At 42.9% G+C, this 72,089-nt stretch overlaps 1 protein-coding gene across 1 annotated transcript; it reads left to right on the top strand.

The window, feature by feature from the left end:
* Positions 1-34,844: 34,844 nt before the first annotated feature.
* On the top strand, positions 34,845-61,922 carry LOC142490723 (uncharacterized). Its single transcript, XM_075593139.1, has 5 exons — positions 34,845-34,989; positions 45,158-45,235; positions 45,601-46,545; positions 59,383-59,474; positions 61,449-61,922. Exons 1-5 carry the CDS (start codon positions 34,845-34,847, stop codon positions 61,920-61,922), a joined length of 1,734 nt encoding a protein of 577 aa, XP_075449254.1.
* The last annotated feature ends 10,167 nt before the right edge of the window (positions 61,923-72,089 follow it).

The raw sequence follows: 72,089 nt of genomic DNA, 5'->3' as shown, positions 1-72,089 counted from the left end.
GTCTGCCCGGGACTGCTAGAACACGGTCTTTTAGGGTAGGTAAAATGACGAGGCATAACGTGCTGTTCCTTTAAACAGGCTACTGCCTGGTTTATTCAGTCCCAGGCACTGAAACTGCCACACTGAATACAAAAGAAAAACACAAGCAAAACAAAACCCTGCTCATCTGAGCAGTAACTTAACTGAGGGTCACCCTGACTGGGGTTGGGGCGGCTTGCCCGCTTCCAACAAACAAAAATAAGGAACTTTGCAATTTGAGAAAAGAACAGAATGATTTAACCTGTTTGGGGAGAGGCTTTTCCCCTCTCTGCATCCAGCAGACTTCCTGCCTCCAGTCACTTGGGAGAAGCGAGATGAACCAGGAAATCAGCCTTAAATACCTGATTTCTATCTAGCAGGACAGGTGACAGAAATCAGGCAGCAGACAAACTCTGGTCTGGATCCCTCATCCCTCAGTTCCAGCACTTGCCAAACTGTGGGATGGAGTGCATGGATTCTGAGGCTGCACTTTCCAGCCTAAACAGGATAGAAGCTGTTCAGTATTGTGGGAGCCCTATATATGGAATTTATTACCATCCCCTGTTTCTGTCACTATATATATATCAACTGTAAATATTACTGTATGCTCATATGCATGTCTTAGACAGGTCTGCAACCCTGTCTTTCCCCATTATCGCCCAGCACACAGCGTTTCCACTGCAGCAAGGGATTCTGGGAAATGACATGCAAATGAGCACACAGTGCCACCTTTTGTCTCAAGCTCGTATTACACAAGAGTGCTCATTTGCATGTAATTTCCCAGAATCCCTTGCTGCAGTGAAACGCTGTGTACTGAGCGATAATGGGGAAAAGACAGGGTTGCAGACTTGTCTAAGACATGCAAATGAGCATACAGTAATATTTACAGTTGCTATATGCTTTACTGTGGAGGGTTTTGTCACTTTTTTTACCCACCATAACCTTAATAATTGTGGTATATATATACAGTGTTCGACACACCTATACATTTGCACACCCCGGGTGAGTGGATTTAACATTGTGGCGAGCTCCTATTGGCCCAAGCAGCACACGTGTGGTACTAGGTGGCGAGTAGATTTTTTTTTTGTTCGGCGAGTAGATTTTTTGGTGATTTGTACACACACACACACACACACACACACACACACACACACACACACACACACACACACACACACACACACACACACACACACACACACACACACACACACACACACACACACACACACACACACACACACACTCCCTATTTGAATTCCATGGTTTTACATATCTGGACATAATAACATCATCTGTTCCTTAGCAGGTCTTAAATATAGAGAAATACATCCCCAGATGAACAACAACAAATGACATATTACACTGTGTCATTGTTTATTTAACAAAAATAAAGCTAAAATGGAGAAGCCATGTGTGAATTACTAAGTATACCTTATGATTCAATAGCTTGTAGAACCACCTTTAGCAGCAATAACTTGAAGTAATCTTTTTCTGTATTACTTTATCAGTCTCTCACATCGTTGTGGAGGAAATGTCCTCCCGCTTTCGGGAACGTGGTTATAGCAGAGCATTCATCAATAGAGAGAGAACTAGATACCACACAAGATCTCGCAACTCACTTCTGACGGTTGGTGGAGAACCAGGAAACACTAGTCAAGATCAAAAAACTATACGTTTCATCAGGACTTTCGATAAAAACTGGAGGAGATGCAAGACGGCAATACAAAAGTATTGGCATATACTCACCAAGGATGATGATCTCAGGAAAGTTCTGGGTGAGCATGTCAATACGGTGAGCCGAAGGGCACCCAATTTGGGTGACAAATTTGTAACGAGCCATTACAACTTTGCCAGATCCACTATATTTTTGTCAGGTGATGTCAGTGTGGGCTTCTCCCCATGCCGGGCTTGCTCGGCCTGTCAACATATGATGAGGTGATCAGAATTTTTCGACGCCAAGAGAGAGACCCGCTATGAGATCAGACAGAGGTTGAAATGCAAATCCCAGGCAGCAGTCTATTATCTCACGTATTCATGTCCTATGATTTACATAGGCATGACAACACGTGAGCTTAGATTTCGTGTCTTGGAGCATGTAAAGTAAGCAATGTTAAAAACATAGATAGGGATCAACAGACGGGCCGCAAATTAACTACGGTCGCGAGACACTTCAAGGTGTGCCACAATTCTGAGTGGGGCACTTTGAGGGCCTTTGCAATTGATCAAGTGTTTTTTTTTTTTGAAGGGCCAATTTCTCATCATTCCGTTAGTATGTATAGATGTATCTTTCTGTGGGCATTTAGATCTGCACTTCTTATGTACCGTATTTTCCGGCGTATAAGACGACTTTTTAACCCAGGAAAATCTTCTCAAAAGTCGGGGGTCGTCTTATACGCCGGGTATCGTCTTATACGCCGGGTGTCATCTTATAGGGCGAGTGCTGAAACTTCTGAGCTTGAATGGAGAATCTGCGGTCGCCGCATATGGTGGGGGGAGCTCAAAAACGTCCGCGGCCGCATCCCCGCCGCATGCGGCGACTGTATGAAAGCAGCAAGGGCGGCGCTGTACAAGTAGAAGAAAATCCACTCACCAGGATTCGAAGCAAGCTGCAGGCGTCTGGGACGCCTGGGGTATGGAGACAGGGAGGGCTGGGCAGGCAGGGAGAGCTGACCAATCCAAGCAGGCTTTGTATACAACAGCCAGCCAATCGCCGGTAAAGTACATCGCTTGCTGTGATTGGCTGGTTGTTGTATACTGGGTACCACATACAGTACAGCACCAGTATCTGTACCTGTTCATACAGTATAGCACCAGTACATACAGTACATTATACAAATATCCAACAGTCAAAACCCCATCATGGCTCCACCAGCAAGAAGAAAGAAATATGAAGCCAGTTTCAAACTTAAAGTTGTAAACTTTGCCATGGAACATAATAACTGCGCTGCTGCAAGACAATATGGAGTAACAGAAAAGATGGTTTGGGACTGGAAAGCAAATGAAAAAGCATTAAAGAGTTTGCCAAGGGGTAAGTGTGCATTAAGAAGAGGCACCCCACATTGGCCAGAACTCGAAAAACATGTAGCAGACATGGTGAATGAGCATCGCCAAAACGGTTATGTAGTGACACGAAATAAAATACGTTTGTTTGCACTTCAGTGGACCAAATCTAACACAGATCACAGCAACAGATTTAAGGCCACTGTATCCTGGTGTACTAGATTCATGGGAAGGCATAATATGGTACTGAGGCAAAAGATGAAAATTGCCCAAAAATTACCTGCAGATCTTGATAGCAAAGTAAATAGTTTCCATCGATATGTAAAAAAACAGCGCACTAAACATGGCTATGCGTTAAGTAGTATTGGAAATATGGATGAAACTCCAATGAATTTTGATATGGTTGGAAATAAAACTGTCCATCAAAAAGGTGAAAAAACTATTTTAATTAAAACAACAGGACATGAGAAGTCCAGTTTTACAGTGTTACTAGGATGCACAGCTGATGGCGCCAAACTGAGACCAATGATTATTTTTAAAAGAAAAACAATGCCGAAACTCAAGTTCACTGTTGGTTGTTTTGTACATGTGAATGAAAAAGGCTGGATGGATGAAGAAGGGGTAAAGCTATGGCTTGATAATGTATGGAGCAGGCGACCAGGTGTACTTATTAAAAAATGTAGTCTACTGGTGTGGGATATGTTCAGGGCTCATTTAACTACCAGCACCAAGAAAAGGCTTGCAAGACAAAACACAGATGCGGCAGTTATTCCTGCAGGATTGACATCATTGGTACAGCCACTGGATGTGTGCCTAAACAAGCCATTTAAAGATCGCATTCGAGAACAGTGGAATGAATAGATGGTTAGCGGTGAAAAGTCATTCACAAAAGGAGGAAACATGCGTGCTCCACATTTGGATGTTTTGTGCAAGTTTGTCATAAAAGCCTGGAATGATATTGATGCAGAAACAGTAATCAAGTCTTTCAAGAAGTGTGGCATATCAAATTCATTAGATGGTATGGAGGACGACTACTTGTGGCAAGATGAAGAGGAAGAGGAAGAGGAAGCTGAAGCTGAGACCACACCATCTGATACGGAATTCGATCCATACAATGACTGCCTTACAAATGTATCACAAGATATCATTGATGTACTTATGATATCAGATGACGAACAGGAGGATTTTGAAGGCTTTTAAAGGGAAACTGTCACGCCAGCAAAATCTGTAAAAATACGTAGCTTGCAGTTATGATGGGCGTTGCTAACTCGCCAGGGACTTGCCCGGCACTTGCTCTCTCTCTATTGTTTGTTATCTTCCTCCTATCATCATCAGTTCCAGTTTGGTTGACAGCTTAGAAAACAAACAGCATGGCAGCTCCCATAGCTTTATTGTCTTATCCTTCCTTTCAGCTTTAGAGTGAATTAGGAAAAGTTTAATCCACTTGCACTGTTTTATGTTTACATGTTTGATGACAAACAGCCTTATGTTTATAAGTGACAGTTTTCCTGCTAAGTACCTGCATGTCATAAGCATTTGAATTAAAATTACCATATTGAAATCAAATCTGATGTTTTTTTAATTTTTATTTGGTGTGCGTTGGAAGAGGGGTAGTCTTATACGGTGAGTATATCCCAAACTCTATATTTTAACTGGAAAAGTTGGGGGTCGTCTTATACGCCCAGTTGTCTTATACGCCGGAAAATACGGTACTCTTTATGTGCTTTAGTTTCTGTGTTTTTATTCATTGCTGTACAACATTATGCTTAGTTATTTGTATCTGATCTTTTCTCATTGTTGCCTCTGCCTTAAAGATATTAGGCATAGCTGCATTCCATGTGGTTTTGTATCTTGAACTAATATATTAATATCGGTTCCTGTTATTATACAGGCTAAACTGTGCTGGTTGCTGTTACTCCAGATATTGTATTGTATTGTATTGTATGTCTTTATTTATATAGCGCCATTAGTGTACATAGCGCTTCACAGCAGTAATACATGTGGTAATCAAATAAATAACAGATAATATAAATAACAGATCATGGGAATAAGTGCTTTAGACATAAAAGTAACATTTCGGAAGAGGAGTCCCTGCCCCGAGGAGCTTACAGTCTAATTGGTAGGTAGGGAGAACGTACAGAGACAGTAGGAGGGAGTTCTGGTAAGTGCGTCTGCAGGGGGCCAAGCATTATGTATCGTGTTCAGAATATCCACAGTGCTATTCATATGCTTCTTTAAGCAAGTGTGTCTTAAGGTGGGTCTTAAAGGTGGATAGAGAGGGTGCTAGTCGGGTACTGAGGGGAAGGGCATTCCAGAGGTGTGGGGCAGTCAGTGAAAAAGGTTTAAGGTGGGAGAGGGCTTTAGATACAAAGGGGGTAGAAAGAATACATCCTTGAGAAGAACGCAAGAGTCTGGATGGTGCATACCGAGAAACTAGGGATGAGATGTAAGGAGGGGAGAAGAATGTAAAGCTTTAAAAGTGAGGAGAAGAATGGAGTGTAAGATGCGGGATTTGATCGGAAGCCAGGAGAGGGATTTCATGAGGGGAGATGCTGAGAAAGATCTAGGAAAGAGTAGAGTGATTCTGGCAGCAGCATTTAGGATAGATTGTAGAGGAGACAGGTGAGAGGCAGGAAGGCCAGACAGCAGGAGGTTACAGTAATCAAGACGGGAGAGAATGAGGGCCTGAGTCAGAGTTTTAGCAGTCGAACAACAGAGGAAAGGGTGTATCTTAGTTATATTGCGGAGGAAAAAGCGACAAGTTTTAGAAATGTTTTGAATGTGAGGGGCGAATGGGAGAGAGGAGTCGAGTGTGACCCCTAGGCAGCGTGCTTGGGCTACTGGGTGAATGACTGAAATGTGGAAGGAGGTAGTAGGGCCAGGTTTGGGAGGAAGTATGAGGAGCTCTGTTTTAGCCATGTTGAGTTTAAGGCATCGGAGGGCCATCCAGGATGATATAGCAGAGAGACATTCAGAAACTTTGGTTTGTACAGCAGGTGTAAGGTCAGGTGTTGAAAAGTATATTTGTGTGTCGTCGGCATAGAGGTGATAATTAAACCCAAAAGATGTTATTAGGTCACCTAGAGAGAGTGTGTACATATCTATGTGTTTATTTACATTTGTGCTTTTTGACATAGGCTTCCGTACTACTGCTGATTGGATACCATCCCCTGGGGGGGCGTGTCATTATGACAGCGCATCAGTGTAATAGGACACAGCACAGCTGATTTTGATTCTCCTGGTTCGTGGGGGGGAGGGGGGAGAGGGGCAGTGTCGGCAGGGGATTGTATCAGCGAGGCATGTCTAGCTGTTGCATTCTCTTTGGTGTGACGTCACAAGCTCTGCGATCTCAAAAAGAAGCTGATGGGTCATTTACCTTAAGCCCCCGGACAAGCAAAGGGGCAAAACGGGTGTAGGGATGTGTTAGGTTGCCTTCTGCTGCTGCAGTGCGTCTCCGGAGGGAGTGGTGTAATGTTCCGCGGCGGCCCGACAGTATAGGATGCCGCCATGTTTATTGCGCAACAGTAAGGGCACTGTCAGAACAGAGAGGTCGTGCACGCGCAATGCAAGCACGCGAACGGCTGCCCAATAAGGTAGAGGCTCAGCCAGTAACTACAACTCCCAGGAGCCTTAGCGGAGTCAGCTGATGCCAGGGAGCCAATAGGAGGGTTGGATTCGCGGGAGGCAGGAAAGGGAAGCGTGGGGGAGAGACCACGCTAGGGAGAGGGCACCGGAGGAGCAAGGGAAGAGGCGGTGTGGGTGCAGGGGGTCCATGACCCACTTGCATAGGTTAGATCTTTCCTGCAGGCCCTAGGAGTTTCCCTGAGTCACAGTATATTGTGCTGCTGCAGGGACGCCCTGAACCACCCTTACTGTACAACAGACAGGGACAGAGTGTGCGGAGCAAGGTTGTTGCGGGTCGTCTGGGACCAGACGGCTGGACATTGCGACATAGGAAGCAAGGCGCTGGATCGACGGATCCTTTTCGAAGCTGTTACCGGTCACCGCCGTGACCGGAAGGTATTTACTAAAGTGCACCAACACCGGTCAACAGGCGCTGATCCCGCCTTAGGAACACTCCTTGGGGACACTAAGTGGAGTGACCAAATGACTGGGCCTATATACATATTGCAGTACATGGATATGTGTGTGGGCACGCGTGACGTTACAGAGACATTACTCCTTATGAGAGTGGACGACCAACTAGCGTTATAAGTATAGTGTAAGCTAATGAATGTGTTAGATGTGTTAGATGTGTTTTTGCCATGATAAAGTAATGAGTTATTTCGTGTGTTACAGAAAAACAGTTCAAAGCATATGTGTGTTGCTATGGTTCTTGCCCAGGGGAATCTTACATGATGGGGATCCTGGGTAAGTGGAGGTGCTGCCATTAATATAAGTGTTACCCCAGGCTCCCACCTAGCAGAGGCTCAGATCTCCTGGAGCCACAGGTGTGTGCAGTACCCGTAGTCTCTCTAGAGCGTAGGAAAGAGGGCTACATGGGCATGTTGGGGCTTGCTTGCTATGCATTTCCTGCAATCCTTCTAGGCTGCTGCACTTGTCTTCTTTGCTGCTAAGACTTCCAAGCATCTATATGGAGTGGACTAATCCTGACTGGAAATTTATTACCTGGCTGACATTATCTGGACTGACTCAAACTCCTATGCTGAGCATGTGACCTAGGCTGAGTATATATAGTATGTTTTATCCAGAGTACTTACCTGAGGACTGTTTATTGGGAATTAGTTGCTTCACGTTAGTACTTGTTACCATCTAGTAATATGTTTATTCTGTGTTGGCTTCACATATATCTGCTTACATTGTATCATACGAGAGAAAAGATGTGATAGAGTGCTTATATACAAGGTTTTTCTTTTCTCTCATATACATCAAATCCCTACCTAGTTAGCACCTCACTGCGGTTCACTTTTCAGCTGTGCGGGTGTTCTCCTTCTGTGTAGCTTACATTGTATCACACAGGGATTGTGCTGTTCCAGCAGGTTTTTGTATAATAGACCCGCCAGTCTCAGTGGTGTGAGGCTAATTGTTTGCCTCTACACCCTTTCATACATGTGGTAATTATGTGTGTTTATTATATGGCAAGATCTTTAGCAGCATTTTTTGACTCTATACTTATTTATATTATGTGATTTTGAGGATTGCAAGATTACTTTTTATACATTTTTGAGTGTGTTTTTTTTCATGTGATTTAATACATTTTGTTACTTTTTCAGTATACCAGAGTGCTTTATAGGGGTTCTTTTCTCTTTTTTGTTTTAATATATTTACATTCCCTAGCACCGGCAGTTTGTGTACACTATATACACTTATGTAGCTGATTTTGGTATTTATATTAACTGGTTTGTTGTAGGCTTTCCTTTGTGCTTTATATATCTATATCTATATCTATCTCTTGAATAAAGGGGAATTTAGTTTAACCTTTGGCCAAAGCATTACAAGCCTGGGAGCCACTCCAAGGCATGACCAGATATTGCAGGTCCTAACACTAACTGATTAAAATTCTTATTTTACAGGAAGAATGATTGGCATTGGATCTGTCATAACCAGCTACATTAAAAGACCTGTACATTTGGAAAGTGGGGATGGGGCGAACTTAAAACTTAGGGAGGAGGGGCCACTAACCTGCAAAACAGCCTCGTAACATAAGAGCTATAGGGTGTGATGGTAGAGATCCTTTCATAAGTTGCTTGAATTGGTACTCATTCACTTTTGCAGAAATGACTTTATTGGAGAGTAATCCCCATAAGGATAGTTGTAGGTGTCGGACAAACGTGGACAGCTCTTCTCCCTCCTGTCAGAGAGCACAAAACTGAGCCAAGAGTTATCTTCATAATCCTCTGCAGTGTAGACCTGGTTGAGGAGTTCAAACAACTCTTAGACAATGGCTTCCCCCTCTGTCTCGCAGTGCATTTGCACTAGTTGGGCTTCTGGGGGCTGTAGGCATTTGACTAATCATTGCCTCTTCACGGCTTCAGAACAAGACCATTCCTCAAGCATGTACAGGGTATGTTCGCTCCAAGTCCCAAACTCTTCTTCTTCTCTGGCGGGAGTGAGTGATATCCCGGAGAAAGCTTTGAGCTTAGTTGTGGGACTGGGAGGACTGTGCTTGACTGTCCACTAGTTGCTGTAATGTTCTCCAAAGTTCAAACCTCTGGTCAACCGGTGACTACGGCAGTCAGACTGGCTGCTGTAGATGGACTCCTGGCTAGCTTTGTCCCTTCTGGGGATATCAGAGGGGTGTGGGAGTTCAGCCCGCAAAGGTAGCTCAGGTGTTGGTTCTGTACGGAAAGCCACCATTAGTATCGGTAGGTCTGGGTATGTCAACGGGCAACCAGTGGGCAGGGCTTCTGGCAGGGGCCCTCATTGTCACTCATTTCATTACCAGCGGTAACTATGACTATGCTCCATCAGTAGGTATGATCCCATTTTCGGCCTTTTGGCTGGGCTCTGGCTAAACCAGGAAACTGCCTTAGTGAGGTGCATACTTGATATGGGGGTGTTGCAGCCAGGACATCCCCCACAGCGACCACATGTCGGGGAGACTCTTTAAAGTCTGCAGTCCACTGATGGACCTCTTGTTTGGAGGGTACTAATATGGTTCCCTAAATTTGGTGCTGCTATCACGGGCAACCCAGGTCTGAATCTCAGCAGTGCCTCCAAATGTAGCCCCCTTTCCCTCTGCCTAAGGGAACTACGCGGGCAACTACAGTACGCATGTTGCTATACGTGTCTGCTCACAGGAGGCCTAAGCCTCCGCCTCTGGGAGCCTGCATGGAGCTCTTTCTCCTTTGCGTGCAGCTCCTCTACCTATGAGAAATCCCAGTGTTGGCGGGATAACCCCTCACAGGAACCAATACACCGTAATAAGCAATACATAGCACAATATATATAACTAAGCTTTACTGTACATACACACTAAACAAAGATAACAGAATACATGGGTACCCACAGTATAAGGCAGTGACCCCAAACACAGAGTTGTTCCGCCAAAGTACTGAGGATGCCGTGGTACCAATAACCCCTGGTGTCCTGTCCCAGCAATCCCACTAAAATGTGAGGTAGCACACCCCCTGTAGATGTAGGTGCAAGTTGTGTACCTGACTGGGCACTCCAGTACCCAGGTGCTGCTTGGAGCGTGGTCCCACGTAGTGTGGCCTCCAACACAAATCCCCTCTCTACTAAGGGTCCTGATCCTCCTCGCAATGTGAGATCCAGCCGGAGGGTCTCACACAATGTCTCTGGGTCCTGTGGCCAGGTCCCAGGCCGCAGAGTGCCGCGTGGCGTTCCGGTCACCAGCGCAGTAGTACAGTTGTAGTATAAAGGGATCGTCCCTATCTGGGGCCTTGCCTAAAACACAGACTCTGGTATGGCTCAGGGCCTAGGGGAAATGGTCTAGGCCTAGCCCAGGATGCTACTGCTCCCTGGGCACTACCTGTCTCCTCGGTGCCGCTGTCTGAACTGCAGCGCGTGCGCGTGCACCCTGCATGCTTAGGGTATCATGTTCCTCTCTCCTGCGTGAATCCCATTGGCTGGGACAGTCCTATGTGTCCAGTCCCTCCTTCTAAGGATTCTGGGATATGTAGTCCCACTGCTACATATGCGGTGTCAAAGCAAAAATGGCTGTCGCACTCCTTAGAGGGCATGCATGCCTCGCCGCTCTGCACATGCGCAATTCACAAAATGGCCGCCTCCACCACCCAATAGCGTGAAGCTCCGGGTGATAGCCGGGCAGATCCCCGCACCGGAGGCAGGGTAGTGCACTCGGCTCCATATATAATAATCAAAACCTTTGAAATTAATATACAGACGAGACCACGATAATGGAACTGCCAGGGACCCCTGCTGTTAATCTGATGGACCATTAATCAATGCATAAATGCTGCGGCTAGTTTAAGGCATGTATCCAGCATGTACCTGGGTGTATCTGGGTCTTTGTGGTGATTGCCACTGGTCTGTGTTAGAATAGTCACAGTCTCTGCTGTACAGTATAAAAAAAGGAAAGTTCCCTAGAATTTGACCCACTTTAAAAATAATCTTAAGGTACTGCCTTTAATTTTTTCAGGAGAGCCAGCGACACATTGCAAACCAATATAGTACTAGCTCTGCTACCAGTGAATGTATTTAAACATTTTAATAGCTCTATATATTTCATAACTGTTTGGAATTTCATTTTTATATTCTTTTTTGTACATTAATCAATATTTTTTTATTTAAAATGTGAGCATTGTTTATATATTTCATCTACATATACTTTTATACTTCCTCAGCATGAATGCATCAATCAAAAATACTTCAACCTTGATTAAAAGCAGTTTCATTATGTTCCTTTTGTTGATTGTAGGGCTGTAGTTTTAAAGATATGTTACAAGGAAAAAACACCTGTTTAGTAAAGGAATATATTTTATGGCTCTGACTGTATGGCTGCCACTTTTTGGTAAATGTGGCATAAGTATAAGACTATCCACTTATTACCATGTGAAAAACCACATGAAGATTTAAAATGTCCTGTGGAGTTAGATCACTACTGTGATATGCCTTATGAACCCTTAGTGAGCAAGGTGGTAGCTGTACAGTAGGGCATCTTATGGAGCCATAAGACATGGTCTGCCCCTACTTTAAGTCACTGTTTTAGCATGAATTAATGCAATGTACTTCAATTTTGTTTGTAAGCTCTTTACTTCTAACATGGTTCACCTCAAAGTGCTAAATTAACTTTAAATGAAAAATACAATAGTCTTTAATCAGAGGAATAATTTGCTTTTATTTAAGCATTGACTACATAGTCTTAATATTAACTTGCTTGATATCAAATCCCAGTGACATTTTAGTCCTTATTAATTTTACAGTACGGCCAGTGGTAGCTACATCATGCATATTAATTGCAGGATAATGCATATTCTTTTCAGCATGGTATAAAATTTATTAAACATGATGTTTTAGTGTAATTTCACGTACAGTAAGTATGTTTCTAGAACCTATTCATCATGTTGTACAATATGTGTGCAAGAATTATGTTTTCCACCCAAAACCAAGGCATTTATCAGAATGCTTTACATTTGCTAAAAGGCATGTTCTGAGTTTAAGCTTGGCTTCATGCCAAAAAAGCAATTTCCCTTTTTTAAAGGGACTGAAAAGCCTTAGATGATATCAGCAAGAAGTATTTCAAGTTTAAAGGTAAAAGAAGCCAACGTTCTTTCATTTGATACATACTGAAATAGGATGCATTCATGAAAGTTTGCCAGCTCAAAATATCAGGAGACAATGACATACAATTCTATCTGGTGAATAATCTAAAGGTAAATTAGCCCAGTAGGGCTAATGATACAACTTCTTTGGTTTAATAAATAACCAATTTTAAAAGGTATTTTCAGAAAGGATTTTTTTTTATAAAATCAGCATTCTCATTTTATATTCTAGCTAATGAAGAAAAGTATGGTTTATAATGTTAAATCTTCTGTTGAATGTTTGTTTTAAATATATTTTAACATTTCTACATTGAGATTACAATACTCTACAGTACATCAAAATAAACAATAGTCAATAAACCCATTGATTGCCACTGTTGTTCACTATGCCCTCAACAGGGGAACAGATAACCACATTAGCAATCAATGAGCTGCGTACTACCCCCCCCCCCCCTTCCCTCTACTCTCCCTCCCCCCAAACATACAGTAATGGGCAAAAGATCCTAATATCCATATCTATAATATGCATCAATATCAAAAGTTACTTTTGAAAATAATACACACACTATATGAAGAGTACTATACAAATATAAATATTATGTACTGTATATAAATTAGAACTCCATAAGGAGAAATGTAAATACGGCATGGAGAGAATATATAATTGCTGGTTCCTAAGTGTATACAAAAAGACACAAATCAAGGCTGAAATATTTTAAGCATATTATTTATAATATAAATGAGAGAGACAGAAATATTATTAGAATTTTGGAGAGATGGCATGTGAAGGTAGGGAGTATGTCAAATGTGAGTGGCCTCCAGATGGCATACACGGGTGTGTGGCACTTTTGCCCACACCCTGGGAGATATGGTGGCTATGGTGTGTGTGTGTGGCACATTATATGTATACAGTTTGAGAAAAATACTTGAATCCTTGGAACCCGTGAAACAGGTCCCACCAGTGAGGTTTGAGCTGGGTGGTTGGACTTTAATCATCACACTTCACTTCTTATAGATTTATTCACAATTGTTACTATTTAATTGTTGTTTTGCGCCTTATATCACTTATTCCACAATATAACATTATATGTGGCTCACAGGAGGCCTGACCCTCCGCCGCTGAGAGCCTGGGGTGTATCCTGAATCGATGCTCTTTAGCGCCTACACCTGTGCGGGATTCTATAGTGTACAGTAGAATGACCCACTACAGGACCCACATATAATGCACACACACTTGGTAAAAGATAACTGTTTACTCTATGCGAACAACTACTGATGTACAGCCTACCCACCAAGACACGCACGGCCATAACCTATCACCGTGTTCCCACAACACCGTGTCCACACCCCATAGGGTATACCATCCCCCAAGGTGCTGAGGTGCTCTTGGACACAAAGCCTTCCCAGTATCCCCAAGACGAAACCCACCCTAATGTGTGAAACAGCACTGCCCCCACTAAAGTGTTGAGTTGGTGCACTTGTTGGATAAAGGTACCTGCCGGGTGTCTACACCCGGGTGCGCAGTTGATGAAGATAGGATCCTCGGATTTATGAGGTCCTTCGCAAAGCCTCCACATTGGGGGGTGTCTCACATGGATGGCGCCACCATGGAGAGTCTCTTGATGGCAGGTGTCTTGTCCCAGAGCACCTGAGACCAGGATGCAGCTGCTTCCTGGCTGTGTCCTTCACTATAATGCTTCAGGTGCAGTGTCCCTATCTATGGGCCTGTCCTTGCAGCAACCACAAGTTGAGGTGAGTCGGGGCCTCGCTGGGGCCTAAGGGGTCTCTGGCCTAGTGCAGGGGTCACTGACACCCTGCACATGCACACCCTACCTTTCTGGTATCCCAGCTCCGACTGATTTGTGGTGCAGATGCGCAAAAGGAATCCATTCTTTGAGCAGGGAATCTCTGCAACCCTATCGGATGATGCGCACCATGTGGTCTCTTGCCCCTAGGTATTGTGGGGGCTGTAGTTCCCATGAGCTCTTTGCTTGTAATGGCCACCGCAGCTACCCTGTTCCTGTGTATGTGCGAGCTCCGTAATGGCCACCGGGCTGTCTGTACCCTTCTGCGCATGTGCGAGCATCCCTAACATGGTGGCGACCCCCTCGCCGACATCAACCTCACTGCACCAGAGGTATGGGGGAAGCAGAGAAACCGGGGGACCAGAGGGAACCTGGATATGTATGTATGTATGTATGTACATAAGTGTGTGTGTGTGTGTGTTTGTGTGTGTATATATATATATATATATACACTACCGACACACTTTATTGAAGTGTGGTCGGTACCGCAAGCCGGGAAATCTCCCGGCTTGCTAGTGGCCGCCCCTCGGCGTGCCGCGCGTCATAGACGCGCGGTCACGCGTCATCGGGAGCGTGCGCCCGCTGCACGCGTGTCCAGGGGCTCCCCGAGGGAGCCCTGGTGTCCCGCGATCGCGGGACAGCGGCAGGGGGTTCCGGGGGACCCGGCGGACCCGGCAGCGGTAGGGAGAGCGCCCCGATCGGAGGGCGCTCTTCCGCTGCTTCGGCATGCGCCCGTCACATTCGGGCGCGCGCCAGGCTACTGCTGCGGCACAGAACGGGCAAATGCTCGAATAAACTGTGCCGCAGCAGTATGTATATATATTATATATATGTATATAATATATATATATATATATATATATATATATATATATATATATATATATATATATATATATATATATATATATATATATACATTAATACGTACATACATACATATACATACATACATACATACATACATACATACATACATACATACATGTCCACAAGCCAAACACACATCTAGATGATAGATACGTGTGCTTAAATGATACAAAGTTTTGTAGTAAAATTAGAGACACAGAATTGTTGGAAAAAATCTGGGGTGACTAACATATATGACTGCTACAAAGGGTATCTGTTGGATAATGAGATACTGTATATAGAGTAATAGATATAGGACCATTTTTATAAAAAAATAAAAAGAACCAACATCTAGACCTTCATTTAAACCATCTGGGTGCAGTGTGCCCATATTGAAAATTCATCTTGACTCTTGATGGCATAATGTGGAAAATCTATTGCCCCCCTAGAACATTGGGGGAGAGTAATTCTTTATCCACTATCTTCATTTTTGTTGGATCTTTAATATGGAAATGCAAACAGTGTCAAATATACTGTATGTTGTTAAACCATTAATAATATTTCTCCTGTGCTCAATATATCTAGTCCTTAATGGTATAGTTGTTCTACCTATGTATTGTAGTCCACATGTACAATTAAGCATGTACACTACAAAACTAGTATTACAGTTGATGGATCATTTTATTATCATATTATTTTCCATTTTGTGCCATTGGTTCTAGATTGTTACGCTGTGCTCGCCACAGACACAGGGACCCCGTCTGGAATGTAGAGTAGTCTTGCTGGCCGAGTCTAGGGCAGGAGAAGTGAGAGTAAATGTCTACTTGCTGAGTCCGATGCGGGAGAGGTCCAGAGCGAGCGAGGTAATATTGCCACGGTCAGAACTGGAGAAGAGCGGATGGTCGGAGTCCAGAGCCAAGGGTCAGGGCAGGAGAGATACGGATGGTCAAAGTTCAAGCCAAGGTCGGAGTTCCAGAGAGCGGGGGTTCCAAAGGCAGGCAAAGTTGGTACACGGATAAGCAGAACTAGAACAAGTTAACAAGACAAGGGAGGCAGAGGCAAACACCAGGTAACAAAAGTGTATGCTCAGCCGAAGTGCCAGTGGCACAGCTGAGCATAAGTAGCAGGCAAGGACCAATCACCCCAGGGGTGGAGCGGGGGTGTAACCCTCGCGAGGAGCAGGGATAGGCCGGAAGGGAAAAGGCAGCTGGCAGCACTGGAACTAATGAGTTCCTCTTGACTCGTCGCTCGGGGGCGTTGCGCGTGCGTCACATGCTGGTGACGCGTCTCGCTTCTGCCCTCCAATCCTGCAGTGCGGGGTCTGTGCCTGCGCAGCGTGTCAGCGGGGACTGATGCTCCTGAGGGGAGCGCACTGCGTGTGCGGGGAGAGGCGCGTGACAGAGGAGGACAGCGCGGAAGGTTGCCAGCAGGTGTCGGGACTTAACGGAGGTAAGTGCGGGTGCGCAGAGTACGCGCAAGTTGTGACATAGATATAACGTCTTTCATATTGTGTATACCTTGTGGGCACATTTTGCAAAACATCTTATCACATTTGTAGTAACCTGTAGGTTTAGGGGGGAAGTTAATTAAGTTGAGTATTTTTATCCTGCATTATGGTTTTAAATTTACTAGGAGCTAATATATATATATATATATTGATTTCTTGCTTTTTTTTTTTTCAACCAAAAATGTTTTTATTGAGCACATGGTACATTCATTACGGTAGCGTCCAATCCAGTGTCAAACATACATGTAGCCATGACTACTCAGTTTTTATATATGAACCATAACTGACGTACTGGGGAGACGTACTGACGAACAAGACCATAGACAAGGAACAGATAGGGAGGGGAGTGGGGGGGAGGGAGAGGGGAGGTGCAGCAGTCTCAGGGTGTCTTTGATTCTCCGGAGCGTCGCAGGAAGAGCCCGCCATTGGTGGGTCCCAGGATGGGATAACGATCCCCAGGTCCTGACCTTCAGCTGCCCCTGTGACATACTGTGGCCCACCATTTGGCCCTTCTACCTGTCCAGCCTAGCGTCGAGTCTCGTTTGTTAAGTTTGTAGACATCCAGCTAATCTAATATCTTCCTACATAAGAGGAGAATGCGACAAAGACTATCAAAGCAATATGTTAGAGGCACTGACCTCTGGGATATCTATTTGGGCCAGCCAAGGCATCCAAACTTTTAGGAACTTTGTGCCGGTGTCGTTAACCAGACTCGTTAACTGCTCCATCCGACATACATACCAAATTCTATTCCTGATTTGTGGGATATTGGGTACCCGGGCTGCTTCCACAATGCTGCGATTTCACACCTCAGGGCGGTTGCAAAATGTGCAACTAATTTTTGTGCCGATCTGTTTAGCTCCGGGGTGCGTCTGGCCAGCAGAAACAACCAGGGGTCCAAAGGGATCGTACAACCGAGAATTCTCTGAAGCCAATTCCTGATGTCTTCCCATAATGGGATTAGCTTGGGGCAAACCCACAGCATGTGCAGCAAGTCTGCCTGTTCTCCACATTGTTTGGGGCACAATGGGGAGTAATTTCTGACAAACTTAGATAATCGTATTGGGGTCAGGTACCATCTCATTCGGATTTTTTACGCATTCTCCTTTAATGTGATGCATATAGAACTTTTAGATGCAGCTGTAATAATGTGGTTTGAGTCCTCGTCCTCTAACGTCTCTCCTAAGTCCCTCTCCCACCGGTCGTGTAACTCAGCACTTCGTCTTCGTCAGTCGCTGGGGAGACCGCCTCTCTGTATGTACCAGAGATAAGTCCACTGGTATCTGTCCCTCTGGAACAGAGCTGTTCAAAGTTAGTGCGCTTAGGGCGATTTGGGAATTTAGAATAGAATGCTCTTTACTGGAGGTATCTAAAAAATTCTGAATTTGGTATTGCTTTTTCAGATTTAATTTGCTCAAAAGATTTTATTGATATTCGTCCCTCCAGGTGTAATAGTCTAGTGTAGCCTTTCTGTTTCCAAATTGTAAAGTCTTTACTGTGCAGGCCCGGAGCGATGTCAGGGTTTCCCAAAATTGGGGTCATCAAGGAGTGCTGCCGCGTAAGGGCAAATCTATATTTGCTTTTGTCCCATACTGTTAATGAGCTGTTGCCCACGGAGAGCGGGTTGCTTATGGTTTTATGCACCATTTTTGGCAGCCATATTAAGTCTTGTAGTGCCACCGGGGCACAACAGTCAGACTTCAGTTCCATCCAGCGCTTTAGACCCGGGTGGCTGTGCCACTGGGTAATTTGGGATAATTGGGACGCTCTGAAATACGATAACAAGCAAGGTACCGCTAACCCTCCTCGTGTTGTGGGCCAAATAATTGTGCTAGATTTAATGCGTGGTGACAAATTTCACCATTGCCGACTACAGCCGGAGGATGTCTTCCCTAAATATAGGGATCGGTAGGGTCTAAAATAGGTACAACACTCTAGGGAGGAGGTTCATTTTGAGAGTCTGGATCCTTCCAATCCAAGATATACTGTACCCTGCCCACTTCCGGAGATCCTCCTTCAGAGTCCGTATTAGTCTGGGATAATTTGCTTTATATAGGGTGTCAAATTGCTTCGTGATATTTACCCCTAGATATTTGATGGAGGAGGTTTGCCATTTAAAGTTAAAGTTCACCGTGATCAAATTTTCAGTGACTTTAGGTAGGTTTATGTTCAAGGCCTCTGACTTTGCCTGGTTGATTTTGAACCCTGATATCGCATTAAATTCCCCTAGAATACTGAAGACATTTGGCAGAGAGGTGAGGGGCTGTGATAATGTGAGTATCACGTCTTCATTGTACAGGGCCACTTTATGTGGCTGCTACCCGATTTGGATACCTGTTATATTTGGGCTTAGGCGAATATGTGCTGCCAGGGGTTCGATGCATAGCGCAAAGAGAAGGGGGGATAGAGGACATCCCTGTCTGGTGCCGCTCTGAATCAGGAATTCCCCCGACGGGAAGCCCTGGTGCCTGACCCTCACTGTCGGCCCCTGGTAAAGAGCGAGAACTGCCTCCAACATTCTCCCGCCCAGTCAAAACTCCCCAAGCGTCTCTCTCAGGTAGGGCCAATCTATTCTACGAATGCTTTCTCTGCATCCAGGCTAAGCATCATCGACGGGATATGTTTATTTTGTGCCAGATTTATCAAATCTATGATTCTTCTAGTGTTATCAGATGCTTGATGCCCACAGACGAACCCTACTTGATCGGGGTGGACCAACCGCGGCAACACCTGATTAAGGCGATTAGCCAGTAATTTGGAGAAGATTTTTGTGTCTGAATTAATCAGAGAGATGGGTCTATAGCTTTAACAATCCTCTGGGTTTTTCCCCTGTTTGAGGATCACAGAGATAGACGCCTTGAGCATCGAGGCCGGGATGGGGGCACTGTCCATAAATTAATTACACAATTTTAACAGGTGAGGAGCTAGCAGATTATGAAATTTTTTATAATAGAGATTGGAGAAGCCATCTGGGCCGGGGGCTTTGGATGCTTTCAGTGATTTCATTACCTACAGAAACTCCTCTATAGTGAAGTCTGCCTGTAGTGCATCCCTCTCCTCTCTGGATAGTTGAGGTAATTTGGCCTCTTTTAAGAACGTCTTCAGGCGGGCCGGAGTGGTAGTATTATGGACGACTTTCGCTCTGTCATAGAGGGTCTCATAATATGCTTTGAATTCCTCCACTATTAATTTAGGGTCTGAGGTGAGAACACCTTTTGCTGTCCAAATTGCCTGAATTTGGGAGACTTGATTTCTGTCTCTAAGCTTATTGGCAAGTAAGGTATCTGGCTTGTTTGCCTTTTCATAGAATTTCCGCTTAGACCAAGACAGCTCCTTCTCAGCACTGGAGGCCAGCAGTAAGTTTAGTTTAGTTTTAGTGTCTAACAACTCCTTAAGGGTCGTTGCATTTTTATTATCTTTGTGAAGGGTTGACAGGACCGACAATTCCTTTTTCAATTGTAAAATTTTTGCGTCCTTTTCCCTCGTCCGCTTACACACAATCCCTACTGCACCGACACACTTTATTCGAGCAAATACCCAGTATGTACCTGGCAGATACATGGAATGCGCCGCTCCTCACCTCTGACAAGCCCCGTTGTGTTTGCCTTCCCAGCCTGGGTTCATGCCTGGCTGACGGGCGGCTGATCTGTTAAATGATAATGATTAGGATTTAATAGGCTGCAATGCTTCGCGTGTCTACCAGATGGCATAAATTCATGAATTGTAATGCAGTATATATATATATACTGTGCAGTATTGCAGACAGCGGGAATAAAATGCTTCAATCCCTTCCTGGAAAATACCTCAATGCACTCGGGCAGAAAACAGTCACAAACCTCAATACACCCGGGTATACCCGAATTCGTGGGACTAGCCGAGCTCGAATAAAGTGTGTCGCCAGTGTATGAGTTCTCCTCGCAGAGTTGCCTTATGGGCTTCCCAAAGGGTGGACTGTGAAATCACACTTCCCATGTTCTCCTGGAAGTATACCCTGATTCTATCCCCCACTTTTTGTGAGAATTCGGGGATTTTTAACAGTACTTCATTGAGTTTCCAATCTGCTCCTGGTCTGTCAAGACTGAAATCCGTGCACCGCAGCTCAATCGGTGCATGATCTGACCACGAAATATCGTGGATTCCCGAAAAGGGAGATCTGCGAGACCATTCTGCTAGACACAAAGAGATAGTCTATCCTACTGTATCTGTCGTGGGGGTGGGAGTAAAATGTAAAACATTTTTCAGTGTGGTGTTGCTCCCGCTAAACATCTAATAGATTATTGATTCTCAGTCCTCTGTTCCAAGCTGCCCTAACCGTTCTGTCCTCCTGGGGTGCATCGATCGAGCAGAGGATCCAGAGTCTGATTAAAATCTCCCCTAGGATAATGCTCCCTTGTGCAAGTTTTCTGAGTACAGAGAAAAATCGCTCTAGGAAAGCCTCTGCGTTGTCGCTTGGGGCGTAAACATTTGCAAAAGTGACAGGTTGACCCCGTAGTTCCCCTATGACAATCAAGAATCGACCGTTCTTGACTTTTTTGACGTTTTTGTACTTGGATTGGCAGTCGGTTATGAAACAGTATAGCTACCCCCTGCTTATTTTTGTTGGCAGAGTCTGAGAACCATGTTTTGTATTTGTAGTCAATGTATTTCGGGGAGCTGGTTTTAGAGAAATGCGTCTCTTGCAACATTAGGATGTCAGGGTCTGTCTTTTTATAGTCCGTCATAGCTAGTTTCCGCTTCCCTGGGCTATTAAAGCCTTTCACATTATGTGAAAGGAGTATAATATCTTTACTCATGAGTAATTACCTGCCTCTCTCCTCGTCTGCTGGCTCCCTGGATCTTCTGGGTACGTGGGTATTCTCTGCTCGAAGGGGGCTCTCCAGGTTTCAGATCCGACTTTCAGAGTCCTGTAACTGCAGCAAGGGGATACAAGGGGAGACACACTGGGGGAACACAGAAACACACAACACAACACATGATAAAACCTGTAATAAATGTCCGGGGACTGGGCGAGAACTAGCTCCCCCAATCTCCTTCATTGCCCCTTCTGGGCATTCAGCCTGGGCGGAGTCCGGGATGGCCCTCCCTCCCCCTCTCCCACCCCAAATGGCTGGCCTAGTGGGAACTTTCATGGGCCACATGCCAGGTTTCCCCTCTGCGCCCAAGTGGAGACCCATGCTCAAGGTCGTCGCGGGGGACAACACCTCCCCCCCTCCAACTCCTGAGTTAAACTTTCTTGTAAAACAACACTTTATTATCGTTATTATAACTGTTAACTTTAACCTTTACTCTTAGAACTTGCCAATTATCAACTTCCTTTATTCTCGCTTTGCCCTTCCCTTCGCTACTATAATCGTGAGCTTCTGAGCTATGCCTCCCCGCTGCCCGAAGGGCGTGTGCTACACTGTTCTATTGATGTTCCTATCTGTTTCTGTGTGAATGGCCCCCTTTCGTGCCTATGTAGTTTGTATGGATATCCTTGGCCCGTTATACCCTGATGTGGGGCAATCTCATTTATTAATTCCCTTAGATCTCTGCAGCCTGTGTCTTTTATTATCTCTCGGCCCCCCTCCTCCTCTGTTTATTGCCTGTGCTCTGTGTTTCGCCATCGCTGCACTCATGGCCCATATCCGGGTTCTCAGCATCTTCCTCTCTGTGGCTCTCTCCTATATCCTGAGTGCTGCCTGGGGCACCGCTTGTGTCGCCTCCTCTCGCGAGTCCTCTGTGGCTCCCTTCGTCGACTGCCGACGTCATCCGATTCCTCTCTCATGCCTCCTCCAAGATGGCGGCCGCTCCACTTCCTGTGACGTCCTTTCAAGGGACGCCATTTTCCTTAGCCGAGCCCGCGAAGGAGGACGTCCTCTCACCTGCTCTCGTGTTGGGATAAGCTCCGCTTCCGTAACGAAGCCATGCGGTCTGCCTGTACCCCCAGCGCCATCATGGCTGTCGTGCGTTCCATTGCCATCGGCCATTTTCAACACCAGGTTGGTAGCTTTGGATTTTGTTGTTTTTCCTCGCCCTCCTTTCAGCCGGTGCCTCGGGGCTCCGTTGGATCGGGGGACGTGTCTGGTTTATTCTTTCGGCACAAAGTCAGGCATTAGCTTAATGATTCAGGACAGAGGGGAACTATATAGGAGTGGCAAGATCTCGTTTTATCACTGGGTAAACCGCAACCCAAACTTTCTGTTCTTGTGGAGGAACTGACATAACCCTCAAATCTCTTCTGTGTAAAAAATAAGTGTATACAAGCGCTAGTGCAACAATAATGAACAAACAGGAAAAACAAAACCTGGGATACAGTCCTAGAGGGTAGGTAGTCCTGGAGCTGCCGTGGAGGTTTAATCTGGGATCTTCCAACCAGATGTGCAAGATGTGGGTGGAAAAACCTCTAATGGCGCTAAGGGTAAGAAGCTGGAACAGAAGTCTTGTGCTGAGGTGTCTTTGGAATGGCTCAGAGAGGGAGACAAGAGAAATACAAGCACCACTATGGTGTATTACCCTTTAGACAATATGAGACATATGCATGGAAATACGGAGCATTTATTAGTTAAAACAATTGTGAAAAACAATTGAAGTAAAACGTGAACTGTAAAATAAACAGTAGATGATCTTCTGTTAATAAACGAATTGAGGGCTTCCCAGCACTTGGGCCGAAAGAAGCCTTGCTGCTCCACCCGAGGTAAAACTGAAATCCTACTCACCGTCCTGGAGTAGGACATGTGCAATGGTACGGGGTCTTTAACCAGGGCTGGCCGTCTGCTGTGGGGTGCTGGACGTCTGCTGGAAGCATGCGGGGAGGTTACGGGAGTGCTCGTGTTCTCAAACAAACAGAGTGGATTTCGCACGTCTCCTCCGCTGACGTCACTGCCGGATTGGCTCAGCTACGGTGTCCCAGGATGGCCACAATACCTTCCTACGCGTTTCGAAACACTCGGTCACGTGTTTCTTCGTCAGGGAATGAATGCTACATGGGTTGGGCTTCCTTATGTACCCCCAATGTTCTAATTGGCCAATGGGAGCTCCCAGAGGGCGGTCCAAAGGGTAATGAGTCCATAAACACTTGCCTTGGTCACATCATTAGTGCAAGGGAATGTAGAGACACTTGATGATTAGGCTATTAGGCAATTAATACAAAGGTAATTGTCCTGCAGAAAAAATATACAACATGATAGAATGACAGATACAAATAACTCACACTAATAACGATTGGTACTTGTGCTGATAATTCCTGAGACCATAAGGGATTACTAAACCCTATTGAAACCCAATATAATTTGCTAAGGGATATAGGTGATAAGTATATGGATATTAACCAGGGTGTCAGTGTGAATACAGCACATTAACCAAGGCTATACATGTGTGTAATACAGTGCAATCTTTGAATATAAAAATGCAGATGCGTTAACAATTGCTAATATGATGTTACCAACAATTTGTCTGCATTAAGGAGTCTACAACAAAGTGGATCAAATAAACATATTTCTATCCAAAATAGTTATTCAATTAAATACCATTTTGACAATTGTATAGTATATACTGACAATTATACAGTTTGATCCAATAATTTTATCTATTGATTGTGATTCTTTGTTTGTTTCTTAATGGCCAGAAAAATGACATATTGGATGTAATAGACATCAGATATTGTCATTTATAAAACAATACATATGTATTGGACCTATAAACACAGTCCTGTTTGGAAAATGGTCAAAGTGGAGAGGCACATCTCACACGGACAAGGAGGAATATCCAGAATCAAGTGGAACAAGAAATTTTATATGTGCGATAATGTGCTGAATACTGATAGTGCATCTATTTGGTTAGTAGTGAATGCTAAATAAAATATTAAATATTAAAAGTGGGACGATATTAAATACTTGAATATGTGATAAAATATTAAATTAAATTAAAGTAATTTAGTGTACTAACTTGGATTGTGTATTACTAGTGATATTCTTAGTGATTAAGTGATTATTAAGTGATGCTAGCTAGGCGCATCCACATTGGTTGTAGTGTCAGCGGACAAGAACTGACAACCTTACCATGTATTTTGTAAATAGTAAAGTGGATGTATAAATGTGAAATTATTTAAGAAATGATGTCAGATCGAATTCCACATTCAGTCCAAGAGGGCTGAGAGTTTTCAATTCAAATATCCAATAGGATTCTCTCCTGGAAATGATGTTAATTTTATCTCCCCCTCTTTGGCTGAATGTGGGACATTCAATCGCATGGCATTTTAGTCCCATTGGGCTCTGTGCATGTTTGAGTTTGAAGTGGAGAGACACATTGTGGGCCTCAAAGCCTCTCCTGATGTTGTAAATGTGTTCTCCTAGTCTTCTCTGCAATGTTCTGCTCGTGCGGCCCACATATTGTAAGCCACACGGGCATTCTAGCAAATAGATGGCAAATTGGCTATGACAATTGATGAGTGTTCTGATTGGGTATTCTCTGGCTGTAGTATTGGAAACAATTTTTTGAACTTTTATACTATATTGACATGCTATACACTTGACACAAGGGAAATAACCTTTAATGCTATCTCTTATGTGTGGGACATCTCTACTGAAAGGACAACTTGGGGATAATTTTGTTTTTAAATTGTTCGCTTTTCTAAAATATATTTCCGGCTTATCTTTCAAAAAACTTTTTAAGATGTCGTCTTGCCGTAACAAACCCCAGTGTTTCTCAAATATGTTTATTTGATCCACTTTGTTGTAGACTCCTTAATGCAGACAAATTGTTTGTAACATCATATTAGCAATTGTTAACGCATCTGCATTTTTATATTCAAAGATTGCACTGTATTACACACATGTATAGCCTTGGTTAATGTGCTGTATTCACACTGACACCCTGGTTAATATCCATATACTTATCACCCATATCCCTTAGCAAATTATATTGGGTTTCAATAGGGTTTAGTAATCCCTTATGGTCTCAGGAATTATCAGCACAAGTACCAATCGTTATTAGTGTGAGTTATTTGTATCTGTCATTCTATCATGTTGTATATTTTTTCTGCAGGACAATTACCTTTGTATTAATTGCCTAATAGCCTAATCATCAAGTGTCTCTACATTCCCTTGCACTAATGACGTGACCAAGGCAAGTGTTTATGGACTCATTACCCTTTGGACCGCCCTCTGGAGTTCCCATTGGCCAATTAGAACATTGGGGGTATATAAGGAAGCCCAACCCGTGTAGCATTCATTCCCTGACGAAGAAACACGTGACCGAGTGTTTCGAAACGCGTAGGAAGGTATTGTGGCCATCCAGGGACACCGTAGCTGAGCCAATCCGGCAGTGACGTCAGCGGAGGAGACGCGCGAAATCCACTCTGTTTGTTTGAAAACACGAGCACTCCCGAAACCTCCCCGCATGCTTCCAGCAGACGTCCAGCACCCCACAGCAGACGGCCAGCCCTGGTTAAAGACCCCGTACCATTGCACATGTCCTACTCCAGGACGGTGAGTAGGATTTCAGTTTTACCTCGGGTGGAGCAGCAAGGCTTCTTTCGGCCCAAGTGCTGGGAAGCCCTCAATTCGTTTATTAACAGAAGATCATCTACTGTTTATTTTACAGTTCACGTTTTACTTCAATTGTGAATCAGAAAAGGGGGGGGGGAAAACACAAAATGAGTGTGTCTCCTAACTGAAAAGTGAATCAGATTCACTTTTCAGTTCCCCCCCCCTTTTCTGATTCACTTTTCAGTTCACAGTTTGCACCCACTTCTTCAATTACCACATATTTATTCATTACTTTGCTTCAATTGGTGTGGTCTTGTGATCACTCCCTAACTCTAGTGTTTTCTCTTACTTCAATTGTTTTTCACAATTGTTTTAACTAATAAATGCTCCGTATTTCCATGCATATGTCTCATATTGTCTAAAGGGTAATACACCATAGTGGTGCTTGTATTTCTCTTGTCTCCCTCTCTGAGCCATTCCAAAGACACCTCAGCACAAGACTTCTGTTCCAGCTTCTTACCCTTAGCGCCATTAGAGGTTTTTCCACTCAAATCTCTTCTGTAGCTTCAGGGTCGCGGTTTGGTTTGGATGGGCCGGCTGTCCTCCATTCTGCCTCCTCCCGTTGCTCTCTCCTGAGGCTTTTTGTCGGACCCTCCTTCACCCCCAGTTTATTCAAAAAGTCCTCGCTCTCTTCAATCTCTCTCATCGAGATGGCCTTCACGTTTTTTATGACCAATAGGCCAAACGGGAAGGTCCAGCGGTAGCGTATTGCCCGGTCTCTGAGTAACCTGGTGACGGGTTGTAATGCCCTTCTCCTAGCCAACGTGACCGGGGAGAGATCCTGGAACAGCTGCATCATGGCTCCCTCGAAACTGCAGGAACCCTCAGCTTTGGTGCTCTTGAATACCGCATCCCTGGTCTTAAAGTAATGCAGCCTGGCGATAACATCGCGTGGCTGCTCCATTGCCGCCGGGCAGTTTCTGAGGGCCCTGTGGCAGCGGTCCATAGCTCTCTCAGCTTCTGGGAGGTCAGGAAGCAATGTCCCCAGCCATCTGGAGACAAACCCCTCCACGTCTGTTATTGCCTCCGGGCTGCCGCGAACCCTTATATTGTTGCAGCGATCCCGGTTTTCGGCATCCTCCTGTCTGTCAGCTATCTCTTATATTTGGGCTTGCATATATGTGGCTCGTTTGTCCGCTTTTTTAATTTGTTTCGTTGCAGTCGCCATCTTGTCCTCAAGAGCCCCAGTCCATTCCCCCAGGCCCTGTACTTCTTTCTTCAAGTCCTGGAGCCCGACATGGATCATAGTCTTCATGTCCTGGTATAGGCGATCGAAAACGCATTTGCGGACCAGCATCTGTTCCGGCTCTGCTGGGATTGTCCTCCTCTCGATCCGAGTCGGAGCCCGCGGCTGATTCCGGCGCCATTGCTGCACCGGCGTTTCGTGGGGTGGAATGGGTGAGGTATTTGCGCAAATCGCCCTCCTTCTTCTTTCTAGGGTTCAGCGGGGCCATCTCGGGGGTATCCGCCGTGTTTGTAGAGTATTTTGAGTTTTTATTTAAAGCTTGTGCGTCGTTGTTTTAGACTGTTAGTGGAGGTGGGGGACGGAGCTCAAATCTTATGCTGCCATCCACTCCAGCCTCGCGCATGCGCCTCCTTCTTGCTTTTTTTTTATAAACAACTTTGTATTTTAAGTATTGGGTCACACGTCAAGATTTGCCAGTGTTGATATCATATTTTTCAAATAGGTTTTTGTAACTAGTAATGAATGAAAGGGAATTGTTATATTTAGTACTAGTAGTTTCTTCTTTAATAGTTCAATATTGTTTCTGGATTGATGTCAAACCATCAGATAATGATTGAAGGGTATTATTTTTAATATTAATATATTAGTTTTTATTATTAGTGTTTTTGTTCTTAGATTTTTTCCATCATTTTTTTCTATATAAACTCTTTGCTCTCACATATGTTTTGTTTATATTATCTTTTTGTTTAACTTTTCTCCACAAATATGGATATCAGGATCTAAAATGCATGTCCTGAAGACAAATTTCGTTTAAGTCTAGAAAATTACCGCCTAGGGTGATGGTTGCTGAAGGTCTCTATGAAATTGTTAACGAAGACAGGAATTGTTAAGGTAGTAGTATCAATGTCATTGGTGGAGAGTGTGAGGTCCAAAAAATCAATACAATGGGAATGGTACTTGTAAGTGAATTTAAGATTGTAACGAGTGCTCACCACAAACAGGATGGGACCACCAGGCTGAGGTGGGGATGTTGGTATACACCAACCTACAACCACGAGACCCCGTCCAGAGTGCAGAGAAGTAGTCATGTAGCCGAGTCATATTAGGAGAGGTCAGAATGGTTGTGATCAGTGGTGGGATTCTGCCGGTTTGGGAGAACCGTTACCTAAAATTTTCTTAGTTCCTAGAACCGGTGCGACCAGCCCTACCTTCCCCCACAGAACTCCGCACTGTGTCCTGCTGCTGCTGCCAAGCTGTGCAGGACCCCATGTGGAGAAGCAATCAGCCGTAGCTCTGCCTCTAACACTTCCTGCATCTTCACGGCGCCAGATCAGGAGAGGGGGGAGGAGGGGTCAAGGGGGTGGGTATGGAAGCCCAGAGTATGCTCAAGCTGTGGAACCCTGGCGTCACTCCAGCAAGCCTCGAATAAGGAGAAAACCTGCTGGCTGCTGCTGCTTCATTATGTTTCTAACTACAAGGTAAGTGAAGCAGCCCCCCCCCCCCACACAGCAGGCAGAAAAAAATTAACTTTCAGAACTAACAATTTTCACAACAATCACTTTTTGACATTTTATTATGCTGGGACTGCTGGAACTGGGTCCCTCTGGTTTCTCTGCCCCCCCATGTCTCTCTCTCTCTGCCCCCCCATGTCTCTCTCTGCCCTTCCTGATCTCTCTCTGCCCCCCCTCTCTGCCCCCCATGGTCTCTCTCTGCCCCCCCCTGGTCTCTCTCTGCCCCCCCGGTCTCTCTCTGCCCCCTGTGGTCTCTCTCTGCCCCCCCCTGGTCTCTCTCTGCCCCCCCGGTCTCTCTCTGCCCCCCCTGGTTTCTCTCTGCCCCCCCTGGTCTCTCTCTGCCTGCCTCCCCCCCTGGTCTCTCTCTGCCCCCCCTGGTCTCTCTCTGCCCGCCCCCTAGTCTCTCTCTGCCCCCCCCCCCGGTCTCTCTCTGCCCCCCCCCTGGTCTCTCTCTGCTCTGGACAAAAGAAACAGTATAATGACAATCGTAGCGATATGGAAATATTTTAACAAAGGCAAATAAATAATTTATTTCAATCAAATATTTTTGGTTTTCATTTTTTGCTATAAAAGGGCGGTATGCTCTCCCTCCCCCTCTCCATCTCTCTCCCCCCTCCATCTCTATCCCCCCCTCCGTCTCTCTCCCCCCCTCCGTCTCTCTCCCCCCTCTGTCTCTCTCCACCCCTCCGTCTCTCTCCCCCCTCCGTCTCTCTCCCCCCTCCGTCTCTCTCCCCCCCTCTATCTCTCTCCCCCCTCCGTCTCTCTCCCCCCCTCGTTCTCTCTCCCCCCCTCCGGCTCTCTCCCCCCTCTCCGTCTCTCTCCCCCCCTCCGTCTCTCTCCCCCCCTCCGTCTCTCTCTCCCCCTCTGTCTCTCTCCCCCTTCTCCGTCTCTCTCCCCCCTCCATCTCTCTCCCCCTCCATCTCTCTCCCTCTTCCCCCCCGTCCCTCTCCTTCTTTCCCCACCCCCGTCTCTCTCCCTCTTCCCCCCCTGTCTCTCTCCCTCTTCCCCCAACCTCTCTCCCTCTTCCCCCCCATCTCTCTCCTTCTTCCCCCCCTTGTTTCTCTTCCCCCCCTTATTTCTCTTCCCCCCCTTGTTTCTCTTCCCCCCTTTGTTTCTCTTCCCCCCCTTGTTTCTCTTCCCCCCTTGTTTCTCTTCCCCCCCCCTTTTTCTCTTCCCCCCCTTGTTTCTCTTTCCCCCCCCTTGTTTCTCTTTCGCCTGCCCCCCCCCTTGTTTCTTGCTCGCCCCCCCGTGAGAGAGAACCTGTTGCTAAAAAAATTGAATCCCACCACTGGTTGTGATACAAGCCGTGATCTAGGATTGGAAAAGTTGGATGGTCATTGTGTGTAGCCGGGGTCCAGGACTAGAGAAGGTGGGAGTCAAACAGTATGCAGAGATCAAGGATCAGTGTAGGCGGCAGTCTGGTACAAGCTGAGGTCTGAAGGTACAAGAGATCAAGGCAGAATTCAAAGAGCATCAGCAGGGGCAGGATGCTTGAGGCAAGCCCTTTGTAACATAAACAGAAGTTTATGCTCAGCCAGGTTGCCTCAGAGATGGCTGAGCATATAAGGAATAGATGACCAATGGGAGGGCTACTCCAGGCAGTGAGTCATAAATAGTTAGTCATATTCTGTCCACTGGTAAGCAGGGGCAGAGTGCACCGCATGTGTGGAGTAATTGATGATAGCATTAACCCCTCAAGTTTTCCTGGTCATGGGACGCCGGCATATAGTGGGGTCAGGAGCGTCCTCAGTTGCATCAGAGGTTGCGGCAGGGGGGAGGAGCCTAGGTCCGGTCCAGACAGAGGTATTGCGGCAATTGTGCACAGTGCACGTGTGAGGGACATCATCATCATGGGACGCGTCACGGAGGCAGGACTGAGGTCTAACCCTTTCAGAGGCGGCCTTCAGGCATCCCAGGGATGGCTTGTGGGAAACCTTTGATGAAAGGCCCGAACGAGCCTAGGAGCATGTAGTTGGTCCCTGGGAATCCACGAATGCTCCTTGGTGCCAAAGCCCCTCCAATGGACCAGGCATTGTAGTTTCCCTCTGGTAATCCTGGAATCCAGAATGGTCTGGACTTCGAAATCTTGTTGTCCCTTTGTCACGGTAGACCAGGTCTCATCAACACATTAATAACTGGATTCTGGATTGGGCAAAATAAATTGTATTTTTTTTCCTTTTCAGACAAACACACAATTACACTTAATAAACACTTACTGGGATGGTGAAACTAAATAAAATGTCCACGGAACTAATGACTTGAAAACAAAGTCTCTGGGCACCCCTGCACGCATGCAAGTGAGTGCATGATTTGAGCCACGCGACAATCCTTGGCTAGGGGCGCAAGTTGCCACTCTTTTATCTCTGCTGGAGGAAATCTTCTCGTTAAGTCCTTACAGGATTCGTTCGAGAATCCTGAGCTCAAACGAATTCTGGAAGAGGGGGTGCAATCCTTGGTTATAATGTAGTTAACCCCTCACACCCCGGAACCGCTGACGCTGTAATTTGGACGGATCTTGGTGAATTCTCAGATGAATCTCACTAGGACTGGGCTTCAGGCATTTTTATAGGGTTAAGGGTCCTATCTCCAACATACCCAGCCAATCCGTCCGTGGGAACAACTTTTCCCACCTATCCTAGACTTGCCAGTAGCTCACAAAAAGGGCAGAAGTTGCTTCCCGGTTTGCTACGAGCATGTGCTAACTTGACACTTAAGCTGCTTAGCATACCGGGCCCAACTCCTTACCTGGTGACAGTAAGTCTGGGGTTTGGCAACCAAGTGTTGATAGCCCATACTTCACACCGATATCTGGTACTTTGCAATAATCCGGCCGCCCTAACACCTAGGGTCTCTGAGGCTTTTCTACTCCGGACTTCTCTAGACACTGGGGCACCAACTCAGCAAGGTGCCCATTGAAGTATGGAGATGAAAATTTCCTCAGCTCATTTATCCTTAACATATTGACATGTTAATGGATTTGTTGCCGAGCTGAGAGGAAAGGGTTCCTGCCTTTACATTTTAAAACATAACTGAACACACATTTTATTTTTATATGTACTTTCTGTATGTGTGGGTGATATAAAAACAGCATGTATGTGAATGTTACATTCTCAATTGTCTGTATTCCAAAAAATTTGAGTGCTAGCTCCTTACTAACAAAAGTTAGCTACTTAATTGAATAGGCTCTGTGATGTGGTTTGAGGTTTGAGCTATGGCATACAACAGGCCTGCAAACTTGTACAGTGAGAAGGGCTGAACTGCTCCAAGAAAAAAAGATTTGGTCTCACGGGTAAAATCATCACCCATCACCCATCAGACCCGGAAGTTCTGGGTCGCACTACACTGCTAGAGCGTGGGGGAGGAGGGTGTTAGGGGAGAGCGTGCAGACACTACTGGAGCATGCTCCTTCTTTCCATACCAGGGAAGGGGGGTTCAAGGGGGTCCTTCACGGGTCGCACAGGTGCCCCGACGGGCTGCATGCGGGCCGCATGTTGTGCAGGCCTGGTATACAATGTATCACTGCTTGCCAGAAATGGTAACCGCAGAAGCACTCCACCACTTGACTTTAATTGGTTAACGAGACCGCAGGATACATTGTTGCATTCTGCTACTTCAACTAGACCGCAAAGCACTTATCCACTTAAGTTTGTGGTTAAGACTTCCCCGGAGGGTTTTGCGGTTTAGGAAGTGATACAGAGCTTCAATGAAGCCGTTTACCACAGACGCACTTATTCAATTAATTCTTGGCACAGCGCTAGAAGCTCCCCCTTGTGTTGCAAATACAGTTTGCACATTCAACATACATTCATAGGACTGCAGCTAGTTTCTGAGCTACAAAACAGGGACATTACAGTTGATGTATAGGGGAAACATGGCATTGTGGTGACCAACAATTAACCCCTTCATCCCCAACAAGGTTTAGGGGGTAACCTGCTGGGCAGAAGACCTTTATTATTTGCCTGGTTAATCCCTTCACCGCCACACCCTCAACCAAGAGAGGTTCAGGAGGAGACACCGAAGCAGAAGATTGAGAATCCTGTACAAAAGGTTTAAGAAGGGAAGTATGGAAGACTGAAGGGATCTTCATGGAAGCTGGCAACCGTAGCCGGTAGGCCACCGGATTGACTTTCTCAATGACAGGAAATGGGCCGATATATCTAGGTGCCAATTTAGCTGTGGTAACCTTCAGTCTGATATGTTTAGTGGACAGCGATACCTTTTGCCCGGATTGCTTCTCCATGACTCTTGTAGATGCAGAATGCTATTATCTGCTGCTGGCACCCCGGATCCAGGTCCTGCAGTAGGAAGAGCTGAGGGATGGAAGACTAAGTTGGTAAAGAATGGTGAGTCTTGAGTTGTCTCATTATGTAGATTGTTATGAGAGAATTCGGCCCATGGCCAGAGATCTACCAAGTTGTCCTTGGTAGGTTTACAATGAAATCCATGGAAAAAATAAGACCAGGGGAGAACTGGAATCGGGAGAGGTTGCAGCAACCCGGATGGCCTGATATGGGGAGTCTTGTTTTGGGCACATGTAGAACATGCGCTGACAAATTATTTTGTCATTACGCATCCCTGGCCACCAAAAGGTCCTTTTCAGTAGTTCTCCTTGTACCTGGATGACTGAAGCTTTTAGATGAATGACCCCATTCCAATACCTTTCAATGATATGCTGGTGTGGTAAAGAGATGTCCCTCTGGAACTTTGAGACCCATGGGAAAATCAGACTGACCTTGCGCGATGTGATCGATAGAATCAAATGTGTTAGTAGATATGATACATGAAGGGGGAAGTATGGTTTCCTCTCAGCCCTGTCTTCTACGAGAAATTGATGGGAGCGGGTGTCTACCTTCACATTTTTAGAGCATGGTAGATATGAGATAATGAAATTAAAGTGAGAAAAGTGACCATCGAGCTTGTCGTGACCCCAAGCGACGAGCACCTTCGATGTATAGGAAGTTTTTATGATCTGTTAGTATAGTAGCAGGGTTTTCAGTGCACTTGAGCAAATGCCTCCATTCCTACAAGGCCACTTTTATGGTCAACAGATCACGATTACCCACGTCAAAATTCTGTTCGGCAGGCGAGAATTTTTTTTGAAAAGAATGCACAGGGGTGTAATTTGGCTTTTGGAATTTTCCGTTGGGACAACACTGCTCGGCCCCAACATCTGAAGCGTCCACCACGAGTATGTAGGGTAGCCTGTATTAGGATCCACGAGCACGGGACCTGACACAAAGGCTGTTTTAAGCTCCCGAATGCTTGAAGGGCTGCAGGAGACGATAGGTCCGGGTCAGCTCCTTTCTGTGTCAATGCCGTAATGGGCGCTACTATGGATGAAAAGTTCTGTATGAACCTTCAGTAGTAATTTGTGAAGCCTAAGAACCATTGTACGGCCTTCAGGGTCGTAGGGCGAGGCCAATCCAAAACTACTTTTACTTTGGCTGGGTCCATAGCAAGGCCAGTATCGGAGATGATATAACCCAGAAAGGACATCATAGTCTGAAAGTGACACTTCTCCAATTTCTCAATAAGTGGTTCTCCCGTAGTCATTGGAGTACCTGTTTGACATGACCCAGATGTTCACGTGCAGTTTTGGAGAAGATTAGAACATCATCAAGATTGAAAATTATGTATTAGTCCAGGAGATCCCTGAAAACCTCGTTGACAAAGTCCTGAAATACCGTGGGAGCATTACAAAGTCCGAAAGGCATGACTAGGTATTCATAATGTCCATCCCGGGTGTTAAATGCTGTTTTCCACTCATCCACCTGTCGGATTCTTAAACGATTGTAGGCTCCTCGTAAGTCCAATTTAGTAAAAATGGTGGAACCCTGTAGCCTGTAAAAGAGTTCGGTGATGAGAGGTAAAGGATTGCAGTTCTTGATCGTGATTTTATTACGTTTCCTGATAACCAATACATGGTCTGGGAGATTCATTTTTTTTCTTCACAAAGAAGAACCCTGCACCAGACGAGGACTTCCAGATGAAGCCCCTTTGCAGATTCTCTTGGATATAGTCCTTCATGGCCTTGGTCTATGGAGGTGACAATGGGTAAGAACATCCTCGCTGAGGCACTGAACCGGGTAAAAGGTCGATGGACAGTCGAATAACTGGTGAGGTGGCAGCTCCTCAGACTGGACCTTGTTGAATATGTCCTAAAATACAGAGTAGATTTTTGGCAGACGAGAAGTTACCTGTTCAGGTCCCAAAACCCTGCATAGGCCTTTGGATGGCACAGAGCAGTTCTGTAAGTACTCCATTGGAAAGGCTGCTCTTCTGTCCAGTCGATCTGAGGGTTATGCAGTTGAAGCCATGGGAGTCCCAGGAGGACGTCGACAGTAGGATAATGAATGACATAAAATTGGATCCTTTCGGTATGAACTTCTCCTGTCTACAATTGAAAAGGGATAGTATGAAGAGACATAAAGGCGGGTTGTAAGAGTCGAACGTCAAGAGCCTCTAGCTCTACCGGGTCACTTTAATGTTCCAAAGGGATTTTATTTTTCTCTCCGAACCTCTGGTCCATGAAATTCCCACCTGACCCAGAGTCCAGAAAGGCCCGAATGGTGGCATTGAAGGTGTCACCAGTTAGGGTGATAGGTATCAAAAGCCTGGTCAGAATCTTGGGAGTAGTAGATAATGTTCCCAGTGTGATCCTCCTGGCTCTCACTGGGTACTTGGTGTTCCCCAACTTCTGGGGGCAAACAATTCCTGGTGTCAATCTCACCGCAATAAAGTCAGTCCAGCATTACATCTGCGTTGTTTCTCACTGGGTGATAGCTTGTTGCCTCCAAGCTGCATGGGTTCTTCCAGATCCGGAAGAGGGGAGTTAAGAACCTCTGTGCAGTGGCTACGGGGAAACTGCATACCTTGCTTGCGTCAATTTCTTTTGGTCCTTCCTCCCTGTAATCTTAGATCCACTCAGATGCATAGGCTAATGAGCTCCTCCTGATCCGTGGGATGTTCCTATGCAGCAAGTTCGTCCATAAGGTTCACGGACAGACATTGCCAGAATGCTGCCTCCAATGCCTCATCGTTCCAGCTGGTTGCAGCGCCTATTGTCCGAAATTCAACTGCGTACCAGGCACAGGACGACTGCAATGGGTAGTATGAAAGAGAGATGAAGCAGGTTACCTTGTGTCTGGGTGTGTCGAATACTCTGCGGAACTCTTTGGTGAAACCTGTTATGTCCCACGTGAGGTATGGCCTTTATTCACCGATGGGTGAAGCCCACGCCAAGATGTCATCAATTAACAGGGAGATGATATAGGCCGTCTTAGATCACTAGGACAAAAAACGAGAGGGCATCAATTCAAACTGTATGAAACAGTGGTTAAGAAACTCGCGACAACTGAGCGGTTCGCTGCCGTAGCGATTGGGTGTAGGAAGTCAGGGTTCGGAGGCTGCGTTCATAGGAACAGTTGCGGGAGCAGGCACCGCTGAGGGAACAGAATCAACAGGGGCACGTTTTGCCTTGTCAGTAATAGCATATATTGTCTGTAGAGTAGCTCCATACGCCGACTATTCTGGTCAAGATATTTCTCCATTTTGTTAAACATGTCAGAGTGCATGTCCAGGACTCGACCCACCTCAGTGGGATCCATATTTGTGGGGCTGAGCATGAAATCAGGCTCAGGCTGGAAATTTTTCAGGTATTCTGCGGGGACAGGTAGCAAGGTTTGCCGTTCACCAGGTTTTCACCGACGGTCAGACCGTTATTGTAAGCCGGCGCTGGCACATTGCTGATGAATCTTATATGGATTAAACCTGACCTTTCTACTTTTGCAGTTGCCATGATCAAACAAACTGTAAAAATGTGGGATCACACACCAATACCCTCCTATCTCCGGGAGTAGGGGTGATGCGATAAAAACAATGATCGTTAGTTTAGGTTTGCCTTATCAAACGCTTCCACCCACGAACGTCAGGTGAAAATTTGTAAAAATCATTGTTAGAAATGAAATATTCATATATTTCTGCTACAGTCGCCATGTTATCTGCTACAGCATTAATTGCAGAACATATTAAAAATTCACAACTACAGTCAGGTTTTTTATGTGTTAGGAGACACATGGTGTCCAGTCCAGTCCCGTCAGCAATTTTGCAAGGATACTGTAGAAATGTAGAAAAAAGCACAGAGCATTGAGTTTTATAAGTTTTTATTATGAAATGCCTAAATTTGATAACGTCTTCAGCGTCTTCAAGGACCAAGGTCGATACCACAGTGGTCCATTGTGAAGACTTGGTATTTATCTGGTTTTTAAACACCTGCAAATTGACATAGTAGTACAGTACAAATTAGAATTCATTAATTTCTGCCACCTGGCGGATACGCAAAGAATTGTACCCAAAGAAATCCGAAACCATTAAATTAAAGATCAACCGCGATAAACACAGGGGTGCCTGGCATGCCTGGTGGCGTGAATGTGGCATGAATGCAGCATGAATACTGTATGGAATACAGCAGAGCACACAAAAGTGGTTCCATGTTATGTTCGAATAACGGCCACTGCATCTGTATGTCAAAAGTGTTTCTAATAATATAAATAAGCATGCCATACATTTTGTATGTAATTTTTCAAAGTTTATAGTGTATAAAGCATTATCAAAGTTACATCCCCTTCCTCTTCTGATTGGTTTGGCCTCTTCATCCATGGCTTCTCTCTAGCAGGGTACCAATTGTATCTAGTAACTGTGCAGTTATATTATCTACATGGACTAAAGTTCCCACAATGCTTTGCAGTTAAATATTTAAATAACCTGACCAATCGAACGAGTACATATTTTATACATCTGCAATGTTTCTAATCATTTGTCAGTGTGCTGATATTATTCAAGCACATATGTAATGATATAACATCTACTATATTTTGTCAAAATGTCACTTTGACCAGCAGTTTAACATATTACTTAAATTATTAAGACAGTGTTGACATATGTTCTCACAGGTTACATACATTTTAAACCTTTTAACCAACGTGTCTAACATACAGCTGAGGACCCTTTTAACCTCCTACTTACCCGTAAAAATGCGGGGATGTTCTCCGTTTGTCACAGAGTTTCCCGTGCGTCAGCCGCATTGACGCATAAGCGCTAATGGCGCTTAACATGGAAGGCGTCCAAAACGGCCGAAAATGGCCCGCATCTGCCCGCGATTTAAATAATTAGCCATAGGAGGTTAAAGGCGGCAGCCACTGTAGTCAATTCATGTTAGATTCTGTCATCAATCTACAATGTTTTTACTCCTATGGTCAATATATGACCATATGGTCATATTCCCTTTGCATTGGCAAGGAAGCATTGGCATCTTAAGAGTGATGCATTCAAAGTGATCATTTTAAGTGACAATATAGTTAGACTATAGTTATATATTTACTTTCTTCATGCAAGACCAATAACCTCCGCAGATATGACATGGATCTAATTGCATTCTCTTCACAGGTATGTTCCTGATGGGCAAGTCCTGATTAAAATATTTACTCAGTGGCCTTAAGCAGTGATAAGTTTGGTATGTTCCTGATGTGCAAGTCCTGTTTAAAAGATTTACTCAGTGGCCTTAAGCAGTGATAAGTTTGGTATGTTCCTGATGTGCAAGTCCTGTTTAAAAGATTTACTCAGTGGCCTTAAGCAGTGATAAGTTTGGTATGTTCCTGATGTGCAAGTCCTGTTTAAAAGATTTACTCAGTGGCCTTAAGCAGTGATAAGTTTGGTATGTTTGAATATCAAAAGGTGTTTTTTTTTCCCCTCGTAACTCTGTGCTGTTAATTGACCAACTGGAAAAAGCTGATTTATTGGGGCGGGGGGAGGGTCATGTGACTGCTTTAGATGTATTAAACACATATTCCCCTTGCGTTGGCAAGCATTGGCATCTTAAGAGTGATGCATTTAAAGTGATCATTTTAAGTGACAATATAGTTAGACTATAGTTATATATTTACTTTCTTCATGCAAGACCAATAACCTACGCAGATATGACATGGATCTAATTGCATTCTCTTCACAGGTATGTTCCTGATGTGCAAGTCCTGTTTAAAAGATTTACTCAGTGGCCTTAAGCAGTGATACGTTTGGTATGTTCCTGATGTGCAAGTCCTGTTTAAAAGATTTACTCAGTGGCCTTAAGCAGTGATAAGTTTGGTATGTTTGACTTAAAAGGTGTTTTTTTTTTCCCCTCTTAACTCTGTGCTGTTAATAGTCAACTGGAACAAGCTGATTTATTGGGGTAGGGGGAGGGTCATGTGACTGCTTTAGATGTATAAAACACATATTCCCCTTGCATTGGCAAGGAAGCATTGGCATCTTAAGAGTGATGCATTTAACGTGATCATTTTAAGTGACAATATAGTTAGACTATAGTTTGACTAGAGGTGACTGGGGACTGCATCCTTTCTGCAAACTCTTACTCAAGGCAACAAACGGTGAGCTTATATGACCACACTTTGATCCCATGCTTGCTAACCTGCATATTTTAACCCCCACCCCTTTACAACTTATTTCACTGCAGCCTCTCCCAAAACTGACTGCACAAAATTAACTCCCACACCAACTCAGCCCACTGAAACCCAGAACTGACTAGCATTGCAATGCAGTAAAACTTTTGACAAGGAACAGGCACACCCCTGCTGTTAAGTCTGCACACACTCACAACAGCTCCATGCAGTACTGCCTATCTCTGGTATCATGAACCTGCTATGTATCTTAACTTTTTTCTTTCTCCTGGCCTCATGTAGATGTTACTCCCTCTATACACTACAATCTCCTCCATCCTGGCCCACACCCAACATCACCATACACCCTGGACTACTCAAAAGCCTTTCACTATCTATGGAATGTTGGTGGAGAACTCTAAAAACCAGCACACCAACCACTGCTCACTCTAATGGCAAACACCACAAATCTACAACTTGCAAACAACTACCCAAATTTCTCCTCATACTATTACTCTCTTTAGCGGGTGATATTGAACATAACCCAGGTCCTCCCATTTCAAATCTGTCCCATGCCCCTGAGAATTCCACCTTTAAATTCCAAAAAGGGCTATCTGGTCCCCATATAAATATTCGGAGCCTGCTGCCCAAACTGAACGAACTAAGAGCATGGTGCCTTATGCATAAACCCAAAGCCATCGTTCTTACAGAAACATGGCTAACCCATAAAACCCCTGATGCAAATATCGCCATTCAGGGATACTCCATTTTTAGGAGAGATAGGTCAAAGAGAGGAGGAGGGGTGTTATTTTATATTGCAGACACATTACAATTTACACTGTTAAATTGCCCCCCCAGCCCACGCTCTTTTGAAATTTTAGTTGGCAAAATCTGCCTCCCCTTTTCTAAGCCCATCTTGCTCGCTGGCATCTACCGCCCCTCTAAAGCCCCTCTACAATCCCTGGCTGATATCACCCGGTTTCTTGGCTCCATTTCCTCTCTGAACGAGAAGAGTGAGCTGCTAGTTCTTGGGGATTTCAACTTCAACTGGCTTGACCCTAAAAACCATAAAATCCAGATACAACTCAAGTCACTTAACCTATCACAACTCATTTCCCAACCCACATGGACAAACCTGAAATCGCATAACCATTCCTTGCTAGACTGGATTCTCTCCTCAAACCCCAGCAGAATCCAATCCTCTGGCATCCTTCCGGATATTTTCAGTGACCATGCAATAGTGTACTGTGTAAGGAAAATAAAAACCCCCCATTCAAGCCGTAAAGTTCTCCTCACTAGAACATTTAAAAACTTTAACCCACAACAGTTTCTGAATGACCTTACCAACTGCTCATGGCACAGAATCGATTTAATTCCGAACCCTGATTCTGCGTTCGACTATTTCCAATCCGAGATCTTAAAACTCTGCGATACCCATGCTCCACTAGGCAAAATAAGGGTACGGGGGGCCCATCTTCCATGGGTTACAACTGACCTTATTGCACTCTACCAGCTCAGGGATACCTTGTGGAAAAGCTACAAATTAACTGGCACTACCAAGGATCTCAATCACTACAGATGCCTGCGGAACATGTGCACAAGGCAAACAAGGCACGCAAAAGCACAATATTACTCTGACAATCTCCACCAAAATACATCAAACCCAGCTAACTTCTGGAAGGTTATCAACAATATATTCTAGCCTCCTAACCATCAACAACCAAGTAATATCACAAAGGGGATATTACTCTGACAAACCCCACTGACATTGCAAATGCATTCAATGATTACTTTGTGGGGTGTGCCACTAACTTATTAGCGAAACGCAGCCCAAACCACAAACTGAATCTCATCCTGGGAGTGCCCACATAGCCCCACCCCTTCCCAACACTGCCCACAATTTTCAATTTGGCCCAGTATCTGAAGAGGAGCTTACACAAGCGCTCCTCAAACTAAAACTAAGCAGCCAATGCGGACCTGACTTGCTACAATCTCGGTTCCTACGACTTGGTGCCCCAGCCGTTGCCAAACCAATTGCTTCCATAGTCAACCCTATCCTGTCTGCAGGCCATATCCCTAAGACCTGGAAAACTGCCAGAGTTGTCCCAATGTTCAAAAGTGGGGACAAAAACACTGTCTCAAACTACAGACCAATCTCACTTCTCCCAATTCTATCCAAAGTCATAGAAAAATGTGTCCACTACCAATTAAACGACTACTACACCAAGACAAATTTCCCTAGCCAATTCCAATCTGGCTTTCGTCCAAAACACTCCACCGTAACTACCCTGCTAAAAGTTTGCAATGAAATCTAGTGTGGAATGGAACGGAGACAACTCACTGGTGCAGTATTCCTAGATTTTGCAAAGGCTTTTGATACAGTTGATCATACTATCCTGCTTAACAAACTCCAGAGCTCTGGAATAGGGAAGCATGCTTTAAACTGGTTTCAGTCCTACCTATCAGGAAGATCCCAACATGTGTCCATCTCAGGCTCTAACTCCAACCCCCTGGATATCACCTGTGGTGTCCCGCAAGGCTCTGTTCTGGGACCCCTACTCTTCTCAGTGTTCATTAATGATCTTCCCACAGCTTGTAAGGAAGCCTTAATACACATTTATGCAGATGACACAATCCTATATGCACACAGCCATAGCCTCTCTGACCTTCAACACATACTTCAGTCTGACTTTTTCAGACTCGAAAACTGGATTTCCCAAAACAAACTGTTTTTAAACACTGACAAGACTGTAACAATGGTATTTGGGACCAAGACTAAATTCTTAAAGCTTCCAGCGACTGAGCTCCATATTAGAACCAACACTAACACCACCCTAACCCCTGTCACTAGTTTTAAATACCTGGGCTTATGGTTTGACTAACACTTAACATTCGGAATGCACATTGATACCCTGACAACCAAGACCTATGCCAAACTAGGGGTACTTTACAGGAACAAATCCTCCCTAAGGGCCTCATGCAGTAAGCGTCGATTAAGTGAAATCGGCAAGTTTACCGATTAGTCATGTTAATGGCGATTTTTCCTCTCCGTATGCAGTAAGTGCCGAATACATTCAAAATCAACCCGAAAACAAATCCGCCCACTCTCACGATGATTATCCGATCACACACAGGTGTATCGGCGTGCGTGGCGGGGTGCTGATAGGTTGCCCAATCACAAATCTTGCTGAATCAGGCGAAACAAGCATGTATTGGATTGCGCGCCATATTTAAAGGCAACGTGTACTGCTAATCATTCTCTGTGTTGTTGGGAGTGAGAGAGAGAGAGAGACGCACAGAGCTGGCTGATTGAACATTTGCATATTGACGGAGAGACTTGTTGTGTATTGGGTGAGCTTTGTCCATTGTTGTTTTGTTTACATCTTTGTCTTGTTTTATATGTGGAAGTGTTTCGTGTGATTGGCTGTACATTAGTTGTCTGTTTTTTGTGAGTGCTGGAAGTATGCCCGCAAAGCGTGGGAAGAGTGATGCTGGTGGGAGTGGGAGTGCTACTCGTGCGAGTACGTGTCGGAGTGAACGTATTGTTCAGGGGAGTGATGTTGCTGGTGCACCGAGTGGTGTTGCTGGGAGTGGGAGTGCTGGTGCTGGGAGTGGGAGTGCTGTTGCTGTGAGTGGGAGTGTTGTTGCTGGGAGTGGGAGTGCTGTTGCTGGGAGTGGGAGTGCTGTTGCTGGGAGTGGGAGTGCTGTTGCTGGGAGTGGGAGTGCTGTTGCTAGGAGTGGGAGTGCTGGTGCTAGGAGTGGGAGTGCTGGTGCTAGGAGTGGGAGTGCTGGTGCTGTGAGTGCTGCTGGTGGCCCAGTTGCTGATGGGGTGGATGGTGGTGGCGTGCTTGCTGGTGGGCAGCTTTTGGAGGCTCTTCCATTGGAAGAAGGAGAGTCCAGTCAGCACCAGCCAAGCTCTGACCCTAAACCTGCTCGGAAGAAACGTGTGGAGAAGCCACGTAATCCTCGCTTCAATGACCAGGAAAATACAGCTCTTGTCACTGGCATTCTGGAGCACTATGACAGTATATATGGACATTTACTAGGTAAGTGTACCTTTACATTTATTATTCAAATACATGTGATCCTAGGTCATCTGAGTTTTGTTCATATGCAAATATGGGTTCAGAATATCTTTCTATGTTAATTAGTCTGGAAACACAGCTTTTTATCATGCCTTACAAGGACAACTAAACACAGGCGGTCAATTTGCCATAACTGCATACAATATGAATGCAACCTTGCTTACATGTATAGGTTTAGTAGTGAATGCTCATGTGCTTCACATATTACACATAAAACAGCATGTTTGCTATCTCTTGGAACAGCTAGCAGTGTAGGAAACTGGTGCTTCTATTATTAATCATTTACCTCATATATTTTATATGTTTTTCAAGGGCGGACAAGTTCAGCAAGCAGAAAAGAAATGTGGGACACAATAGTCATTGGTGTCAATGCGTGTGGGAATCATGTGAGGGACAAGCGGAATTGTCACAAGAGATTTGATGATATTAGGTCCAAATTGAAAAAGAAAATACAACACCAACGCGTGCATGCTACTGGCACTGGAGGTGGGCCGACACCACAACGTCTCATATTAAGTCCATTGGAGGAGCTGCTTCGGGCAAAATTACTTCCCGTCGTCGTGGAAGGCTTACCTGGTGACCGTGATATAGGAATTTACCCCTCACAATTTCCACCAGGTGAGAAATATTACTGTACTATACGTGTAATATTACGTGTCGTTGCTTACAGTTATTTTGCATAGTTACACTGCTTTTTATACTGTCTTCACAATATAAGCATACCTGCATCTATATATGTATATGTCTGATTCTGTATATATATATATATCTCAAAATAGACATATATGTTGTAGTTCTACTAAAAGCAGTAACTAATATAGCACGTGCCATTGCGTGCTCATTTACATGTGAATTCCCAAAATGCATTGCTGCAGTGGAAGCAATTGATGGTGGGCGAAGATGGGGAACAACAGGGTAGTACACATGTGTAACACATGTTAATGAGAAATTATTACTAGCTACAGGTACAGAACAGAAATATGTATAATATTATTGTGTATTTTATTTATTTAACTCCGACAAACATGACATTACTGCCTATTTTAAGCATGCATCAAATATATTGCATGCAACGGCCTACAAACATCACTTGCACTAACACATCTATAGTTGTTTATGAAAAGGTCCATTTTTGCTTTAAGTCATATACAGACAGCATAATGAGGCACACGTATCATATTTTATGTCATTGTTTTCATAACTTAAAAACTGCACACGACTATTTAGCTCATCTACCATTGTGTTAAAGCAGCTGCAATTAATATCTCATCACAGCATACACTTCAACAGAGGGGGTGGGGTTCAGCACACACACTAATTGCAGCCTCATTTTAGGGTCAACTTAGTTCACACCATTTTCACCTGTTTCAAGTAATTGAAAGGTGTGGCTGATTAGGCTTTTTGGGGAAGGGAATACCGTTCTTACAACCTGACTAGCACAACTGAAGTTAATCACACTCATTTGAAAGCTTCACTTTAGCTACTAAATGCCCCAACAACTCATTACTTATCAAAGCGTACGTCACACATTAGTTCACTCATATCTATAGTTGAACTACTACTATCAACGACACATTATCACACACTGCATGTGTTGTCTTGTTTAGTCACAGCCACATTCATGTGTGCCACATCTTATATTAATGTACCACACATATCCTCTACCAAAAACAACACTTTTTGCAATATGACCACCTTCATGATAACCATTGTGAATGGTCATCTCATGATAGTTATGTACATTATGATACTGATATCACTACACAACATATGATTTTTATGTACTAATTTTATCTATTTATCCTCACGCATTACTGCAGGAACATAGTATGTTTTATGTTAGGGAACTCAAAAGTTCTAAGTACACAGGCATGCACATTGTTATTACAACTATTTATGTTCACTTTCACACACACATTTTGGGTTAAGGAAATGATGCTGTTAGGTACTCATAAATACAGAACATACAATAACTGTTTGTTCAATTTTTACACATGTAAATGTAAAACTTATGTTATTGTTATATATAGTTGCCCCTGAAGGACATGTGTCACCTGAGACTGAACAAGTGTCTTCACCTGGGTCAGCCAGCTCAACACACCTAGAAGGTGAGTGTATCAGTTGGTGGCCATATAATATGTGCTCTTCTATATGTTATGTTGTCATGTTCATTATTTGTTTTGCACATCTTCTTTAAATAGGATTACTTAGTGTCAGTGAAAATGAAGTGTAATGCAACTGGTATTGTGTTAGTGATGTTAACTATCATGTAGGAGTTGTGAGTTTACAGCAAGTTTTCATTCACTCATATTTCATACTGAGTCCAAACATTATTCTTAAGTCAAGGTAGTTTTTAATGTGAGGTTATAAAACGTATGGAAACATGTTAGTTGTTACTTATGACACAGTACAATTACATAGTAACACAGCAGAGATTAACATGCCATTTAATAATGTGTACATTTATTTGTAGAACATGATGAAGAGGATTTTGATGATGATGATGATGATGATGATGATGATGCCGCCGCCGCCGCCATAGACACACAAATACAAGCAAGTGACCATGAAGAGGTTCCAATTGAAACTGTTTTACCGCCAAAACGTCCAGCAAATACCACATATGATGCAATTGTAGCTTCTGAGGGAAAAATTGTGGAAGCAGAAAATCGTCGCCATTCTGACCTGATGACAGTGCTGGAAAGGATGATTGCACTGCAGGAAGAAACAATTTCACAATTGGCACATCTCCACAGAGTCTTCATTGAAGTGCCTAAACAGTTGCAAAAAATCAACACCTCATTCGAAGCATTAGTTGTTCAGCAAACACAAGCTAATTACTGGAGAATGACTAATGTACCACAATTCAACACCTCACAGCCAGGATCTGTTCATGCAGGTCAGTTTTCACCACATTCATCTGATATTCATTCACCAGGCCCAAATGTTACCGGTCAAGTAGCAGACATTGTTGTGCAGGTTCCTGATCACATCCTACCGCTGTCATCTGTACAAATTCAGCAGCAGACACCTACAAAGGAGGCGACAAAAACAAAACAAGACACACATGAAACAGACCAACCATCACTTGTGCAGTGTCTACCAACATGCTCACATGTGTCAGTGGGCACAAGCCCTGTCCGTGAACAGTCACTACCCAAAAGCCCTGTAGGTGAGTCACTGCCCAAAAGCATTGTAGGTGAATCGCTGCCCAAAAGCCCTGTAGGTGAATCGCTGCCCAAAAGCCCTGTAGGTGAATCGCTGCCCAAAAGCCCTGTAGGTGAATCGCTGCCCAAAAGCCCTGTAGGTGAATCACTGCCCAAAAGCCCTGTAGGTGAGTCACTGGCCACAAGCCCTGTAGGTGAGTCACTGGCCACAAGCCCCGTAGGTGAACAGTCACTGCCCAAAAGCCCTGTAGGTGAGTCACTGGCCACAAGCCCTGCCCGTGAAGTGCCAGAGGCCACTCAAAGTGGCTCTGTTGTGCCTAAAGTTGGTGGCAAAAGAAAAAGGAAAATTCAAGAGACAACAAGCAGGCCTGTTACTCGCTCGCAAAAGGAACAAAAAAAATAAATGTTATAATTCAGAAAATATGTCTTTGGCCTTGTTTTGTTGACTTCAGATTATCTAATTACTATTGTATGTATGCTGAAGACTGTGTTGTTTCCAAACTTTCAAGTATGTTCTTGTACACGTGAAGTTTTGGAAATGTTAACACTCCTAATTAATGAATAGTGTTATAAATATTTATGTTTTAATCGTCTGTTCAGTAATACAAAACAAAGAAAATAACCCCTCCAAAAAGCGCTTACCTACACTAATTAAGGTGTGATAGATACAATGCTAAAAATTATATAATACGTGCTAACACAACAAACAGTCTAACTAATGCTGTAAGAGCAAGCGGCTAGGTGACAATAATGTCAGGTTATTCCAAACCTGATACAAAACAGTGCACAAACAATATTAAAGTCCCCAGCGCTAAAGTCCAAGTTACCGTGATCTTCAGATAGTCTCTGGTATTAAAGATGGTAACTGGACTCTGTTGAAAATGTTCCAGATGGGATGTGTCCTAGGAATGGACAGATGCACGTCTGAAATACAGATGAGAGGCACACCTGATTGCGCAGCGTTTTCTAGCAATCAGATCCCTATCTAAGACAGTGATGATTCCTACTCACATGATGAACGCCAATGTAGTCAGTGGAGAGAATCTGTGCTTGTTCCTCTTCTTTCAGCTCCTCTCACGACCCCACGTGCAGGCAGCTTTCTGGAGGAGACCTCAATCCACAGTGGCGTCGGGGGTTGGCTCCGTTGCGAAACCCCCACCGAGGGAAGGAATGGGCACAATATGGTGTAGTTTGAAACACTTTAATTAGCTAATACACTAAAAAACACATTAAAATACACTCACATGGTGCAATACCGAATTGTATTGCTCAAATTGCCGTCCGCAGCTTGCAAATCCTGCCCGCAAGATACAGAGAATCCCTGCACGCAGACACGCTGTTGGTACTAAGCGTGTGACGTCACCGCTGCCGGGAACTCTCCTTACAGAGGCTACGGTGGCTGGGTTGGCTCAAGTGACTAGACTCCTCCTCCCTACGCGTTTCGTGACACGTGGTCACTTCGTCCACGTGTCACGAAACGCGTAGGGAGGAGGAGTCTAGTCACTTGAGCCAACCCAGCCACCGTAGCCTCTGTAAGGAGAGTTCCCGGCAGCGGTGACGTCACACGCTTAGTACCAACAGCGTGTCTGCGTGCAGGGATTCTCTGTATCTTGCGGGCAGGATTTGCAAGCTGCGGACGGCAATTTGAGCAATACAATTCGGTATTGCACCATGTGAGTGTATTTTAATGTGTTTTTTAGTGTATTAGCTAATTAAAGTGTTTCAAACTACACCATATTGTGCCCATTCCTTCCCTCGGTGGGGGTTTCGCAACGGAGCCAACCCCCGACGCCACTGTGGATTGAGGTCTCCTCCAGAAAGCTGCCTGCACGTGGGGTCGTGAGAGGAGCTGAAAGAAGAGGAACAAGCACAGATTCTCTCCACTGACTACATTGGCGTTCATCATGTGAGTAGGAATCATCACTGTCTTAGATAGGGATCTGATTGCTAGAAAACGCTGCGCAATCAGGTGTGCCTCTCATCTGTATTTCAGACGTGCATCTGTCCATTCCTAGGACACATCCCATCTGGAACATTTTCAACAGAGTCCAGTTACCATCTTTAATACCAGAGACTATCTGAAGATCACGGTATCTTGGACTTTAGCGCTGGGGACTTTAATATTGTTTGTGGTCTGTTCAGTAATGGTCCACCAGGAGCCAGTTGCTAAGTTTAGAGAAGCTGCCATTGACTTTGCAGCAAAACATTGCATTTGGGTGTGTTAATTGATGTAATCATTGCATGTGCATATTATTTTCATGCAATTATAAAAGCACCTATTTAACTGCAAACATCTTTCTTGTACGTGTACAGCAGGATTTTGTGTTAAATATTACTTACCTTTGGTGGCCATTGTAATGTTGTCCTTTAATCATTTATGTGTTCTTGTTTCAAGAACATCTCTGAATTGATACTAATATATATGTAGTATGTATTGATATATGCACACACACACACACAGACAAACACTGTGTGTGTGTGTGTGTGTGTATATATAGTACCTAATATCTAAAGTATCTAAAGTATAAAGTATATTAAAGTATACCTAAGTATCTAAACTGGTATAGATGTATTTACAAAAAACATACACTTCATGCTTCCTTGTGAAAACACACTATTTTAATAAAACAGGCCTAATATTTTACAACTATACTAAGTGTGAGCCTCTAACATTATTGGGTGCAAACAAATGTTTATTACTTAATTCACTCATGTTTATCACCATTTAAATAGGTTTCATACAAGGCCTACTTACTGCCATCAATATGTTGTGTGTACTCCTGCAATATAAAAAAAAAGAAAAAAGATACAATATATATATATATATATACACACACACACACACACTATACATATAGTACAATATACACTTTATATATATATATATATATATATATATATATATATTTTTATGAGAGAGATATATTTATATATATATAGATACACACGTATTTAAACTCATGCAGACAGGTAGTTAACCAGACTTTCAAATACACACAGAAATGTATGTGGGAAAAAAACATTTCATTTTGCAGGTGTGTGTATTTACTGATATGGCTGTCTAAGCACTATTTTCACACAGTGCTCTTTGTTATTTTTCTAGAAAACTCAATGTTACTGAAATAAGTGTAGGAATGTTTTCACAAACGAGATAAAAAAATGATACATGTTTTTCCCACATTCGCCTATCACTAACCACAAAACTTAAACCAATTAAAAGGACACATCCAATTGGCGTTTGAAATAAGGAGTAAAAGTAGTTACTTTTGTTGACCTTGAAAACGAAACACAGGAATTTGTTAGCCATTGAGCAGAATCATTTTGATGAGCAAAGAAGACAGAACTGCACACATCTTTTGTGCTACTCTGACATGGCTGATGAATTCGTTAACAATATGAATCCCCTCTTAGGGTATAAGTACATGGTTTCAGAAGCAATTTTAAACAGTCGCGGACACAAAGCAAGCACACGCCAAATCTATGATTTGATTCGAGCTAAATATCCTTATTACCAAGACCGTAGGCATGCGTGGAATTTTAATTCCTCAATAAGATTCACTTTATCAACTAATGACTTTTTTGAACGTGTGCAGGATAAGCTAGAACACACCTATGGTTTCTGGAAGATTGCAAAGGAAAAGCATTTTACCCTGAAAGAGGGCACATATATTGTTGTGAAAGGCATATTTATTCCTAATGCCAATAGCAATGGATCCGCTACTACTGTTCCGTGTGAATCGATACCTGCTGCAATATCTGCACCCTCCATTCCTGAAACCCACATTGTACAACAACAAAAGTACTATGATTATGTACCAAGCCTTTCAGCTGAAAATGCATTGGAATGGGAACCAGAAGAAATGAACCTACCTCCCGACCAATTGTTTGAAGAAAGCAGTGGCGATTCCTATGAGCGCTTCATGGAGGAGATGTGTGTCATACTGGATTCAGCGGGTGGGTCAAGCGTGGATGAAAATGCCTTGCATTTCTGGAGCGACCAGTTGCAGCCAGACGAAGAGTTAATTCTAGAAGAATGGTAAATATAACAACCGTTATGCGTTGACTGTGCGTTTAAATGTTTTTTTTTTTTTTTTTTTTTTAACCACCATTTTCCCTTTCAATGCATGGATACAGCGTAACATTGCAGACTGCATAACATGTAGCGATCACAAAGAAATTGTTGCCGAATACAATATAGTATAACCTGAAAGAGTAGTACACATTGCTGACGGAATAAATATACGTACTTTCCTATCCCTTTAACCATATTAGCAACATTTTAACATAACTCTAACACATACCTGTTTTGTTATCATGCAACATTTAAAAGCGGGTCCACCACGTATGACGTGGGACCCTTGTCATGGCCCAAGGCGTCCTTAAAAAGGATTACGGATGTAAGTCCCGCCCCCAAGCGACGTGCGCGCCTCAAAGCCTATTGGCTGTCATGTTTTGTTATAGTAACGGTAACTGCAGTGTGTCATGTGTGCGGCTCAGTGTTTGTAGCCGTAAAGTGGCGTTAGCCGAATGTTAATTGAGTGGGAGGAGAGTTAGCGTGCGTTTCACGCTGGTTTAACATGACGTCACACGTATTGCATTTGCGCATTGTGTTATCGGCCGTCCTTTCTGTCCAAACACGTCTGTTTCAAAAGAATACAGATGTACTCGTTTAGAACGAATGTAGTTTCGTATTCATTGTATTTGAAATAAAGATTTTATGTTTAATGGTATTTTCAAGATGTATTGAACGCACAACGTACGCTTTGTTTTGCGCATGCGCTAACAGTTAGTGCAGCCAAGCGTGAAGTGCGTGCGCACACTAAGATGTGCGCGCACATTTTTCAGTATACAGGCAACGTTCACATCATATACATAGTTATGCCTGCTACAAATTTAAAGAAACATTACATACTGATGTACACTTGTACTTCTAACATATAAGTGAGTGACGTGTGTATGTACACAATCATATAGAGCTGTGTAATGCGTTGTCACGGATACATATATAGTAAGGTGCCATATTTGACCATCATGTGTTTGCTGTATTTCAGAGATGTCGGGGAAGATACAATCGGATCAATGTATGATTTCAGAAGAGTCTACCTTTATATGAGATGATTGTGAGGAGGAGCCACCGACTACTATACTACATATGGAACTAATTTTATATTGCTTGCAGCGCTTATTAACAAACAATTAAAAATGTGATACCCTTATGCCTATATTGCATAAGCACTTAATTAACATAATGATGTTGCAAAATAGTGCCTCATGAATTTTTATTGAGTGTTCTTTAATGACTACTATCATTTTATGGCATGGTGTGTTTTATATATAACAACCATTCCCACTCTGCTAACACATTTGTGAATTATATTGTGTAATGGAACGTATGACTGTCGAAACTATGTAACAATAATAATAATAATAATAATAATAATTATAATATGAGCATGTTCATGTATAGCGCTGCTAGTTGTACACAGCGCTTTACGGACACATTTTTCAGGCTGAGGTCCCTGGCCCGTGGAACTTACAATTTATTTTTTGCCGCCTGAGGCACAGGGAGATAAAGTGACTTGCCCAAGGTCACAAGGAGCCGACACTGGGAATTGAACCAGACTCCCCTGCTTCAAAATCTCAGTGCCAGTGTGTGTCTTTACTCACTGAGCCACTCCTTCTCCCAATGTAAAGGACACTTACAACCAACTAGCCATTTCTTGTTAAAAATCTCTTGTTACATGGGTATGTTGATAAAATGGTTTGGGACTGTAGCAAATAATGTTATTGGCCAGATGTTGTGGTCCCCTACAATGCATGATGTTCTGATTATGACATCAACATCATGTAATGAAGTACGTTTCTGTGTATATTTCATTAACCTAACTAACTATAGTTTACTGTGTTTATTAAACGTTCTAAAAATACATAGTATAGTCAATATGATGATATAAGCTACCATAATAAAGCTGGTGTTATCATTTGTCGGTGTTATACATGGATCCTACACAAATTGATACAGACGCAAACAGTTGTCTTACAAAGTGTGTCTATGCTAATGTGCACGTGATTGACGTTACAATTGTGAGAATACTTGATAATTATCATCATGATAATGATGAAGTGACGTGATTTATATTGCAAAAATATTACCAACATTGTCATATTGGTAAATTATAAATGCTAAATGACAGTAACATTAGTGACAAATTTGTCTTCTCTGTTAACAGTTTAACACTTGGTACATGTAGGACACATCCACACACGTGTGACTTATACATACACATGTCACAAATTTAAATTAATGTTGACTATTAATTCCTAGCATTACAAAACACCAACATTGCTAAATATAAGATGTAGTACGCATTGTTGTGATTGCAGGCATTCATGCATGGAGTTTTATGATCAGTCAATTTCATCCGTGATGAATGATCTCCCGTAAGTAAAGAAATAACTACAGTTATCCCCTTGTCTCCAAACACCTCTATATTACATTAATGGAATTTATAAGGAAACATACATAAAATGTGATGAAATGGGAGTAATCATTTTCTAATACAATGCACATGAAAGCTCAAGAGTAGCTAAATGCATATACATGATACGGAAAGTACATATATGTAACATTTGTGTTTAAACCAATATGTTGGGTTTTGACTTCAAATAATTATAGGAAGATTGATGTAGGCACATCTTATGAGAGATGTCAGCAAATATACATACCATGATCAGTCATACTGGAGATATACCTATAATGCAAAGGAACAATATATAAATTGCAAACATTGACATGCCATCTTCAGTACCGTAAACAACACAGCAAAGTGTGTATTTGGTGTTAAATGTGCAACACCATGTATATTTCATGACATTCAAAATGTAAATCAGGCTGGTGTACACATCATATGGATGTACATGTTACACTGCACCAATAACATTGTATGTAAGCATACTAGAAGCATGAATGAGTATGGGCATAATATGTGTATTGTGTTAGCATAAGGAACAACACAATGCTAAAATATTAGTGCTTTGTTACCCCAGTTGTATTCACATACACACAACTAAAGTACAATTGAAGAGGGATTATATAACCTGTGCAACAATAACATACCGGTGCCACATCCCTTTGTGCACACAGCAGAGAAAAGAAAGGTGTGCAACCCATATTCATCTGTGTCCTACCAGAAGGGTATATAAAAAAACATTATTGTTAAGATAACATAATGTAAGTATAAAAGTAGAACTTGGAACATATATGTTTTTACTTACAAGAAAAAAATGAATTGATGAGATTCTGGCGTGTCTGGCCACCACTGGCTGTTTGTTCATTTTCAGCAGCTACATGGGTGGGATGCTCGTCTACCAAAGGCTCAGCTAGGTCTGATTGTACATTGTGCCTGAGTGCAACATTGTGCAAAATGCAACAGGCAAGGATAATATCAGACACTTTTTGAGGCTTGTATAGAAGAGCCCCACCAGTTCTGTCCAGACACCTAAATCTGGTCTTGAGTAGGCCAAATGTCCTCTCTATAACAGATCTTGTAGATATATGGGCTGCATTGTACCTCTCCTCTGCTTCAGTTTGAGGGTTTAGCACCGGAGTCAAGAGCCACGGCCTAATTCCGTATCCTGAGTCACCTATAATGAATGGAGCACACATAAGCTGACATTAGTGATCAAATTGTACAATGCCAACATTCCTAAATAAAAATGTGTTTTGTGTTATAACATGTAAATGTGTACTCACCCAGCAGCCAACCATGTTCAAAATGTCCCTCTTCGAACGCATGGAAGACTGAAGAGTTCCTCAGGATAGAGGAATCGTGACTGGAACCAGGGAATTTGGGTACCACATGCATTATCCTCATCGTGGCATCACATACCACCTGTACATTGAGTGAATGGTAGTGCTTACGATTGCGGTACACATGCTCACTCTGACTAGGTGCAATCAAAGCAACATGTGTGCAATCGATTGCACCCAGCACACATGGTATCCCTGCTATATTATAAAAGCCAGTCCTGACTTGCAGCCACTCTGTCGCCTCTGTAGGAAAATGAATATAATTCCTAGCGCGTCTATTGAGTGCATAGAGAAACTGGGTCAAGGCCCGCGAGAATGTAGATTGCGAGACCCCGCCCACTATGCCCACAGTTGTCTGGTATGACGCGGAAGCAAGATAATGTAATGAGCACAGCATTTTAACAAGCCCAGGGACTGCACGACCTCTGGCTGTGAAAAAATCTAAATCTCCCCTTATCTCCTGATAAAGAGCTAAGATTGCTGCTGAACTCAAACGATAGCGACTTACAATCTCCTCCTCACTCATCCCATCTAACAGGGTTCTCTCCCTGTACAGACGCGGACGAGGCACAACTTGTCTCCTCTGTCTTCTCCTCTGATCTCCTGTCCCTCTACCTGTCCCTCGGCCTGTCCCTCTCCCTGTCCCTGTCGTATCCGCGTGACTGTCCCTGTCACTGTCCCTCGGTGTGTCCCTCCCTTGCCCTATATGATTGTCTTCATCATCAAGCATGTCATAGAAAAGAATGTTCCTCCGTCTCCTAAACAATCTCAACATTTTGAAATGAGTAGCTGTGAATGATCAGGTAATGGGCGTCCTTTAAATAGGTATGTGATGATGTCAGGTGACATAGTAAAATGCAAGGTGTTACATTAACATAATAAAGTACTTCTGTGGCAAGCTGTGTGCAGTTCTTGTTATAAGTATTTGTTGTGTGTATTCTGCAGGGAATGATGATATTTGGCAATGATGTGACGTGAACCTTTGTAGAAACATTGCTTGCAAATAAATAGTTGCATGTGCAATGCATGTAACACTTGTGAACGCAGCAGTCAGTCATGTAATTAGGCAAAAAGGCTGAGATTGACGTGGGAAAAGTTTTGTGTAACATGTGTAATTAGGCATGTTATTGTGACATGTTGACAACAATGAATAGTCGTGTGCATATGCATGCATTTCTGTAAGGAGGATAGTTGGTATAGAATGAGTTAACAAGGTGTCCCAATGCTGAATTACTGTACATGTGTGTATAAGTTAGGTTGAAGTGCTTGTAATGCTACGGTTACAATGTAAACATGCAATGTGATTGAGCGTCCAATAAGTGACGTCATGAAAATAGGGAGGACCCAAAACTATATGTAAACATGAGAAGACAGATGTACATGAACGTTTAAAGATGCGTGTCACATTACAAGCATTGTGTAATGTAAAGGAAGATGAATATACGGTGTATGTGTGACATGTGTGTCATGTGTAACATCATGTAAATAATTGTCGCTCAGTTCAGTAAAATGTGTGATATGATGTGAGGTTCTCCTTTAAGAGTTGAGTATAGTATTTTCCCTTGGCACATCATCACATGATGAGTAATGTGACCCGCAAATGCTGCAAACATGTCAAAGTATAATGTTATGCAAATAATACACGTCAGCTGTGACACAATGCAGGGAATGCCCCCACACTGTAATGCAAATGACGTTTCTATTGTGAGCAATGAAACGTAAACAGTACTATACTGTTATACGTCCCCGCTCCATTGACTCCATTGATGTACAGAAGTTTTTTTTTTCTAAGTGCCGTTGCGGCAGCCTTAGCGATCGTTCTCCCCTCCAAACTGCCAACTTTAGTTGGCGGGAGAAATTGGCCATAACATCTCAATTTCGTAGTGCCGATCAGGCCCGATAAGCTGTTTTTTTTTGTTGAATCCAGCTGATTTAAAAAAGTGGCGATCAGTGGCGAAAACAGGCTTATCGGCAGCCGACTGGCCATAACAAAATAATCGGCTCAGAAACATGGCGATATCAAGCACTTATCGGCGCTTACTGAATCTCAAACCCAATTTTGGCTATAAAATGGCGATAATTCCCTTATCAACGCTTACTGCATGAGGCCCTAAGTCTCCTGGTCAGAAAGCGTATCGCACAGCAGATGCTAATGCCAATTATTGACTATGGAGACATAGTATATGGCACGACACCTCAAACCCACCTTAGCAAACTTGACACCCTCTACAATTCAATTTGTCATTTTGTTCTCCAATGCAACTACAACACACATCACTGCGAAATGCTCAAAGAACTAGATTGGTCATCACTAGAGTCTAGGCGCAAAGTTTACCTTTCCTGTCTTGCCTTTAAATTCTTTATGGATAAGCTACCCAGCACCTGAACAAGCTCCTCACCTCTACCACATGCAGCACCTATCACCTGAGATCTGACTCCAAAAGACTATTCATGGTCCCAAGGATCAACAAAGTATCTGTCCATTCCTCCTTCTCTTACCGTGCACCCCAATACTGGAACAACCTACCAGAGACTCTCACATCCACCACCAGTTTAAGTTCTTTCAAATCTAGGGCTGTCTCACATTTTAATCTGGACTGTAACTGTTACATACGCCCATAACATATATTTTCTTTAACCGTGCATGCAATGTCTTGTATACAATGTATACCCTGTTCATTTATGTAACTGTATTTGTAACCATGTATTATTTGTCTTAGCTCTGTGCCAAGGACATACTTGAAAACGAGAGGTAACTCTCAATGTATTACTTCCTGGTAAAATATTTTATAAATAAATAAATAATAAATAAAATAGCCATATTTTACTTGGCTTTATAAGAATAATTCATATGTAACAGAATATTTTTTTTGTAATTTTTTTTATGTTGTGTGTGAATTGAAAACAGCAGTTTAAGCAATATCCTACATGATTTTTTTTGTAATCACTTCTGTACTATGAGAATTATTGTAGCTTTTAAAAAAAAAATGTTTTAAATACATTTTGAATGTTTTATAATGTAGGAAGCATTTTGAAGGTGACAGCCTCATTCCCCTTCTTATAGTCTCTGGCTCTTGAGCCCCACCCTCTCTCTAGCAGTGCACCAATTGCATCTTGTAACTGCAGTCAAGTATATTCCAAGACTATATTTCCCACAATGCTGTGCAAGAACTGAATGTAATAACCATGAGCAAGCAATCGATTACAGTTGTACGGATCAATCTTCAGCTTAGCCAATCACTTGTCATTGCGCAGATTGTATTGATGCAAATATTGAAGGTGAAAATAAAATTTCTATATAAAAAAAGGCAGTTTGATCTGCAGCTTTACACGTCTACATGCTTCAATGATTTATTACCACTTATCCTTACCCGTAAATGGCCACTCCTATTGCTGACTGTTGCGTATGTGACAATTACTGGCATTATAAACATCTGTTTTTCTTTTGCTAACCAACGTATATGAATAATTACGTAACATCTTAAAAATATATCACCTTATAAAGAGTTGATATTGCTAATGAACACATATCCATTGTTTATAAACACAAATGGAGGCTATTACTTAACATTTTTTTGATTAACACCTTTCATTTAATGAAGTCACTGCCATAAAGACAACACCTTTCATTTAATGAAGTCACGGTCATAAAGACATAACTATTTAAAGGAAGCCAATTGAACACTTATGTCATGGGTGAGATGGCGTATGCAGAGATGGAGATGTAGTTGAGACACATAATGATGAGGAGAAGACTGGCATTGGAGGAGAGGGAGAGGAGAGGGACAGGATAGGAGAGGAAGATTGGAGAGGGATAGGAGAGGAAAGGGACAGGATAGGAGAGTGTGAGAGAGAGGAGAGAGGAGAGGAAAGAGGTGGTGCCCCGTCCACGCTTATTCCAGGAACACACACTTTTGGAGGGGCTTAGTGAAGAAGAAATTATTAGCAGATATCACTTCCATTCAGCAGCAATCTTAGTTCTTTATGCAGGGTTAAGAGAAGATTTTGATTTTGTAACAGGCAGAGTTCATGCAGTCCCTGGCCTTGTTTTAAATGCTGTGCTCATTAAATTTTCTTGCTTCTATGTCTTTTCAGACAACTGTGGGCATAGTAGGCGGAGTCTCGCAGTCGTCATTCTCGTGGGCCTTTAGCCGGTTTCTATATGCACTGATTAGGAATTATATTAATTTTCTTAGAGAGCAGACAGAGTGGCTCTAACTCAAAAATGGCTTTTATACCATAGTCAGGCTAACATGCATGATGGGTGCAATCGATTGTACCCATGTTGCCTTGAGCCCACCTTGTCTGAATGAGCATACGTACTGTAACCGTAAACACTTTCACTTCATAAATGTGCAGGTGCTATGTGATGCCAATATAAAGATTCTCAATGTAGTAGCCAGATTCTCGGGTTCCAGCCACCGTTCCTCTTTTCTGAGAAACTCATCAGTCTTCCATGCATTTGAAACGTTTAATTTTGGACATGGTTGGCTGGTGAGTGAGTACATATAATACAACGAAGTGGTAAATTCACTTATGTTTTATGTGTATGTATTTGAGATTGAAATGTCATATTATTATGACAGTGTTTCATATACTCACATCTATATTAAGAAATAATTGAAGTTGCATGTTATAATCTGAACAACATTGGTTAAAATACATATGTCCATGTGAATTGATTATATGTGTGATACATAGAGACACACACAAACACACATTTTACAGACAATGCAGCAGTTATGTCAAAGATCTGCTTATCATTTTTAGAGACAACATAGATAACATTACATACTGCCAATTATGATTGACTACACTAGGGATGTGTAATTGAATAGAATAAAATTAGGTAGTAATTTCGCAAAGACACATATCTGCATGTTTTGTGAGCCTCTCATATCTGAATAAACACCTCACATCTTATCTAACATTTTTATTATTAATCTATGTAATGCTTTTTATCAAATAACAATATATTTTTGTGTACATTCTACAATGTGGAATATTAATTTATAACGCTGTATTATAGGTGATTCAGGATACGGGATCCGACCGTGGCTCTTAAACCCACTGGCTAACCCTCAAACCCCGCAGAGGAGCTATATAATGCAGCACACATATTCACTCGATCGGTAAAGGAGAGTGGACAATTGGACAAGTCATTTCAGATGTCTTGATAGATCTGGTGGTGCCCTACAGTACAAGCCTGTAAAGGTGTCTGACATAGTGATTTGTTGCTACATTCTGCACAATATTGCACTGCATTACAATCTTCCAGGCAACAAACAGGTGGGTCTCAAGGAGGACCCAACTGTCCATGTTGCTGGGGATCAGAAGCAGACAGCCATTGGGGTGGAGAAACTTTGGAATGTGATTGCCACCTATTTCTCAGGAAAGCAACAATGTATCTGTTAATAATAATGTATACTGTCCTTGTTTATTAGAATACATATGATAACAATTTATCATCATAGGATAGTCGAGGCTGTCCACATCTTCTATGTACAAGCTCTGCTGTGTGTTGAAGCAAATCTGGCTATGGTATGTTACGCTGAAACACCTTTGTTATCAAGTGTGTTAAAAATGTGTATCATGTGTGCATGAGGGGACAATGTTGTGCATGTACAAATGTAATATTAAAGATTGATTGATGTGTATGTGTGAATTTCATGTGATCTGTATGTCAGATGAATAATATTTAACACTTCATATGTGAAGTCATCTAACAAAAGAGAGGGACATAAAATTATAGCATCAAACAGTATATAGATTTGATAACATGATTTATAAAAAATTAATTAACTTACAGAATAAAAAAATATTATTTTTATATGTACGTCTAAGTAATATAGAGTCAAGAACTGTCAATCAATCAGTTCATTCTCAATAAGAAATGCCGGTATTCTTGTTGACCAAAAAGAACATGCAAGTCCCTATTTCTGATATGCTGATGAACACGAGCATAGACCGTACAGGTATTGTATGACGAGTATAATGTTTAGAAATTTCTTAATAAAAATACGGTTGTGTTGCTACAGTCCGTTAGTCTTGTGTGTCCATGCTCTTGGGGTGGGGAGAGAGGCTGGACACTGTCTCGCCTTGTTAATTTTGACATTGGATTATGCATCAGCATGAGCAGCTTTCAACATAAAATCATGCACATGCGTGAAGGAATTATCTGAAGGCACGTGCGTTACAGCACACAACACAATTCATTAACAACTTCACTTGCATTACACAATATGTCAATTGTTGTACAATGATTTTATATGCTTATTATTAACTAATATAAAACATATACATGTTGAACAATATTCCCTTTCAGTATGTTTGATATCATCTGAATTAATATCTTCTTTGTAACCAAGAGCTTGCAGTGTTAAGAGAGTATGAAATGTTCTAAGTTCCTTTGTTAACACAAACCCATTCAATTTTGTAGTCTGTGTGTAATATTACTCCAAAGTGCATATGAACAATAGGAATAGTATTATTGTTTAGAATGTTACCTACTAGGATGAAATTGAGGAAATGTGTTCTAACAAAATAATGCTGCATATGAGTACATTGTAAGCAATAACACATATATATATGCACCCCCCTGAGGAAGATCCCCCCTGTGGGATCGAAACGTTGGACGTCTGTGCTTTGTGTTTTAATACACTTACCTGCCTGAGTGCTGTCTCCTTTTAGCCAGTTTCTGGTAATGTATGTTTTTATCTTTATGGGATATGCACCAACCCATTCAGGATACTATATTGGAGTTCCTGTGAAATCTTTATATATATATATATATATATATATATATATATATATATATATATATATATATATATATATATATATATATATATATATGTATATATATTATATTATATATTATATTATATATTATATTATATATTATATTATATATTATATTATATATTATATATATTATATTATTGTTGGTCCGGGAAAAAGAGACAGCACACAGCCAGGTAAGTACAAAAGAACTGTATTCACGTAAGAAATACACGGCACTCTATTGTTAGTATCACGGGTCCTTAATTATACAGTAGATTCTACTTATATTATACCAAGTGTCGATCATCTTATTGATACACAATCAATTGACGTTGATCGGGGTAATATAGGAGAATTATGTGGAACCTACATTCTCGTTCGCCGGCAAAATGTAGGCCCCTTGAAATTATGTGTAAACTTTATGGTAATAATAATTTTAGAAAGTATAATAAGCTTTGGATTAAACGTGCAGTTAGAGATATTGACAATTGCTACTGCTGGCCACAAGATGGCACTTTTAGTTTAAATATTCTATATTCTTTGCGAAAATTTTTATTGAAGGACCCTAGTGCAATCAGCAAAGATGAATGGTGTACATTTTTAGAATGGGAAAAACACGCTACACAAACAGTACACGCATCTCAACCAGTCACAACATCTTTATACCCTCTGAGGGTAAAAGAAACAACACAGAAACCCAAAGAAGTGTATCTTACAGAAGAGTTAGATTTCCTTTCAGACCCAGCCATGTGTACCCCTACAGCACCACCTCCACCACCTTCCCTGTTGCCTCCCGCACCTGCACTCATTGCACTCACTCCCAGTACTCCCATTATCGTGCCTCCCGCCCCTGCACTAACACCCAGTATTCCCATTATCATGCCTCCCGTCCCTGCACTCACTCCTATTACTTCTTCTATTGTGCCACCCGCTGTACAAACACTACCACAACCCCCACCACAGTCGGAGTTGTCCAAACAGCTTACACAAACACCTCCCAACACACCTTTTGTTGTCCGCTGGCTCGATTTTTGATGTTCCACCTCCCCCAGTCTACTCAGGACCCTCACAATTTTCCAAACATAAAACTCCCCAACCTTCATCTGACAACCCAAAAAGCCCTCCACCTACCCCAAGGACCATGAGACTCCTTGACAATATACTAACTAATCTTGTTTGCAATTTTATGCCCAGACTTAGCCCTGGAAATCAAATCCCTGATCTAGTCGCATCCCATACACGAAGCCAGCAACGCCCAGTTTTGACCCCTAAAAATGTAAGTCTTCCCCCAGAAAACATTTTAATGTTATGCCAATCAGGGAAGTGACAGGGAACTAAGTTGATGGTCGCCAGCCACAAATATACATCCCCTGGACACCAGGAGAAATACTGTTTCTAAATAGAGTTTCCCAGTCCTGAGGAAGATATTAAAGGGTTTTGTGACCAAATGCAGAGTGTTACAGCTTATGATCCAACTTGCGGAGATATAAAACATTTATTGATTATAATTATGGCCACAACAGAGCGAGGCAAATTTGTTAAACAATATAATGAAAATGCAGATGCAGGGGCAGTGCAATGGGAGGTTGAAAACACACATAGATTACGAGATGAGAGAGTTAGGTTACAGACAGACATTCTGGCAGCACTGAGAGCAGTATTTGCACCACGGGTTAATTCGGGAAAAATAAATTCAATGACACAAAAGAAGGGGGAGTCAGTCGAGGAGTTTGCAGACAAAGTTATAACTGCTGTTACTGCTTATGGAGGAATAAGGGACACTGAAGCAAATGCAGGTCCTCTTATTGTGGCAGCTTACATAAAAGATTTAGATTCTGTATCCAAGGGTGTAACTAGAGTACTCATAGGATGGTAAAACAAACCAATGGTGGAAGTTATTGCAGCCGCTGCACATTTTGAGAGAAATAGAGTAGAGAATGAAGAGAAAGGGAACACGAGAAAGGGAACTAGAAGTACTAATGAAAGCCCAGACTGCTTTTTTCCAAGGCAATCAAGGTAATGAGCAAAGACAGGGAAATAACCAGCAGAGGGGTAAAGGGAATTATAATGATTACAATGGAGGAGGGAAATAATTATTTCACTTTTAAGACAGCACATTACACACTATCCCTCTATTCCTGTTGACAATACTGGCCCTAATGTTACTGTCCTTTTGGATGGTAAACCAGAACAGTTTCTTTTGGGTACAGGAGCTTCATGTTCCACTATCTCAAAGTAAACTGCTTGTCGTTTTAAAACCAGTAACAAACCACACATAATGGTCAGGGGAGTAGGTAACAAATTGATACCGCACCCGCTATCCGTTCCGCTTGCACTGACAATTGGAGATATTGGTTTACGGCACAAATTCTTAATGAGCCCCACATGCCCTGTAAATTTGATGGGGAAAGATTTATTATGCAGATTACATTGTTGTACCATTGACTGTCGTTCGGACGGATCTGTGTATTTACAAATACCAGGTCATGAGGAGTCCATTATGCTTTTCACCTGCCTCCAGCAAGATAATATCTGTGCGTATAATTTAACCTCAGAAAATTATGATGCCATTTTAGAACAACTACCTCATAGTTTATGGCTGTCTCCCGGCAACAGTACTGGGTACGTCTGGTTTGCTGCACCAGTATGGGTTAAATTATTTCCCAATGCTGTCCTCCCCAGAATTGGCCAATACCCTCCCAGCAGAAATTCTTTATTGGGCATAGCCCCTATTATGGAGGCATTATTACCAGAAGGATTTATAATCCTCACAAGCAGTGTTTGTAACACACCAATTCTACCAGTTGTCAAACCTCACTCCGACCCTCCAAAGTATAGGTTTGTGCAAGATCTACAGGTGATCAATCACATTGTGCAGCCAATTTTCCCTGATGTCCCTAACCCAGTCACCATTTTGTCCTCCATTGCTCCAACGGCTGTCTATTTCACAGTAGCAGATTTATCTTCAGCATTTTTTAGCATTCCATTAAACAAATACAGCCAATATCTTTTTGCATTCACATACAAAGGTCATCAGTACACATGGTCACGAATACCGCAAATGTACACAGAAAACGCCCTGCCTTATTTTCATCAATTCAGTAGCGGGACCTTCAGGTTATACATTTACCAGATGGGTCAGTGCTAACAATATGTAGATGACCATTTGTTAACCTCGCCCTCTTTGCAAGCCTGCAAAACTGACTCAGTGACCTTATTAAATACCCTAGTCACAAAAGGTCACATAAACGGGCAGAAATTACAGTTATGTCAATCAAAGGTACGGTTTATGGGTCAAATTTTAACACCAGGTCACCGCTCTATTAACCCAGATAAAATTACGCCAACCAGAGTGCACCCAGGCCACGGACACAGAAAGAAGTCCGAGGTTTTCTAGGAATGGCCGGATATTGCAGACAACAGATATCCAATTTTTCAGCTATTTCAGACTTATTACAGCAGCTCACAAGTAAGGTGTAGCTGAACCAGTCCATTGGACTGAGGAGACTGAAGAAGCGTTCTGCATGCTAAAAAAAGAGTTTAAAACCAGCTCCTTTATTGGGCTTGCCCAATTACACATTGCCTTGTTACCTTATGCTGCCACGAGCACAAGGGAAACACCTCGTGAGTTTTAACTCAAACCCATGGCACCCGACAGCATCCCGTGGCTTAATACAGTATGTAACTAAATTGTGGGTAATCAGCGCATTATTAAAGACAGTGTGCTCGGCTGGTTACCCGTATTTCGCATCGGGGATGAAGGGGTTAATTTTCCATGCACTGTACATGTATTATTTTTCCCTCTGTCCCTTGTTGTCCCCATTTTGCAGGATTATATATGCCTGCAGTAGTGTATGCAATGGTAAACTGACATTCTTGGCTTTGGACACAAGATGCTTCTGCGAGCGCTAAACCACAAGTTAATTGGTTAAGCGTGACGCGGCCGCTTTGATCCATTGCAAGGTATAGGTATCCATTACTGAGACTGGAAGCCGTAACCGCAGAGTCAATTGAATTAAAGGCTTGCGGTTTCCAATCTCAAGTGGTACTCGGATACAATGTTCGCCATCCCAGTTAATGGCGCGTCTTGAAAGGCAATTCGCAATTGGCGTGGGAACTCGGTCAATTGACGTGAGATAGCCATAACCGCAAGTCAATTGATTTGAGAATCCCATAACCCAGCATTGCCAGTTCAAGAAGAAGCCATAACTCGGGAACGGAAAGGGTTAAAAACCTGAAATTTGGTGTGCAGTCCCAGAGTAACATCCCAAGCACGCACATATGAAAATTATAACTGTGGGATAAGGGGAACACATATTTTTAATAAAGTGGATTTTTGGTTGCAGATTTAAAAGGACAGGCAGGATGCATTTTTTCTATTTGTCTTTGAAATGTAGCTAGTGGTTATTTTGGGGTTTTAATAGGAGCTTGTTAGGTGTCCAGTATGTTTTACAATTCTTGTCCAGCTAGTCATGGCTGATTGGAGGTTGGCAACCTCCTTCCTAATTGAAGCTCACCCCCTCCCACATTTAAATGGTTATGGGCTCACTCCATAGCATCTTCCACTCAGGGGAACTTGCCTGCTTGCAGTTTGGCTGTGACATCTCTAATACAGAGTGCTTTTCCTGGTAATGTACAGGTTAATAAAAGCTTCAGTCAGACTTAGAACTTTGCAACTAATATTGACAGATTTACTATAAATCATTCTTCCTGTTATTACACAGGTTATTAAGAATTTATATTAGCGTTAGGGACCCCTGATATGTGGTCTGCCGTGCCGTTGGCTCAGGGGCTTACAACAATTTTGGCCAAAAATGTCAAACTAAAAGACCATTTACTTATTAGATATTTATACATATATATTTAGGCACTGTACCGTGTATGAGTCTCACTGGATGTGCTAAAACTGAGCTTTGTCTGTGTTTTGTGTTCTGTGTCTGGTTTTAAATATATATTGCCATGCTCAGTAGCACTCCTCTGTGACACTCATATGCTTATATATATGTTGTGGTTATTTTGGGGGTTTAATAGGAGCTTGTTAGGTGTCCAGTATGTTTTACAGTTCAAGAAGAAGCCATAACTCGGGAACGGAAAGGGTTAAAAACCTGAAATTTGGTGTGCAGTCCCAGAGTAACATCCCAACCACGCACATATGAAAATTATTACTGTGGGATAAGGGGAACACATATTTTTAATAAAGTGGATTTTTGGTTGCAGATTTAAAAGGACAGGCAGGATGCATTTTTTCTATTTGTCTTTGAAATGTAGCTATTGACCAAATGTTTTTACATACATGAGCTGGAGGCTCTTCCTACTCAAACTTCACAGACCCCCCATTGAGGCAACGCCTATGGGTCTGGGGAAGATTTGCAGTTAAAAGACCCCAGAGCCGCATAGTGTGAAATAGACAGGATGGTCTATTTCTAGGACAGGATCTATGGGAGATCCTGGGCTAGTTCACAACTTGGGGGGCAAACCCTAGCCTGGGAAACGCCAGGTAAACGGGGGAGTGAACCTATGCTAAGTAGCCCAGGTGGCAATGTTGCACAGGCGCTGTAGTGCCCACTCTCCAAACTGTTGGAAAGTAAGGGATTGGGGAATGAGAAAATTCCCACAAGGGGAATTGGGTGGGCATGTTGGAGATAGGCTCTCAAACCCTATATACATGCTGCCCAAGCTATCCCCGGTGTCTTTTGTATTCCAATCTACAAAGTGAGCGGATTTACATCACGCTTCTAACAGCGGATAAGAGCAGCAACAACCCTGGGATGCAAAGAGTCTTATCACCATTGGTACCAAAAACATAACTCTGCGCCAGGACTCCATTATTGCTGGGGGTATCTATCAGACCCCAACGGACCAGAAAGAACTTTGCACTACTCACAGAAGGATTGGGCTGGCAATTTGCACCTTTGCAAAAAGACTGCAATTTAAAGGACATTATTCTAGTGCTTTGCACTTTTCTGGACATTCTATCCCATTTCCCTATTCAGTAAGTGTTTTTATTAAGTGTATTCTAAGGTTGATGTGTGTCTGTCTAGTAAGGAAATAAATGACAATATATTTTGCTCAACTTGTATGCTCAATCTACTTCCCCAAAATATAAAATTGTTGATAAGTTCCGTCCAATATGACACAGTACTAGTTTTGACTCGGTGGCACAGGCGTTCCCGCCTTGTCTCCGATCTGTGGCAGCTGTTGCAACTCTTGTAAATACTGCCCAAGCTATTGTACAGGGACATAAATTACAGGTACATATACCACATGCAGTATCCACATTACTTCTATGCAGATCCATAAAGCTCACGAACAGCAGATTAACGAAGTATGAGATTATATTACAGGGCTCTGAAAATATAACCGTACACCGATGTACCACACTCAATCCAGCAACACTGTTACATCACCTGATGCAGGTCTCCCACATGACTGTATCACTGACACAGACACAGTAATACAGGTCAGAGACAATCTATTTGAGGTTCCTATCATATCAGCTGATTTTGAAATCTTTGTGGATGGTTCCTCTTTTATTGACACAACCGGTACAAGGTGTACAGAATATTCTGTGGTAAGCAGAACTGAAGTGCTGGAATGCAACTCCCTCCCTTTTCACTATTCTGCTCAGATAGCAGAATTAGTTGCTTTAACCCGTGCATGAATTCTAGTAACGATTAAAACTGTAAACATATACACAGATTCATGATATGCATTTGGAGTTGTACATGACTTTGGTGCCCTCTGGCGTCTGCGGGGATTTATCACAGCTGCAGGTTCCCCAATACACAATGCTCAGCAGGTACAAATTGTATTGGAGTCTTTACTCCTCCCTTGCTCACTAGCTGTAATTAAAGTTGCAGCACACACCAATATGACTGACCCACTCTCACACGGCAATGCTTTTGCTGACTCCACGGCTAAGCAGACGGCCAGATGACCGTATGTGCAGGCATATGCTATAACTACACAACCCACTGACATACTAGTTATAGTGCCATTATATATTATGTCTTTCTATAAACAATTAACTCCTGAGGTTGTTCAGGACAGGACTACCAAGGGTTATCAATGTAAAGAGGATCTTTGGTACGGCCCCAATAACAAACCAGTCTTACCCCCCTCTTTGGAACCATACATTTTGCGAATGGCCCATGGGTTAGCCCATTCGCATAGGGGGAGTATGTTGTTATCCATCAGGAATGTCTGGTTTGCCCCTAATATCAGGCCTAAAGTAGAGGAATTTTGTTCCACATGTCATATTTGCCAGCTTCACAATATTGGCAAACATGCTCTGGTCGGTACAGGTCAAATCGTGTGCCCCCAAGGTCCTTTTCACAATTTACAAATCTATTTTATCGAAATGCCTTGCAGTCTGCATTACCAATATTTACTGGTAGTTGTTTGCATGTTTGCAGGTTGGGTTGAAGCATACCCTTGTCAGCACGCGGATGCGCGCTCTGTGGCTAAGAAGCTGCAACAGGAGATCATACCTAAATATGGAATTCCACAACCCATTTTTCAGACCAAGGAACACATTTCACTGCCGCTATAGTCCAGGAACTGTTAAGGGTTTAGGTATTATTTACCGTCTACATTGCCCATATCACCCTCAGAGTGCAGGGAATGTTGAGAGAACCAATGGAGTTCTAAAAAATAAGATCAGCAAAATTTGTGCTGAAACCAAATTACACTGGGCAGATGCACTGCCCCTGGCGCTTTTGTCAATAAGGAGCGCTCCACAAGGCAAAACTAAATTAACCCCTCACGAAATCCTGATGGGTAGACACATGATTACAAATATGAAGAAGGGTGATCTGGCACACACAATAATTCAATAATAGATATCACCTGCTGGTGCCCACGGACCAAGCGGGATAATCCTGCAAGGTCCCCAAGGAGTCACATAGGTAAGAAAAACAGTCCAGGCACTCGGTCTTCCAATAGAAAAAATATTTCATCCAGCATGAAATCATTTCATGCTGGATTAAATATATTTTCTATTGAATGACAAAGTGCCTGGACTGTTTTTCTTACCTAGACCCATGATTACTGCAGGAAGTTTAAAATTACTGATGCATGATCATGCTATGACTTATGATTTAATTAGCGTCTATTGTGTGGACTTATTGCAATTGCTTCAGTCTCTCCATTCTCAGGTGAATGCCACACAGTCTATAAGGAGAATTCAAAGCAGCATCATCTAAAAGAAGGAGACCGGGTGATGGTAAAACATTTTCTACGCAAAAACGCTCTTCATCCCAGGTGGCGTGGACCGTTCCAGGTACTACTCACCAACAACACTGCCGCAAATGTTGCCGAATTATCTTCGTGGATACACATCACACATGTAAAAATAGTGCCGGCACCACTGTAAACAGTTAACAAAGACAGAGTCATCAAGCCAGTGTATTGATGGCATTTTCCCTGACCACTGACCAACAGTTAGTGTATCTAGGCAAAATAAATCCTAGAACATTAACCATCGAGGGAATAAGACTTCAGGCAAGGCCCGGTTTTATCCGAACCATTTGTTTTTTCAGGACTGTTTTTAAGATGTATGCCCCGCTAGGCAAGATCCACCTATGCCATCCAGATGATGATAAGGCAGTGCTAGGGATGATCGGTTTTGCAATATTTGTAATGTTTATTATTTTGTGAATCATTTTGCAGACAATCAAACAATCTCACACAATACTACAGGGGTTAATGTGTCACAAGTGAATATATACAATGATTCCCTGCCATATTCTAGTGGCCCCCAACAACGCAAGAGAGAATTACATTTAACCCATTGGGAAAAAGACAATACATTTATTGACGTTTGCAGATCTATATATAATAAATTTGGGGTAAAGCAATCCTGCTGGGTGTGTGGATATATACTACATACACAAACAGCCCCTTGGGTTGGTATACCTTACACTGATGCCGAATTTAGAAAAGGAAATGTAATTTTGAATCTGTTTATAGGGAACTTTTCTAAACTTTTAAACCAAATTCCACGAGTAAATAAGGTTCCTGTTGGTGGATTTTATATAAATTACACTGGGAACAACAACCAATTTGTGGGTCAGCTGCCTCCACCAACTAATGAAACTTGTGTAAAAATGTAATTACAGCCCTGAGCTACAAATTTACAGGGAGGATGTGGCCTTAATTTTTCAGCTTTAATTAAGATGGTAAAAAGTGCTTACACAAATTCTAGTTTACCAAGGAGAGTGTATTGGCTTTTTTGAAAATAGAAAGTAAGGGTAGGGGGTAGAGCACAGCCAAAGAAAAGGCAAAGGGCTGGGGCAAAAATAAACTATTTATTAGGCATATAAGCCAAAAAGACAAACACACAGATTAAAACTCTGACGTGTTTCCTGCCGTGGAGGCGCTTTATCAAGGAGTACTGAGGTTCCTTCAGTGTCTGATTAAATACTGGTCAAATGTAGGTGCACACCTTCCGGTAATAAACTTAGACAATAACAATTGATCATTGTCAGAAAAATGTTCCATATTTTCATAAGCTTTAAGCTTTTTCTGTAGTGTTTGTATCTCAGTGCCTAATGTCACTTTCTCTTTCATCTTATGTTCGATAATCATATCAATGAGTTTAAATGAACACTCGTTTAGTGTAGATTTCCAGTTATGTTCAAATTCTTTGCTGCTAAAGCCAAAAGTGGGTGCTTTTTTATTCTTAAACCTCTTGGTATCCTTTTGGCTTTAGCATAATTTTCTAACGTGGTGATGCCCCACCAAAGTCTAATGTTCTCTGTTAGAAGTTTTTCTAGTTTAATAAAATGTGCTGTTAAATCTGCAGTTTCCTCACAAATAAACTCCGTTGAATTATTAAACACATATTCTGCTCGTTTGATTCTTTTGGTACTTTCACCACAATTCTGTACAAACACATTGCTCTGTATGACTTCTGTTTCAAATTGTTCAATGTCCTCCATAATGGTGCTCAAAAAATGAATATGTAAAAAATATAGAAAAAGGTATAACGTGTGAATAACAGTCAATAATGAAAGATAAAAAACTATAAAGAAACGCCTAACCAGCCCTTAATGAGGTTAAATGCATAAGTCCATATAAATAATAATCATCATCGCTAGAATGAGCTACCAAGCAGGTATATAAATTGCAAAAGAGAAAAAAGGGGAGACCCCAAGCTGATGCTGCAATACTGCAATGTCCTGAAAAATGTGCTTTAGTTATTATAGCAAAGACCGGTGTGCATGAAAAATAAATAGCAAGTGTCCCGTAATGAAAGCCGATGGTGTGTGTGAGGCCTGTATAGCCCCCTCCTCACCTGCACTCCGTCGGGATTGCCCTCCAGCCGATTGATGGTACACTTCCCCGCATAGACGGGGCTCAGAGGGAGTTCACCTTCCTCACTCCAGCAGCGGGGACGGTCACCCGTTACCCAAAAGACCAGCTGATGGTAGTAGAGACCTGTAAAAACAGAGCCTCCCGCCGTCTAACCGGGTGCCTGCTGATCCTCCCGCGATGTTACTGCTGAGGTGATGGAATAGGTGGTGGCTGTAAGGGAACCGGCTTGCGATCTACGCCTCAGTTGTAGTCATCTCCGTCAGATGCATCTTCTCCTGGAGTGCAGGTAAGAGGCTGAAGCACCGACCCCACACTGGCTTGAAACCGGATCCATTGTGCAGCTCTGGAGAAAATCCTCAGGATGAAAAGATGCTCTGTGTCTGTGTATACCGGATAGGCGTGCTGCTATACCAATTAGTGATGTATAGAAGTTAAGAGTAGGGGGTAGAGCACTGCCAAAAAAAGGCAAAGGGCTGGGGCAAAAATAAACTATTTATTAGGCATATAAGCAAAAAAGACAAACACACAGATTAAAACTCTGACGCGTTTCCCGCCGTGGAGGCGCTTTATCAAAGAGTACTGAGGTTCCTTCAGTGTCTGATTAAATACTGGTCAAATGTAGGTACACACCTTCTGGTAATAAACTTAATTGGATAACCAAGTTGAAAATTATACAGCAGCTGCTGACAAAAATCCAAAAGACAAGAGTCTGTAATACAAGGTGGCATCAAACAACTGAGTATTATACAGGACTGAATGAACCAAATGTTAGCAACAACATCAGATGACAATGTTAAAAAGTATACTGTTAGATACATAAAAGCAACAAAATTTCTAAGCCAAAAACTCGTAAACCTAATATATGCTATATGAAAATAAAGAAAA

The sequence above is a fragment of the Ascaphus truei genome, chromosome 3 (assembly GCF_040206685.1).
Source record: "Ascaphus truei isolate aAscTru1 chromosome 3, aAscTru1.hap1, whole genome shotgun sequence".
NCBI lineage: Eukaryota > Metazoa > Chordata > Amphibia > Anura > Ascaphidae > Ascaphus > Ascaphus truei.
The sequence above is the reverse complement of the archived record's forward strand: the minus strand, read 5'-3'. Positions and strand labels throughout refer to the sequence as shown.

Coding starts and splice junctions, on each gene's coding strand:
- LOC142490723 (XM_075593139.1), top strand. CDS start 34,845: ATGGCACAGAGCAGTTCTGTAAGTACTCCATTGGAAAGGCTGCTCTTC. Junction 45,236..45,600: donor CAGCTCAACACACCTAGAAG/GTGAGTGTATCA, acceptor ATTTATTTGTAG/AACATGATGAAGAGGATTTT. Junction 46,546..59,382: donor ACTGCCCAAAAGCCCTGTAG/GTGAGTCACTGG, acceptor ACAATCTTCCAG/GCAACAAACAGGTGGGTCTC.